Source organism: Tigriopus californicus, chromosome 7 (assembly GCF_007210705.1).
Source record: "Tigriopus californicus strain San Diego chromosome 7, Tcal_SD_v2.1, whole genome shotgun sequence".
NCBI lineage: Eukaryota > Metazoa > Arthropoda > Copepoda > Harpacticoida > Harpacticidae > Tigriopus > Tigriopus californicus.
This window is the reverse complement of record NC_081446.1, coordinates 11,982,084-12,046,632: the sequence shown is the minus strand read 5'-3', so window position 1 is coordinate 12,046,632 and position 64,549 is coordinate 11,982,084. Positions and strand designations below refer to the sequence as shown.

Below are 64,549 nucleotides of genomic sequence, written 5' to 3'. Positions count from 1 at the left end.
TAACTTGAACCAAGCTTGAATCGTGGGACGGTCAAGCGGAACGGAGCTGGTTGAATCACGGAACTTTGAATAATTTATGTTTAATCCTCGCTAATTCGCGGTGAGTAGTACAAATCACGTAGGAGCGCCAACGCAGTGTTGACACAGAATGCTGTGATACACTATCACTAATTCTATTGATGCACGTCGATTCTCGGGCAATCGTACTTTCGGCAAAATGTCAATTCAACGACGCCTTGTGATAGTGAATGTTGATGGCAAATCCATTTTCAAAGCGATAAAATCTTTTCTTTTCCACAGACCAGTTTTGAACACCATCATTAAGGATGGAAACCTCTTAAGCCATATATAAAAGTCGTACAATGTCCAACGTCACGAAATACTTGCCTCAGGGTTGCTGGATCTCTTTTCGGGTTTTGGCAATTGGTGTAGTCCAATAAAGAAAAAGGGTCCTCTATGGGGACCAGTCCCATTACGACGACAGAGTTGTCAAAACCAGATGGGCAGAAAAAACAGGATACCTTGAATGTAGTAGGTGTTTCACGACAAGAAACAATAGTAAGGAAATGTCCAAAATTTTACGTGACCGCAGTGGATAACGTGACACAACTTTAAATTTCAATTTGGATTTGAAAAGCTATCAAAAACCATGAGTCCAATTTCTCTAGTTTGCTCATGGCAAATTGTGGGGGATGTAAAAGACAAACCTAAATACATTGCATAACAAGCTCCTTTACACTTGATATTTTTCTTCTTTTTTTAATGTTTCCGTCCACCAGGGTCAAAAGTTTTGTCATGGGTCAGTTATTAATTTTGGGAAATACCTGTTATTTCGCTATGTACGCGTAGTTTTATTTGGCTTAGGGTGAATATAAGCGGCTTCCACGTATTAAGAATTGCTTCTTAACATGCCTAAATTACTTTTTCTTTTTTTTTTTTAATTGTATCTGCAAATTTCAATCTTGTTTTAGATTGTAATTCGTTGTAGGAAAAGCTTTTCAATCATGATTTAATGCCCTGAGTTACAGCAAACCCTAAAAAACATCATAGAAAAGTAAATCACTCAATCAAATGCGTGATGGTGTGCGAAAACACTGCAGATGCCTTTATATGGATTGATAAATCAAACAAAACAGCCCCATTTTGAGGACTTTCAACAATTAACAAACATCATTACTAATGATTTTGGCACGAAGGTACGATACCCTCTGAAATCAGTGGACGCAATGACTTCTACACCTTGTGATGCCTGAAACTTGAGCCTCCAGCCATTTTTCTTGCTCCAACAAACAACATTCCTGCTTACTCTAACGTACATTTCGACTTGTACTCGCACTTACAGCATAGCATGTGGTAGAAGTTCTTGAACGGCCAAGATATGTTTGCAATGCTGGATCATGTGTAGAGAACGTCATGTTTGTACCCTTTGGAAGATTTAACGAGGAGATTGGAGATGAAAAAAGATTCCTACTTACTCTAACGTACATTTCGACTTGTACTCGCACTTACAGCATAGCATGTGGTAGAAGTTCTTGAACAGCCAAGATATGTTTGCAATGCTGGATCATGTGTAGAGAACGTCATGTTTGTACCCTTTGGAAGATTTAACGAGGAGATTGGAGATGAAAAAAGCAAAATTTGAATCCATAAAACCCTGCATCTTTGTGGGAAAACATTAATTTGGGGGTAAGGTTAGCTTTTTCACAACTGTAAGGTTAGGGACCCAAAGAAGAACCATTGACCCAGGTTTTCCAGTCCAGGTCGTTGGTTGTGAATGAAAGTGAAGGGAGGACACATAGTCTGACAAATTCCTGCCTGATCAAGTGTTTTCATGTTCTATTTGGATTATATCATTGTTTCAACGACCAACACTTGCATAATTGCATTTGTGGTATCTCCCTATTACAATTGTAATTCCAGAGAGCGCGATCATGTTGTCCTCTATAACGAGAGCTGTCTTGAGTACGTGGAAGATTTATATGCCAACGCTACGATCCATACCGAGATTGATGATAGCTCTTGGAGGATGACTAGCGCCAAAAAAAGCAATTTTGCAAAAGTTATGTTGATCAACGACTTGCCAGGGTTTCTTCTGTACACTGGAATCCTTGGGTGATTATGAGTGAAGTCCAAGTGTGACCGTAAATCAAGCTTTATATGTTACGTAAGGTCATCTACTCTTGAACGTAATGCGCTCAAAATCAACCTATAGAAATCGACGCTAGAGATCTCACATCTTGCTCCAAAAGCCATTAAACAACACTGCTGAAAACTAAATGGGCGAAAGTCAAATTACATTGGCGAGGATTGCCAGGATGGTTCCATCCGAACAGGAGTATCAATAAGGTAAATAACCAAATAAATAATCAATGTCACTTGCACTGAAACACAATAATTGTGGTAGTAATTATGATTTGAACTTTAAATGATTCTAATGTCAAATGCTCACCCTTAAAGTGAAATTGATTGCATTTGAATGGGCTTTTGAGTTGCTATTGTGAAGGTTTTCCTCTATTGTCACATATTTACAATTCTTACCTTGTAATTATAGTTCTATAGAAAGTCTGATCCACCTAAATCTGAAATTTATGACTGTCTTTTGGCGCCATTGAGGGGGTTGGATGTTGTGGCTTTGAATCTTGTCATATTTGCAATGTTTCATAATTTACATCTTCTCAATTTAATCGTTTTTTACATATTGACAGTTTGTGCCTTTTTGTAATATTTGCCCAATCATTAATACATTTTTGACATAAAGGGAAACAATTACCCATTTCAGTTGCCATCATCGATCTTGAAGTACAGGCAAAATAAACTTTTTGTCTTATACTATTTGTTATTCATATTTTAGAAGAGTTAATGTAGTGAGTAACGTCATACTCTTTGTTTGATGAGGAATGGTTAGATAATTAAATGCTCTTTTTGGCTCCTTTTGTTGGGTATAACTAAAGGCTTGCATAATTGGGCGCGCGGCTACTGAAATGAGGAAGAACAAGAACGACCAGCGCTTTGGTCTTTCCTCAATAAAAGGGACAGGTTACAGTTTCAGTTACTTCGGCCGAAATGAGTAGTTCATTACTCAATCATTTCTCGTAAAAAGTATAGAATGGCGTTAGTTGTTATTTAGTTATTTAGTTAGTTAGGTTCATTGTTATATTCTCAGATGTCAGCTCTCTCGCTCAGCCCACTATCTGTTGATTAGTGTCCTAATGGCGGACGTCGGGGATTAGTTGGCCACCAGAGGTCGTGGGGGTGGAGAGTACCTAGAGACCAAGGATGACCCAATGATCAGCTTGTAAACACCCCAGGGATAGGTTGGGCATTGTTTGAGCTACAAGAAGCTAGATTGCCAATTGAAAAAAGCTGGTCATTAAGCAACAGTTAAAAAGGTGACTAATTTGGAAAGGGATCCAAGGGTTTTTGCTAAATCTGGACAATAAGTTAACTAATTCATTGAATTTCTCGATGCCCACGTGAAGCTTTCCATCAATGTTAAATTCAAGTAGCCTTGGAGAGTAGCATTTGATACTTGAAAAAAGGAAAGCAAGTGCCAAGTGTAGGTGCCTTTGCAAGGACGGCTCATAACTCAACGGTTCAAATTGCTTCAGATAGGGTGCAGATAAGAGGCGGGACTTAAAAAGGGCTGAGTATGACTGAAATAGCTAAATCGAAGCCATGACAAATGAGCATTATGTCATACGGAAACTGTGCATGAAATGAGGACAGTCAAAAACGGTGTCACAATGACGCCAAATCTTATATGTAATTGATACTTTTGTTTTCACGTTTGGTCTTAAAGCTCAATCCTTGATCCCTGACAAATTTGTCAGGCTTCTGTAATATCAGGGATCAAGAATTGAGCATTTGGATTGGGTTCGGGGTGCTAGGGTCGGAGAGGTGAGCCCCTAGCCTGGCCAGCAAAGCCAGCCATCACATCGTCCATTTCCAATTTTCATTAGGCAGATTCATGTCCGGTATCAATTTTTGGTTCTCCGTCTGTGGGTGTGGTTAGTGTCTAAAAGTTTCCTTTGAAGAAAAGTTGGGTAGGAGATTCGGACCAGGGACCTCTCTCATTCTAGGAAACTGCGCTAACCACTACACCACTTCTCTTCCCATTCCCATTAAGGGCTTGTTTTGCAAATCAGATTTGGCATCATTGTGATAGCAATTTTGTTCATTCTCATTTCACACATAGTTTCCATGAGACGCTATAATGTGTTAGTCATGTGATATTGATTTGATTTTGTATTTCAGTCCAACAGACCCCTTCCCATTGACTCCCTTTACAGAAAATCTGGACCCTATTTGAAGCCCTTTGATCCATTTGTTCTCAGACCTCAAACACTTTTGTGCTACATAGAGACCCTCATAGAGATGCCTGAGGTTGAGCATATGTCATCTGATTCAACCAATCAGATTGGCTGTGAATTTTTGATGAACCTATAAGAGGTTCCAAACAAAACACAACAGAAAGTCAGTCATTTCTAAAAAGAGCTCACCATTAGTATTGTGTATGAAGTTGAAGCTTTAGATGTTTTATCACAGATATAATCAACCACAGATTAAACCTACAGTTCAACAGGGCTACAGCACCATATGCCATTACAAAACCATTGGTATAATAAGTCTCAATAAGATCTAGTTGTCACACTGTTCTCTTGCAGTTTAGTAGTAACAAATTGGACAACATTGCTTCAAAAGAGAGAGCATAGTCATATTTAATTAATAACTTTTGTCTAGAACATATTGACATGTTTTATGAAAGACGAAGCTAAGGCACATTTGTTAATGTTTATCATAACTCTCAAATTATACGTATTAGCCATATAATCTTCTGAAAAATTGGTTTCAGAAAGGATTTACAAAGTAAAACATTTTTTAGTAACAAAGTAAAATGACTCTGTTCATGAATTAACTCGCTTGACTGTAATTAAAGAAAAAATAGTAGTTTCTTTGAAGTAAATATTCAATGGTGCTTGCAATTACAGTACTCTTTCTTATACAGTGCAAAAATTCAGTTTGTGTTTGGAAACTTTTCAGTTCTTCCATAGACCACGGGAATCCCAGTAGTCTATGGTTCTTCTGATTGCTTTATTTTTCGAAGCGGAGCCACTTACCAAATCTCACACATCTCTGCATTCAGGGTCTCTAGTTTCACCTGTATCTGCAGTTCTAAGCAAAACAGTCGGCGTTTTTATGGGTCATCTACAAGAACATTGGAGAGTTTAAATGATGAAATAAAAATAGAAAAAAGGGAGAATGAAGTCATTGTTCGATAAAATTTCAAGAATGTAAAGAGGGCCCTACAAATTCAGTCCTTGTTTATTCAACAATCTTGAAGAAAAGACGAAGTCTATTGCAATATTGCTTATACTTGTATGTATATTCTTGAGAATTCAACTGAATCCCAAATCAGGTGTACTTTTAATATTCACAAAGACTCTTCAAATTTTGGGGCTTGAGTTGAATTTAGACAACAACGTCTCTAGTTCTACCTGTATTTGCAGTTCTAAGCTAGGCAGCTCTGCGTATTTTGGGACATCTCCCCCTAGCTCACCCAAATGAACTTTTGCTTCTGTGATACTGAAAATCGACAGTAAATGGTTGGGCGTTAGAATTAAGATCTTTTTCAGGGTTTGGGCTCAATCGGACAACCTGAATTGCATTTCTAGAGTTCAGTTTGTGTGAATTGAATATATTTATAGTTGCATTAAGACACATGTATTCATCTAGGAATAGCTGGTCAAGATTACATGTATGCAATTAGTATGGGTATGGTTGACGTTAATTAAGGTGAAAATGTTTGTAAGTGTATAGGTGTAAAGGTTTTTTTAAACAATTAGATTGAACGAGGTCAACTTTAAACAGGGCATTGGGGGACGTTCAAATATGAGAACCCCAAACACACAATCCAAAGACGGCTCAAACGTTGATGCCCGCGCCGGGGATCGAACCGAGACCATCAGTGGAGCCTTTTTTACGCCCCTAACCAACTGAGCCACGAGAGCAAGAGGTAAATTGATTGAAGTTAGGAGTGGTTTAATTTAGAATGTGCTCGTGTCCTAACGGAGTAGTCCTCGCAAAGGCTGAAGCCACCGCCTTAGCTTCTCGAAGTGTTTGTGAAGTCCTCACCTCCTTTGAGGCATTCCAGACTTTATGCATGTTGTGAACCATGCAGTCGGCCGCCAGTGGGAGGGGGGGTGAAATGCTACCATTGTCCATGGCTCTGGTGTTTCGACGAGGATTGGGACCAAAGTGATCGAAATCAGCGCCAAAAAGCATCCTGCCCAAGGGATTACTAGAGCCACCTGGACCATCACAGCTGAACTTTGCCTTCCATGCCTCCAAAGCAACCGCTCTCACCGCCATGTGGTTGTACGAAGGCAAGTTGGCGGCAGAGAGGAGACTCCTAACATTAATATGATCCACCCCACTTTTGCCAGAGAGGGTTCTCGCCACATTGTTGATTGAAACCTGTACATGCTTGGAATTCGGCTTTGTCTCGTCTGAATCATTCAAGCGGATTGGGCAGGCCGCTGCCACTGCGTATCCAATCTTTCCATACAAAAGTGTCATATATGTTTCAGGCATTTACGTCCTTCATTCGTGCTAGAATTTCAGATCTGTTTGGGTAATTCCATCGGCACCTAAGTAGGCATTTCAAGCACTTATCGGTGAAAGGAGAAGCAAAAGGTAATAATCAAAGAATCCAGCTTACCTTCACTTGAGGTTGAGACGACTTCCTGTTTGTGTGTCTGTGCCCCTGGTCTAAAATTGAGCACGAATCAAATAGCTTGGTCAAAACATATCTGTATCTCTTTCATTGAATTGGGTTGGCAAACTCCCAAAGCTTGGGACACCATGGTGGGTGAGCTAGGGACACAATCCTTCCCTACCGTTACCTTTCTTCCTCTTTGCTCTGGCCTAAGCGAAGAATGCTCCCAGGGGAGGAGGACCAGCTAGCGCTTGCCTAACCACCGAGGAGAGAGTATGAAATAACAACCTGCCCACTACACTGAGCCAATGACACACTATCGACTGACCCAAGCCTAGTAGCCTAAGTTAGTCTAAACAACAGCGGCAGTTCTACAAGAACATTGGAGAGGTTAAACAATGAAACAAAAAATATTACCTTACGACTAGTTTTGTCACGATAATACGAAACAGTACCATTCAAACATTAATATGACTAACTAACTTCATACGGCAATTACACTAATTATACAAATGACAAAATTGAAATAGAGCTGAAACATAAAATGCGAAATAACCGAAATAAGAATAATGATAAGTCTTTGCATGAACGTATAAGTAAGATATCCAATACTACGATAGTGTACTATCTCCAATACCACAAAGGCAGATGGGAGAGCTGAAAAAAAGTGCCTTTCTCACCTTAAAAAGCATCATGGCCATGTACAAAACACACTCTTTCAGCCCTGCCGAGCTATAAATATCAGGAGACAGCTCTCAACAGCAGACGAGGCAATGATTTGCAATCGCACAAGTAGGGGATTATTTGGCTGTCAGAGGTCGCGAGGGTGAAGACTACCTAGAAACCCAGGACGTGTCATGGTTGGGTGCCTGAGCCCGTACCTGCAGTTCTACCCCATGAACATAGATAACTTCATATATGGATCAATCAAAGGCGCTTGTTTTCGTTTCAGCTGTCGCTGGTGGGCAACATGTTTCATTTGTAGTCAAGCTATTTAGGACAACTATGGTACAAATTTGAAGCGTTGACTGCTCGTCCAAATTCAGAGTAGAAATCACTAATACTACTCCTTGTCAAGCAATTACTCTCGTCTAGCACGCTTCATAAAACGGGTTTGAATAAGTTGTCGGACCACATTTTTACGAACAAAATTTTGAAGGGATTAAAATGGGGCTAAAGTTAAAATTTTCATCCATGTGGTGGAAACACTTAACTGAAAGGCAAGGAACAAGCCTGGGTTGAGACTGACCTCCAGAGGTGTCGGAATTACCTTGATTACGTAAAGGTGCAATCATGTTGCCCACATTCAAGCACATTGTTGGGACATTGAAACAAAATTCCGAATGCCTCATCATTGCGTTGCAATTTCGGATACATTTTGTTACACTTTCGACATGCGTTGCTAAACAAGGGCTTTCAATAGAGTACGTGATTTGCTCTGCTACTATCGGAATCTTTTTTTGACATGTTACTTGTATTATGTCCCAAAAGCATGTTTTTATTATTCTACCGCTCTTTCTAATTGTATATTTATAAGATAAAAAAATTAAGATTAAAGAGGAATAACAAACGTTTCATGAGAGCAATTCAACTTGTCTGAAGCAACTTTTACGAAATATCTTTGTCCATTTTCCACCAGCGTCAGCTGACCTGAAAACATGCTCATGCAGTACAGCTCCTGTTGAGCTTAAGCATTCTAGTTATGGTTTTCTATGCCCATGAAGCTTTCCGCTTTGTTGGGACATCTTCTCCCCTGTTCACCCTGGTGTCAAACCTCAGAATATGATCTCGACGTATGCCATTAAATAGACGAATTCAACTTGGCGTCACTCATCAGTTTCAGAAACTATTGCCATCTACCGTTCAAAGCGCCGATTTCTTGAAGAGTGTCTCACTTGTAAGCCAAATTTGTCAAGATATTCAAGATTATCAAAACTTAATTCAGTATGGTCAAGGGATAGTTATGCGCACTTACGTTGTCTTTTGTTTCAGCAATAAATTTACAGCATTGATGTCTTTAAAAAAGCAATAGTTTTCATTTTGGATTAGTGTACAAAATAAAAAAATGGAAGTTTTCAAGGGGAGTTAGCCCGAGAAAAACAGGAAGAGCAGAAACCGTATTAATGTGCACCGAGGTGGGAGCCAGACAACCTTTTTGGAAAACCATTAGTTTTATTTTGATGGTTTGGACTTGAAGGCCGTGTACTTGACATTAGCCATGGCATTTTGCAATTCCAAATCCTCCAAGAGAACCCAATAGCTTGGGTCTTGAATATATTGGGTTCAGTTTAAACATACTGGACACATCAATGATTAGTGGAAGGGGCTTGATATTTGAGGTTTCTTTTTAATGCACTTTGTTTTCGACTAAGTCGTAATTATATGTACCGTGTGTACAATTATATCTTGAACAAAAAGCCTTAATGGAAAGTATTGCCTTCGCAAAGCTCGGTGCAGTATAATGCGCAAAATGAATGAATGAGCTTGTTCTCCCATGGAGGTTATTTACTGGAAGAGGGTAAACTCATTCATTTTATGTACCGTCATGTTGTGATTTTTGAGAGGGCTCAACATTTTTGGTACTTGTTACATTAAGGTGAAATTCAAAACACGTCTTCTGAGCAACCAGGGACGATTCTCATTTGACGAGAGAGGGAAAAAGTGCATAGAACAGCAAACGCCACTTCATGACAAGTAAGGCATTAATTTGGATAGAAAAAGAAACTAAACCGAACCTTATTCAGAAAGACCTAAAATATCAGTCAATTTGCCCAAAATGATTCCTTATTGAGATTGTTAAAGACCACCAAACCCTGAATAAGCAAGTTGATGCTAAATGTATTTACTGAAAACGGATATCATTAATATCTTTATTGGGAGATATGTACGTACAGTCTCATTGGATATATTATTTCGCATGTATGCATACATTTGGTATCACACATCGGTGACTGGGGGCCCATTCTGGGGTTAAGGATCGCCATTCGAGGCGAATATCCACTAGAGCGAGGGGGAGACCTGGACTTGAACCAATGAACCTGGGTATAACTCGGTCGCGCGTTAATCAACCAACAATGATATTTTGATCACCTTGGGTTGTAAATGATTCATTATTTACATCATTTCTGCGTTAGTCTCTATTGAGAAAGCTCGTATTTGGCCAACACCTATCCATGATTAATTGCTGTCCAATTGTCTTTATTCACATTCAAAGCGATATTTTTCCTTTAAGATTTCAGTGGGTCCTAAATTTTTTGGTACACTAACTTTGAACAATTTGCGGCGCTGAATATGTCCAGAGATAAGTAGGCAATGATTCACTACAAAACTATTATGATCATAAGTTAAAATTTACTTGTAATTTGTAATTGACATAGATATCTCTTACATCAGCTAAAATGTTGTTAGTTACCATGACTTCAATGGATATATGACTTCAAATGAAAATAGTTATGCATACGATTATATGAAAATTCAAGTGTGATTACTAGACCTCAAAGAAAGCGAAAAAAAAGTTGTGCCAATTGTAACTGCAGGAACTCAATTATCAAATAGTCCACTGCCAACAAGATGTCTTAGATTAATAAACATATATTATAGTGACCCAGACGAGTGTCACGCACGTGGTAAGGTGGGGGCATTCTTGAACATAAAACATAAACATGAGACCGGAAGAGGAAAAACAACTGGACAGGAGGAAAATAAAGTCAACATCGTAATCGTTTTGGCGGCAAATCCATATTCAAGGGATGTCGCCCCAACACCAATGCTTAAAGAATGGTGTAAGTTTGCAAAAACAAGTTCCAATAATTGAAAAAGAATTGTTACTATAGGGATTATTTTATTTCATCCCCTTTTAGTCTCCTTGTATTTTTATCTGTTACAAATATAGGGATGCAACTGTATTTACTAAGCTTTTCATTGAGTTTATAAAAAATCACATTTTGTTCTTGCAATGTTTGACATTAGGACACGTTTTCAATCAATACAGATGTCGTCATGGTAATTCATTGACTCTCTTCTGGAGATTACATTTTTTGCAGCGGTCATTAGAGCCAATGAAAACCCAGACTCAAAAAATATTGCAAAACGGTACTGGCTGTGGATTTAATCCTTCATCTGATCATGTTGCACAAAGGTAAGTAAACAAGGAACAACAAGGCAGCTGATGTGGACCCAAATGACAACAAGACAGCAACAAATGTTCTAAAATGTGAAAAAGAGGAAGAAAAAAGTCGAAAAAGAGGAAAAATGGCTAAAAAAGCGAAAAATAGGAAAATTGGGGTCAATATTTTTGGTCCGACAAAAACGGCAAAAAAAGGTGTAGGAGTCTTTTCAGGTTTTTACTTTTTTTCGAGATCGAGGGATCACATATGAGTCCCAACCCAATTTAGGGTCAGTTCTAGTAACCGTGGAGGCTTAATGCATCCATGCAAGTTCGAACAATGAAGTCTGCACTAACTCTTCTTTTGAGCTCCTTCATTGTTTAACTTGCTTCCCTCTAATATTCGTAGGGAATACGTAGACGTAGTTCATCCGGTAGCATCTTTCAAGTCTGAATAGACATTTTCTAATTGGCGTCATCAATTGCCGAATCTATCACCATCTACCGTTCAAAGGGCCGGTTTCTTGCAAAGTGGCTGGTTTATAATTACAAACTTTTCATCACTTCCAAAACATTTGGCGTGTGACCAAGGAATGGTTAAGCTCACATATGCTTTCACTTGTTCAAGCATTGGGCCTCTGCCATTGATGCATTTATCAAAGTAATAGATTTTTTTCTTGGATTTATGAACTGATTCAGACACGAGGGTCCTCCAAGGGAGCTAGCCTGGAAGAAAATAAGGATTTGCAATTTTTTGGCTTCCTTCCTCTTTCAACTCCCTGCCTTACTTGCCTATCTGGATTTAACTCGCTACCCTTTGTAACTCACCACATAACTCCTAGATTGCAGGACAAAAGCACCATCGGAAAAGCGCCATCGCTGCCAGATTGTCGAATTGTTTTCACCATGGGCTATAAATTGGACAAAATATAGCTGGCATTCCAGATCAACCCTAAATGCAAACGGCTAACCAGGTCTGCCAACTGGGATGCTTTGGCAGACCCAATAGCATAAAAAGATAAACATGTAAAAGATGGACGAAATATCATGTCTCATTTCAATAGTACTGGGTATTACATTCCATGTCGCGATTTAAAAAGCCGGTGAAAAACCCAAAATGCGGTATATTACCTGTCTGGTGAGCAACTTGGTCCAATTTTAACTGGACCCAGTACAAAAAAAACAAAGCACGAGGTGCTTGATTAGAAATGATTCATACTTCTGAACAAAATTAACCTTTATTCTGTCAAAATAAACTATCTTTCCGACCCCTGTGTGATATACATTTTACATTTTATTTGATTACCAAAGAGTTTTCTTGTTTCAACATGTTTTCAATGATTGTCCCATTTAAACTAAAACAATCTCAGCTGGGTTTGGTTTAGATCAATTTACTTCTCCGCATACCGGGTGCTCGAATTGAATAACCGAACATTCCTAAAACTGTGATTAAGATATACAGTCATTCCATTGGACAATCGATGAATAGTGTTCCCCCAGCTAAAATAAACTGAAATGCGGAAAGCCATTTCCAACAGTGGTCCTTTTCTTGACCCCCATGATTTTTCTCTGGATGAACGACAAATGGACAAATGAACGGGCGAACGGAGAGGGGAGAGCCGAGGGAGAGGAGCTCAAGCATGTACTAGTAGTACCCCTGTAGAAAAGGCGATCCTAGTGAATGTGGCTAGAAAAGGACTCTCAAAACGATACCGGGAGTATGTACTTGGATGTGTGTATGCCATGTACTGTACAAACTGCTCCAGCGTTATCGTACGGATTGGTCAGTTGGAAGGGAGACTTGACCACGGTCAGATCTTCAATGCCTTCAATCTTGGAAAGGCATTCTGGGAAAGAAATAGAAAAGAGCCCTAATTGACCCCAGACGCCACTACCGGAATCATCATGGCGCATCATTACTGGCGACGTGCGGGTCATGTGCCCGTCATGATTGTACTCCAGATCATCTTTATCATTTTATTTGCCATTTTTGTAATTTACAACCCCAAGAATGCGCAATATGGCAAGCACACCAACGCCAATGGACGAGAAATTATGAAAGACTATCCACGTAAGTTGAATCGGATATTGGAATAGATGTTCCACATGAGCCAGCCAATCTTGTCTAATCTTTTTTCAACATATTCATTTGACTTAGCAACACTGACTTAGAAAAACAGTTTTCTTAATGAGTCTAGCATTTCGAATTAAACGAATCTATCTGTGCACAATATTTCTAAATCTAATTCACTCCATTGAATACATTGCAATCCATTTAGTGTCAGACCTGTGAAGCAATCCGTTGAAAAGGAAATAAGAACCCGATGGAAAACTGAGCTAGTGTTGCAATTTCATAAATTTCAATGCACATTCAGGTTGTTTGTCACCAAAGACAACCCAAACAGATTTTCGTTAGTTGAGACAGTTGATTGTATGATGATATAAATGAATTTTCAATTTCAAATATTCAATTTTGTCGAAAGAGAGTTGTGAAATAACGTACATTATGGCCAAAGAGTCTTAATTTTGAAGTGCTTGTCGTAATAACGGTGTCATTGTGGTCATTCACGGGTGATTCTGGAAAAATATGATTTTCCACATTAAACATTGTTAAATCATTATTAATGTACCATGCATCTGGAGCTCTTGAAAATGATATTTATACTATTGAAATATTTTAAAAATGTTGGCGCTGATTTGGAATAGCTAACGAGAGGGTTTAGGAAACCTGAATTGCATTGGCACGACTAATTTTTCCAAAAGCAACAGGGCTGTCCTAATGTCCTCACATCACCTAAAAAGAGAAAGTTTTGTTCCCTCAATATATGATACTTTGTCTATTCAAACCTCAGAACCCAAAAATCCTCACAGACCGGTCATTAAAAGAGCCAACAAGGTTTAAAAGAACTATTTGGTGTGCAGTGGTTCATCCGGTTTCTAGATCTCCAGAACCAGATCAAAATAGCCAACACTAAATTGCCCTATCGATGCAATAAACGATACACGTTCATCCTCACATCTGGCAAGTTACCGAACAATTGACCGTATTCATTCAAAAGCTCTGCCTTACATTTATGAAAATTTTTTTTTTTCAAAATATTCAGGCTCGAACAATATTTGAGAGGAAGTGAAGGTGAAATTTACCTACAAATTTGCCATAATCAGCCAAAAACCAAGACCAAATAACATGAAATCAAAATTTTTTTAGTATGCATGGGCCCACTTGCTTGCATACAAAAACACGTTCTTGGTGTCAACTAACTATGACTACGAAAGAAAATCCGCTTTGAAGATGGTTATCCAGATGCAGACGTTGAAGGATCCCCACGCTAACCCTGACTGCTTCTGGTTCTACTGGTACTCATTGATGATGTCCACGACTCTTTTTGTAACGAGTCGCCTGACGTCACAAACTTGTTGGCTTTACGATGACCAATTGAGGTCTCTTTCTGCGCTCGAAATGACCGCTCGGTCATTTCGAGGAGGAGGTCCTCAAGCGCTTGAGGACCTTTGAATAGATCCAAAAGTAATAGGAGAGCAGACGTCTAAAATAGTTCGCATTGTACCTGATACTTGGGGGTGTGGGGTGTTTCAAAAGAAATGGACCACTTTAAGCTCATTGATGTAAATCGGATTTGCAATCAAAATACTGAATGTATTGGTATTTTTGTCTGCAACATCTAAACTGATCTAGATATTGATTAAATCAGATTTCATTGCACGAGCGGATGAATTTGAATTTCAAGGTGCTTGTCAAGAGTTTCGAAATTTGTAGTAATGGGAATCAGTTGAACTCTTTATGAATTAAGAACTCGGTGAACAAATCTGACATTTGGCCAGGCTCCACAACAATGTTCTAGAAGTTCATTTGACTTCGTCCAAAACACCTTTGTATCTCCATATAGTTATGGCTTATGTGGAGGGGCTCGGGATTTTTATCTAACTTTAGATTAATTTTGATTTTTTTTTTCAGGCTTTTCTCAGCCAAAAAATACTACTTAGAACTTTTAATTTTGATGAAAAATTGCAAGCTACACCTCTCTAGGACGTGACTGGCATAATCTAGTATCTAGAAGTATCAAAAGTTTGCCAATTCTAATCAAGGCCTCTGTGTCTCAAGAAGAAACACATCAAGGTCCTATCACTTACTTTAGAAGAATTAGAGAGCACATTTTTGTGAACTTCCTTATCGCAATCCCAAAAGTTCAAAATGAAAAATGACTGTTTAGTTATGATATTTGATCCTCCAATGCATTAGAGTTAGTAGATCTACCTAGCCCTTGAACGTGGGGTTGATAAGCATTTTTAGTCAAGAACTTTTCCAAAGGGAACAATGAAGGAACCCCTTAAGAGAAGAGAATACTTCATTGTTTTGATTAGCCTGGATTGCGGAGGGCTCAAAAGTGTATTAAACTTTTACAATCACCACAAATGACCTTAAAACCAGGTTGAGGACAAAGCTTATGGAGACTTTTGAAGAAGTATAGTAAAAGATACCTCCTTTAAATACTGCATAGCACTAAACTTCTTAGTGCGACCCAATACAGGAGCTGTCTCATTCCTGTATTGTTCGTGCTTGTCTTATTTGGCAAAAGCTCAAACTGTTTCTGTAAGCGTTACTGGAATCTCAATACTTTTTTTTGTTGAAATAGTGAAATATCTTGAAACCTCTTGGGCATTACTTAAAATTTTGCTAAATTAGTTTTGTGTTATCATTCTACGTGTCTTTTTATGTTTAAACAGGCTCATATCTTTGGGTTACATAATTTTTTTGCGATTCAAAAATTATTTCGTTCTTTTGATTTTTTTTGCGTATGATTATTTGGGGTTCAAAACGAATTTTTCCCTTTGAGCCCAGCTAATGGGCAAGAGTTACATGCTGTCTGTTGGTTGCCATAGACATGATTTTTGACCAATCTTCTTATAAAAGAGCTAGTCCAAAAGAATGACGAGTTTAAAGCATGTTATATTGAAAAGTAATGACGACCTCTAGCTTGTGTCCCAAAAGTAACCTTTTGATTTATTTTATCAATTGACAAGATAGGACTTATGAAAACTTGAGGTGGTCCGCATCTTTTGAAATACCCTAGAACAGTGTCATTAGAGGTTTGAACGCAAAATGAAAGAGCCTGTCACAATTGAAGTGAAGCATGTATTATGAAACATGGAATAGCTCATTGAAGCCCACGGATTTGAGCAACATTGGATGGGCGCTATATGGAGCTAAAATGAATTTCATTCTTCTATCGAGTCGCATGCATATAAGGTACGTGAACAAATACTCTCGACATTAATAATTAATGAATGTGATGTGGAGTACCCAGTTCATTTGTTTGGCAATAATAATTGTTTCTACGAAGGCTTGGTGCGGGGGCGAGGTTCAAAAACTTGATTTCGATTTTTTCCACGATATCTAGCAATTTTGTTTTTTTCGTCCATTCAATGGCTTGCACAGGCGTCTGTCCTTCTTGTTCATGTTGCAAAACGAGAGGGTATGTTATGAATGGAGCCAACCACTAATGATTCTTATGCACTCCAAATTTGAACTTGGATGAATTGACGAAGGTGCCAGAATGTTGTCATGGTTATTTCCCTCACAATCACCCTTAAGGTCTGGCCCATTGGATAAGATTTAGATAATACAGATTTTGCAAATAGACATCGGATTACAAAGTTATCTTTCTCCAGGGAGGAACAACAAATAGTATTTCTTGATATATATATATATATTTTTGTGGGACTTCCTTACCGTACTGGAAAAAGGATCAACAGTAGTTCAAGACGAAAGAGTTGCATGCCCTATTTACTTTTCAATTCAAATAATGCCTGATCCACTAGAATGCTAGTTAAAACTTTGCCCAAGTTTAACTTGAAAGAGGCTACTGGATCAACAACGTCGACGCATTGCCTACGAATATTAAAGGGAAGCAAACTGAACAGTATATAATCTCTCATTTGTTCCAGTGTTCCAGGATGTCCATGTGATGATCTTCGTGGGATTTGGTTTCCTCATGACGTTCTTGAAAAAGTATGGCTTGAGTGCCGTGTCATTGAACATGATGTGCGCCGTGATCTCACTTCAATGGGCCACTTTGGTCATTGGATTCTTTCATATGCACTATGATGCTGATGTCTTGATTGAAGATGGTGAGGAGATCCAATTGGTGGATGGCATTAATACCACGGTCACCAAGTATAGGCATGAGTACATCGAATACCCTCATGGCTATATCTACTTGGATCTAAAGGAAAGGTATGATGTCGCTTTAAAGACCTCGATTCTCATGATTAATGATAGAAGTGATAATTTATTCGACAACTCATAACTCATATTGTAGATTTACTGCAGATCTAAATCTCCCATCAAAGAAGCTTGAAGTAGCCACCTTTGCAAAAACTAAAACAGGATTCAGGAGATTACTTTTAGCAGCAACTTATTTTTTGAAAATTGATCATAGAAGAATTCAGGTTCCTCGGCTGCAAAACAACAGATATATCTTAAAAAATTGCCTCTGCCAACCAATAAAAAATATGAATACAACGAGCCAAAGATCAACCTTCTGTATGGGTTCAACTCAACTGGTAACTACTATATCAATACTTCAAAACCGTCATGTTTCATCTTTTAGTATGTTGTTCAGTGATTTTGCCGCAGCAGCGGTTTTAATCTCCTTTGGTGCCGTGATTGGAACCACCTCCCCGCTGCAACTCATCGTCATGACCCTCATCGAAATCGTTTTATTCGTCGTCAACGAGGTGATTGGCCGTCAGTACTTGGGCGCCATTGACGCTGGAGATTCCATCTTCGTTCACACCTTTGGGGCATATTTTGGTTTGGCTGTCTCCAGGATGTTGTACTCCAAGCATGCGGTCCAAAACAATAAGCAGGGCTCGGCGTACACCTCCGATCTATTCTCTATGGTGGGTACCATCTTTTTGTGGATGTTCTGGCCGAGCTTCAACGGAGCTGCTGCCCTCTATGGCGAAGCCCAACATCGAGCCATCTTGAATACGTACTTCTCGCTTTGTGCCTCAGTCACGTCGGCCTTTGCCTTCTCGGCCTTGCTTAATGAGCACAACAAGTTCGTTATGGTAAGAGAGGAGTCTATTTGGTTTCTTATGATGCGATTTGAAAGCGTGCATTGTGTTGAATCTAGGAACACATTCAAAACGCCACCTTGGCTGGTGGAGTGGCTATTGGTGCTGTGGCCGATTTGTTTATCCAGCCCTATGGAGCCTTGGTGGTTGGATCTGTTGCTGGATTTGTTTCCGTCCTTGGATTTGAATATCTGACGGTAACTAGCTTGCTTAAAAAACGACAATATATACAATAGGTGACAATATTTTCATCTCATGAATAGCCTTTTCTGGAGCGTAAGTTCAAGATCCATGACACGTGTGGCGTACACAACTTGCACGGAATGCCCGGAATCATTGGAACCCTTTTAAGTATCTTGTTAGCTGGTATTGCCACCACCGATGTCTATGGACGAGGGTAAGATTGGAGTTTGTGCCATATTCGCCAAATGAATTCGACATATTGCACAGTTTTACTCTTCATAGATTGACTGAAGTCTACCCAGCTTTGGCTGTTCAAGAGGATCATGGACATGTTACCGTACCCATTAACCAGACTATGCAAGCTCTCAATCAATTGTGGGCGGGCCTAATCACCATAGCTTTCGCCATAACTGGAGGCATAGTCACAGGTCAGTAAATTAGTCGTAAAGTAGTTCATAGGAACCACCTAAATCCTGAATCGTCACTCTCTCTAAAAATAGAGCACATGCGAGTAACTAGATAATGTTTTTAGGTTTCATCTTGAACCTAATCGGTCGTTGGCAAGCTATGGATGATATGAACCGTCCGGGATCCACGGTCGTCAAATTGGCCTTGAACGTAGGCAACGCCTTCACTCAACAATTGGGAATCCGCGAGGCCTTGCCTCGAGACGCTTACTTTGATGACAACCTGTTCTTCGAGGTTCACAACGACGAAAAGACCATGATCGTGACTCAACATGATGGCCACAAGGCTGAATACAATCACACCCATCAAGCCAAGCGAATGCACTCGATCGATATGAACATGTATTCCAACCCGGGTTCTCGTCGAGTGTCCTTGGCTCCAAGTACTAACTCCAGAGATTAAAGTGGAATGAATTATTGAATGCGATTTGGAAAAACAAAAATATGAACATGAAGCAGGTGAAATAAGACAAGAAGACGACGAGCATTTGATGATGCCATCAGCAAACCCTTTACCTCGATTGAATCTCAATGCAACAAAAACATACGTTTGTGTGGAACGATACAAAAATCTCGATTGCTCTATGTGAATGTGAATGGTGTATAATTTTGATGACATGTTAGTGATAAGTTTGTATTCATACTCGTAATTCGCACTAGGTAAATAAAATCATGAAAAAAATAGGTTGCTTATCTTATCAAACAATGCGACGTGTCCTGAAAATCTGACACAATCAGCGCGAAAAACAGCGCTGTAAGTTTTAATAGTATAGATATGTTTCAAGTTAATCTCAGACTAAAAGTTAATTCGTGCTCAGAAAGGTGTTCATGAATGCAAACCCTGATGTAAAACATTTTCATTCTGAGACTTTTTTATGAGGATAATCCAGGATTTGATTCTTCCCGTAGACGCACTTCAGGGCACGATGACGTCCTCAAAACCCAAAAGAGTTTGTTATTTTCAAACAAACGTTCAACAGAACCAAATTGAAAGAAAGTGATTATTTGTCATAACCATCTCATAAAGTAATTTGTCAGCAAAAAATATTTTGAGGATTGGTTTCGTTTGGCAAGCAATCCATTCTGCTATTCGATTCGATGGAAAGTTATAAGTGCTAACTGTGTTTGGGCCATCAAATATGCATTATATAACTCCTTACTTATTAACGATTTGGGTTGTCAAAAGTTTTTGTAGGTTTACCCTTGTGGGGTTTGAAAGGTTTGCAGGATGAGCTGGAGTTGTCATTCATATTTCCGAAGCGCTAAAGTAAAACGTTGTTTAGTGAGTATTACCTTCATAAAGTTTGGGATTGCAACGAATCATCTGAAGTTAGTATGTCCTCACTATGATTTTTAGCTCATACCGCTCATACCCCTTATCATCAAGTCTGAAGTAGGGTGGCCAAATAAAAACAACAAAGAAGGCGAGGTAGAGGACTGAGTGCTTTAATGCAACAATGCGTACTACTGGGAGGTCATTGACCTAGCTTTTAATGCAAAAGAGGTTAAAGAAATGGAAGGTAAGTCACAATATTGCACAAAAGACTTTCTTAAGACTTCTAAAACTGAACCTAAAATTTTTAAACCCTAAAAGCTTAGGTTTAAACCAAAATATTGTTGTGACGCCATCATTTTTTTCGCTTCAACGTCCCAACAACTTCTTTGCACTCTAGCATTTGTTCCCCTGAGAAAAGCTCCCCAAATACTTTAAGAACTCCATTCCCGATGCCCAATCTAAATAATAGGGCAAGCAACCACTGAAACTTTGACGAAGAACTCAGATAAACTAATAGTGACAGCTTTGTCTACCTATCATCATCTATTGGGACACCCTTACTATGTTGTTCAACTAAATTTCAGCCTAGGCATTGATGGTCCCATGAAATGAATGAATGAACAAGCCAGTTAATGAAACATTCCTTTAACACAAATATGATCAATCTTTTCAGAAGCTTTTTATGGTCTCCCTTACCACCACTGGGAATGGAATTCCTAGCAATTCAAGACAAAAAGCCTTGATTCAGAATGGCCAGCGTTGTTGGAAAAAGCTTTCCCCACATATGTTACATTTGTAGTTCGGTTGAGTGTGACCTAGATTGTGTTTTTTCCAAAAAGAGTTTAACAATTTACTTTTTTATAGGGTGAAACGAACTTGATTGTGAAATTGGCTTTGCATTTTGGGGAAATTTTAACCCTGAATGATTTGATTTAACTTATATCCACAATCTCTTGTTCTCTTGAGTTAAATTCTAGACAGATGCACGAGGAAAACGGTTAGAAAAACCTTAAACTCATACGATTTGACTAGTTTTGGGATCCCCTCCATTTCCAAGATTTGGCGACGGCTGGCAAATGCAAGAACTGGTTCAGTAATGGATCTTGTCTCGAATTCTCTACTGGCGGGCAAACCCTTGCTTACTGATCAATTGATAAGGAGCTCATCCAGTTTCAAGAAGCAGGCATATGATTACAAGAATGGCAAATAACATAATAATTTGCACCTCGGAAATTTCCTTTGTACAGTATCAATCAATGAACCACGGAACACTAGTAAGCATGTGAAAAAGTCTTGTAACGTCAAGAAGAAAAGAACCATTTTTATAAAAAGTGCTGTATTTTCTGTTGGAAAATTCGGAAAGAGATCCAATACTAAGTCAGTTCTTGTAACTGCTAGCCGTCTCAAAACCATATTGTGTTGTACCTTAAAAACGAATAAAGACATAATTTGTCATGCTTCTTACTGTGAAAAAAAACTAAGATTCTAGCTCCTGTTTTGGACGACAACTATAGAACTGCAATAGACGAGCTCGTTTCCAACTTCAGGCTTATCAGGCAACCTTAACTACATACCGGTACAAAAATGATGAGTGACTGTGGACATAAACTAGACATTACACTTTTAATCAATGTGCAACTCAGACGCTTTAACAATCAATGTGGAACAATTGACCGGAGCGGCCTAATATTTGCAAGAGGCTAGCCTACAAAAGTAAAGAACGTCTACTCTGATTTGAAGAATGGTAACCATTTTTGTTGAAGGGTAGGAGGGGTATGGTTGGAGATCGTTTCGATTAACAAATACTTTCCAGAGAGCTTCCACCTCAAAATTGCAAGTATTCGCAGAAAAGCTTAAAGTTGCAGATTTTTTCCCAAAATTTTTCCCAAAATTTGCATCTTTATGCACAACATTTCCTCGTAAAATGACAAGGAGAGTTTTGGGATTGAAACTCCAAGATTTATCAAAGTCCTGGTTGTGAGTCTTCAAGTTAGTCCCAAAGAGCCCTGCCTCCCTTTTCACTTTTCGTATAAATGATTGCCATTCACGCCTCAAACTACCAAACACATCAAACCATCAGTCGACATCAATCTTAATGTAAGATTAATACTAGGATTATCAGTATAATAAAATCTCCGACTCATTTCACTCCAGAGTATTTTTCTACGTAGGATAGTGGTCGTTGATACATACGCGTCTTTCTGACACCCGAACCTGTATCCTGAAGTACTTTTCAATGCATTGCTTGTCGCCTGTCGGTCGTCCAAATGGATGGCAAGATCTTCAGTGGTTTACATGTTATACGTATGGTAGAAGGTGAGCATGTTAGAGCCATGAGATCATCATAGTACGTCCCTTTCCCAAGTGGAAAGAAAAGCTCATTAAAAACATACGATTTACTATGTGTAAACTGGAACATCGACAGATCTCTGGCCAGTTGTTGGCAAGACTTGACCCAAGTCACATCTGACTATTGAGTTCTAATTTCTAAGAGGCGATATAGTGTGTGAATAGATACAGACTTGGGTTCGTCTCGGTTCAAAATGGGACATCATTATTGGCGTCGTGCGGGTCACATCCCCGTGATGATTGTCCTGCAAATCATCTTCATCATCTTATTCGCCATTTTCGTCATTTATAATCCGAACAACGCCCAATATGGCGAGCACACCACGTCAGCGGGAAAAGAAATTATGAAGGATTATCCGTGTAAGTTTTACCGTGAAAAGACGTACGACAAAATTGAAGATGTCCGTTATAAGGGCCCTTATTTGTAACGTCACACGGCCCAAAGAAAACGCGAAGAGGCACGGTAGATTGCTATATAAAACTGCTCTTGCCTTGAACGAACAATTTCTTTTCCGGACATTATGAAACCCGAGGCACTAATTGAAAATAAGATTTGATAGAATTAGCCAAAAACAACACAAACGCATTGTAATTCAATAAAAAGGAATTAGCCCAATCGGCCATTTATTTGGTAGAGGCTGAACGACAAAGCGCCCTCTAAAGTGCAGAACGTAAAACATATTTTGTGCAGCGTAAGGGGGCTTTTAACATGGGTAATTTTTTCTCGCTGCTTTATATCTGTTCTGCCCTCAAAACAAATATTATCCTCATTCGCTTTGGCACGAACGTTTATTCAAGTTTTAAAAAAAAACTTTTTGTACCCTTTTCTATTTCATTTTGGTAAATCGTTTATCATTTCCGTCAAAGAATCTTTCAATTTGTTTTACACCTCTATATTTGATATTAAAGATATTTTAAGAGTTAGACAACAATTGAAGTTAGCACAATGGGGCAATATTTGAGTGTTCATTAAACGGACTAAAAGAGATATTGATTTATCCTCGCACTTTGAGACTTAAGATGAAATTATCTAAGAAAAAAAGGATATTTATTTGCAAGTTTCCGAGTCTGCATACACTAATTCTAGGCTTCTAAAATATGCCTCCATTTCGCTTTATTTGACCCTCTCAGACGGTCACCAAACTTTTTGAATTGGAAAAATAAAATTGCGCTAAGACTTTTTGAGGGAAATACACTCGTTGCTGTATCAATCACAAAAGCTTATTCAGCTTTCGGCTTTTTCCATTTATAGGCAGTTTTGAAATACATTCCATCAAGAAGTTTTGCAATAACCTTGTTGTTCAAGAGGCTCTTAAAAGAGTTGGAGACATAAACAAAAGCGTATGTATCAATTGTGACCTGGAATCGATCCATCTCCTCATCTGAGTGTAGAACTTGTTCCCTCGTTTCAAAAACTAGTTCAAGATCCCACTCGTGGATAAGAACCCGCTTCTCGACGCCATCCCTATTAATAAGAGCACCTGAGCCATCTTTTAAGGTGGGGTAATCGAAGCTCCGGGCATTCATGAGGTCATTAATAACTCTGAATTTGTGGTGATGAGTATGTTGATACTTTTCATCATCATGGTTGAATGAGAGTTCTTGATGGCGATGTAACTTGCTCAAGAAGTTACCTCATATGGGTAGTAAGTAGTCTAATCAGCCTCGTTAGAGATTGATTGGTTGCCTGGAAACTACGTGACTTGTCATACAATAAGAAGGATTAGAGACGAAGAGCCTGAACTCTCTTGGTAATCTCTCTGGACATATGACCGTCGATACTTGCTTTTCAAAGCATCTCCCTGGCTCTCTAAGGGCTCAATGTATTATTTTGAGAAAGCGAGTAGTTGTTTTGGAGCAATTTTGATAAGATTGTAGCTTTTCCGAGGACAACGTAACCCATGGACATATGATTGAGCCATACACAGTCGAGAACTGAGACTTGCTCCTTCCATTTCCGTTGAGTGTTTCCAACATCTTGAGCCCCATCATAACAACATAAACGTTCAGAGGTTAGATTTTTTTTAACGCCCGTACCTCCGAGTTAAGGCTTAGACGTTACCCAGAATGAGCATCTGCTCATCACTTAGGCAAATCCATTATCGCACCGGTTAACATCCAAGCCCTTAAATCCGAGAAAATAGCTTCAAGAAACAGGCCTCTGATGTTGCAAGCTTAAAACACTGACTTGAGCATGACCCAGGTGCTTTTGTCAGTTAAACTGATGGGATGAAATAAATAATCACGGGAGGTTGCGACGAGGGCTCCCAATTTACATTTTCAGTGGCATGTGGCATCACTAACGAAATATAAAACTCATTAGTTGGTAACAAAATGTGACCCTGATTTTTCTTAGATCAAACTAGGATTGCCTTATTGGTCAAACCTAACATTTTATCTTACGTTGGAAACGGCTGGTGCTTTGAATTTCCTAGCTTTCTAGCAATCCTTATTTTGAAAATTTATTTGATCCCATTACTTGTGAGTACCCTTTGATGGAACTGTTTTGGGTGGGTCGAGAAATGTGTCGTTTGACCCACCCAAAGTTTTACCAAGTGTTAGACTATGGAGGTCGCAATTTAACTGGAGGTCTATCCATTTGTCGTCATATACCCCGGTAGGCTTTGTTACCTTGGCTCAGTTTTCACGCTCCATACTTTTTAAGAGGCTACTGCTGATCATTTCCAACCATTAAGCTCCTCTTTTATGGTTTTGAATTATAGATGATTGAGATTGGAATTGAAGGATCATGCAATAGTTAGCTCTTTTTCACTCTGTAGTTCTTAAAACACCTCTGACTCACTTTCAAGGAGTGCTTGGATGTTTCTAGCAACCCCTGACATCAAAAATAATTTGGAACGTTACACAAATTAATCTCAATCGCAATTTCCATTTGCGCAAGTCCATGCTGTTTCACCCGTTTCGCTCAAAAAAAACTTGGGCAGCTAAAAACTTGAAGCGTAAAAAAATCCGGGTCGACAAGAATTCCTCTAGATACAGCCCAAAACTTCCAATGTTCCTCCCCTTAATTTTGAATGTCTATGGTGAATAAATCTGTGTGGCTTGGATAGCATGACTAAAATTTCTTCAATTTCTGGTTGGGAGGTTGAGTTCAGCAGAAAATAACAAAAGCGATTAAACTTCTTATGAATGATTTGAGTTTATGCAAGATTGTAAAATAAGAGCAATGTGTACAGACTTCTTTAGTGTGTAGTTTAAATATCTTGTCATTTTGGGGCATTTTTAAACATTCAGTAGTTTTGACCAAATTTCTGAAAAAAATAACAGTTTCAGTGTGTCATAGAATTGGAAATTTTTCTGTCAAACTTTTGTACCAAAGAACATTATTAATGCATCTTGGTATACACTTATATGTTGCACTTTTATGTTGTACTTCGACAAGTCATTTGTTACGTTCGTTTTTGCCTAGGAAATTCAGTCCTGCCTCCAGTGGAGCGTTTATTTTGTTGCAATCCTGAACTTAACTTGTTAATTAACAAGACCGTTCACGTAGTTCAACTTAGCATTGCATTTATCCAGATCTTGGCTACGTTTTTTAGCAAGATAAAGCAATTGAAAGTGCAAAATGTGAAAAGTTCTATTTTTCTAACTAGTCTTTGAAAAAGTATCAAAGAATGTTAATAGTTCATGGCGTCTGAAATTTGGACTTTGGTAGGAGGATGCATTTTAAGAAGTTGCAGTATTGGCTTCAGTAAAGTTTGCCACACCCAAATTAACCTTTTGTGACACAAGTAAACCAAAATAAAAGGGCAAAGAAGATAATCCATTTAGTACTGCCTCTTTTCAACACAACTGGCCGTTTAACTTCAGTAAGTCATTGATAGTTGATAAATTCATCAGATAAAGTATTGTAAACTTGATTATTTAGTAACACATTTTTGGCTCAATTGAAAATTAATCATAAAATCTCAATTGTGTACAGAGTCTCAAATTTCACACTTACTATTGATTTGAAAACCAATAACAATTAATAACTTCTGTGAAACAAATATTTTCATTTTCTTAATTATTGGCGCCGTGTTCTTTAATTTTCTGCCTTTTTTAGAGAAAATATCATTTCTATATTTCACTAGAAGTAGTTGAATATTTTCAGTGTCTCTAGTGATGAGAATTCTGATTCAGCAATTAATAGTAATGCCACCACACAAATAACTGAATTGATTTTTTTCTAAGGAATCTAGCCCAACTTCTTAACCCATACTCTTTATAATCAAACATGATGCATGAGTTGTTCAAACAATAAGCAACATTTGTTGCATTGTTGTTTCACCCTATTACTCTACGTAATGAGCCAGAAGAGAGTGTTCACATGGCAAAGGGTTGCATATGGGTTTTCTATTTAGAATTTTGAAGTACTACCGAGTATCAACGATTTCGATTTACACCATATCAGAGATGCCAGGATTACCGGGACTGCGTATTGTTTGGGCCCAACCTTTCTGCTCCCATCAGTTGCACGTATTGTCCAAGCAAAATTGAGCAATAAATCGGATCTGTGCAGGAGGAAAGTTGGAGAGTAATTAGGGTTGGTTCAAAAGGTCCCGTGTGTTTCGGCAGGACATCTTTGGTTTATACTCACATAAAATGTTTTAGTAATGAAATTAATCGATGAAAGAAAATCAAAAAGCCGTTTGGGATATGATTGAGAGCTGTTCAAAGAGGATTTCATTCAATATTTATTGTTAAGTGTCAGACAAATTATATCAAAATATTATTTATCAATCATATCAGGAACACCTTTTTATTCACTTTGCAAACAAGAAAAATCGGTCCATTGGGAATATAAATGATTAATCATCCAGAATAGTGGATATTCAAAGGATTGAACCCATTTCAGCACCAATATTTTTTTCTTCATTTCAGTGTTCCAGGATGTCCATGTGATGATCTTCGTGGGATTTGGCTTCCTCATGACGTTCTTGAAAAAGTACGGCTTGAGTGCCGTGTCATTGAACATGATGTGCGCCGTGATCTCACTTCAATGGGCCACTTTGGTCATTGGATTCTTTCATATGCACTATGATGCTGATGTCTTGATTGAAGATGGTGAGGAGATCCAATTGGTGGATGGCATTAATACCACGGTCACCAAGTATAGGCATGAGTACATCGAATACCCTCATGGCTATATCTACTTGGATCTAAAGGAAAGGTATGATGTCGCTTTAAAGACCTCGATTCTCATGATTAATGATAGAAGTGATAATTTATTTGACAACTCATATTGTAGATTTACTGCAGATCTAAATCTCCCATCAAAGAAGCTTGAAGTAACCACCTTTGCAAACACTAAAACAGGATTCAGGAGATTACTTTTCGCAGCAACTTATTTTTTGAAAATTGATCATAGAAGAATTCAGGTTCCACGGCTGCAAAATAACAGATATACCTTAAAAAGTTGCCTCTGCCAACCAATGAAAAACATGAATACAACGAGCCAAAGATCAACCTTCTGTATGGGTTCAACTCAACTGGTAACTACTATATCAATACTCCAAAACCGTCATGTTTCTATCTTTTAGTATGTTGTTCAGTGATTTTGCCGCAGCAGCGGTTTTAATCTCCTTTGGTGCCGTGATTGGAACCACCTCCCCGCTGCAACTCATCGTCATGACCCTCATCGAAATCGTTTTATTCGTCGTCAACGAGGTGATTGGCCGTCAGTACTTGGGCGCCATTGACGCTGGAGATTCCATCTTCGTTCACACCTTTGGGGCATATTTTGGTTTGGCTGTCTCCAGGATGTTGTACTCCAAGCATGCGGTCCAAAACAATAAGCAGGGCTCGGCTTACACCTCCGATCTATTCTCTATGGTGGGTACCATCTTTTTGTGGATGTTCTGGCCGAGCTTCAACGGAGCTGCTGCCCTCTATGGCGAAGCCCAACATCGAGCCATCTTGAATACGTACTTCTCGCTTTGTGCCTCAGTCACGTCGGCCTTTGCCTTCTCGGCCTTGCTTAATGAGCACAACAAGTTCGTTATGGTAAGAGAGGAGTCTATTTGGTTTCTTATGATGCGATTTGAAAGCGTGCATTGTGTTGAATCTAGGAACACATTCAAAACGCTACCTTGGCTGGTGGAGTGGCTATTGGTGCTGTGGCCGATTTGTTTATCCAGCCCTATGGAGCCTTGGTGGTTGGATCTGTTGCTGGATTTGTTTCCGTCCTTGGATTTGAATATCTGACGGTAACTAGCTTGCTTAAAAAACGACAATATATACAATAGGTGACAACATTTTCATCACATGAATAGCCTTTTCTGGAGCGTAAGTTCAAGATCCATGACACGTGTGGCGTACACAACTTGCACGGAATGCCCGGAATCATTGGAACCCTTTTAAGTATCTTGTTAGCTGGTATTGCCACCACCGATGTCTATGGACGAGGGTAAGATTGGAGTTTGTGCCATATTCGCCAAATGAATTCGACATATTGCACAGTTTTACTCTTCATAGATTGACTGAAGTCTACCCAGCTTTGGCTGTTCAAGAGGATCATGGACATGTTACCGTACCCATTAACCAGACTATGCAAGCTCTCAATCAATTGTGGGCGGGCCTAATCACCATAGCTTTCGCCATAACTGGAGGCATAGTCACAGGTCAGTAAATTAGTCGAAAAGTAGTTCATAGGAACCACCTAAATCCTGAATCGTCACTCTCTCTAAAAATAGAGCACATGCGAGTAACTAGATAATGTTTTTAGGTTTCATCTTGAACCTAATCGGTCGTTGGCAAGCTATGGATGATATGAACCGTCCGGGATCCACGGTCGTCAAATTGGCCTTGAACGTAGGCAACGCCTTCACTCAACAATTGGGAATCCGCGAGGCCTTGCCTCGAGACGCTTACTTTGATGACAACCTGTTCTTCGAGGTTCACAACGACGAAAAGACCTTGATCGTGACCCAACATGATGGCCACCGGGCTGAGTACAATCATGGCCATCAGGGTGCACGCATGCATTCGATTGATATGGGTGGTTCTCGATAGATCCTTACTGAGTTACATATTACTTCAAAGTGGCATTCTTTGAAGAGAAAGCCTCGAAGAAACGTGGTGGATGAAGCTGTCTGCAACGAATGAGTGGAATGAAATGGTCTCAAAACTGAAACGAAGTGCAGCTTTCTAAGGGAAATATGTGGAACAATATAAAATATCTCGCTTAGCTCTATGTAGATGTGTTTGGTTTGTCAATGTCGAATTATATTGGTGTTAAGTGATATCAATGTCTATGTTTTTCAAAAGGGTCGCACCGGAAAAAGCGAATGAATTACTCAAAATATGTTAGCTAGTACACATTTATAGTCAAAGGGTGGGTGGGTGCAGTGAGAGAAACGTACTATGTTTTATTCCGGGCAATATGTTTGAGGAAATACTACCTTATGACATTTTCATAAGAAAAGTACGTATTTTACCCTTTAGATGTAATATTTGAGGTATGTGTTTGGCGATAATCACATTTGTCGGTTATTCGTGAGCCGGGTAAGATTCGTGAAAGGTCATGAGTCAAAATACTCAGCTTCCAATCTAAATCTCCATTTTCCACCAGCATAACACCTCTTTTCAAAAAAGTTGTTGGCAAACTCATCTTCCTCTGCCTACCATGAAAATAAAGATCTCGTATTCAAAATTATCCCCTAACTTGTGACAAATCACCATGTTCATTGTTCAGAAGCATTGCCATGGGTGATAAACCATATTAAATGGGAGCATGAAAATATGGAGGCTATTGAAAGCCAATTCTCTTCTTTCTCGGGCTCCTTCATTGTTTTATTTGCTTCCCTCTAATATTCGTAGGGAATACGTGGACCTTCCGGTTGCATGTTTCAAGTCGGACTTGGACAAATTTTTAAATAGCATTCCAGATCAACCCTACATTCAAGGACTAGCTCGGTCTAGCTCACATTCCCTGTAGCGTTTAGATAAGCCCGTGAAAAAACAAACCAAAAAAAATGCAATTGCTTGGAGAACCCCTTCATCTCGTGCATGGACGACGGTACCCTGGACTAGTGGTTTATGCCCGGACGTATTTGATGCAACCAAACATAACCGAACGGGATGACGGAATATTTAGAAACCATTGAACTCAACCACCCAAACAGAAATTAAATAAATCCTAGTCGCTCTATCCAAGCCAGGAAGATTCACTCGCTATAGATATTCAAAATTTATGGGGAGAAATATTGGAAGTTTTGGGCTGTTTCTAAAGGAATTCTTGTCAACCCGATTATTTTTACGCTTGACGATTTCGAGTGTCCAAGTTTAATTTGATCTAAACGGGAGAAACAACCTGGACGAATCAAGAAATTTGACTTGCACGAATGAAAATTACGAGAAAGATTAATCCGTGTGACGTTCTGAAATATTTGTTGTTTTAACAACTACAGAGCCAAACAGAGCCAATTGTTCAGCAATCCTTGAATTCCATTGTCAATCATCTTGAATTATAAACACTTAAATACGTAAAAACTGGACGATAATGGCTGGAAATGATCATCAGTAACCTCTTAAAAAAGATGTAGAGTGAAAACCGATCCAAGGTAAGGCCTACATCATCGTTTTAGCCCTGTTTCTCAATGAGATCAAAGCCTATCGGTGTATATGACGACAATTGGAAAGACATTCAGTTATATTGTGACCTCCATGCCTCAAGCAAAAGCGAACTCATCAAAAATATCTTGTCTAAACTGACTTTCTTCATTCCTCATTTTAAAGCTCGGAAAAATAAATTGTTTTGCCGTCGAGGAACAAACTTAGAAATTGAAATGTGAGTTGTTGTCAGCACACAATTTAACCTGAAAAGTTGCCGCTCTAAAGCAAACTAATTCTGGCAACCATTTGGAATTTACCCTCAACGGGAAACACGTTATTTTTCCGACCTTTGCAGCCATTTCCATAAATTTCAGGCAAAGAAAGCAACGCCATTGAATAAATAGCTATTTGCGACGCTCTGTTCACTAGAGCCTGGAGAGAAAGGCTCGACTTACCGCTGGATGAATTTTGCCATAACTTTTATCTAATTCGCGTAAAACCTTCCTTGAGAATTTGGTATCACAAAAAAGCTGGCTTGACATGAAGCATTTCGGATTAGGATTTAAAAAAAAATCAACTGGTTTACTACCTTAAATACAAATTTGATTTTTCACCCCCTCTTGCTTACAGAAAAGCTTTGGCAAACCTTCACTCTTCTCTGCCAAGTAGATCGGATGAAGAGACCAACTCAGCATATCAACTTTCTTTGTGTCATTTTCTAAGATTCATGAAAAGAAGGTAACTGCCATTTAATAGATATATGTTTGCTATCGTAGAGACCTCTCGAAACTAACTCAGTGGTGTAACATTGGATTCTTCTTTGTGAATGTCGTCTGTCTTTCCAAAAAAAGGGTACTAACCTAGTGGCAGTAAGCTCCGTTTCAGGCTTAAAGAGGACTTGTCAAAGTTATTTGCTGGATAGATCATCAAAACTAGATACTGCCCAAGGTGTCATATCAAACTGTCATTGATCTACAAAAACTAAAAGTATTCAATATTCCCGCTTCACCCTCATGTCTGGATGTTTTGTTTCGAAAAGGATTAAAACTCTGTTTTTAGAATGGTTTCCAAGCCAAAACTTTTCCTAGAAAACCTCGTAATGTGCAGTAGTGCCGTGACATGAACGGGCTGACCACCTGGACTCCAACTCTGAAGGGTTGTCAATATAGAGAGAGCAGGCCCTCATTTTCGTCTCGAAATTCCTGTTAACAACTGTGATGTTATAAAGCGACGCAACTAGCATTTCAGTCACTCAAGACGTTCAAAGTGATTCACGAGAACCTGGAGTGCTCAGGCAAATATAAATATTGACTCCTGGGCAAGCGGTTGTGACAACCTACGAGAACGGAAAACACTAGAATCTAGGTTCGAAGAATCGACTCCAAATATAACAGACCACAAGAATTACTCGGGAATAGTCCAACTTCCTATGAGTTATCGTCAAACGTTTTCTTATGAGGTGTATCTCCTTAACCGGATTGAAAGTTTCGAATAAAAGCTCACAGGTCTCAACAGACACCTCAGTTTCAAAAGAGAATTCAAAGCAATAATCATGAAAAGCTTTCTTATGTTAACACTCGTGGCCAGTCTGGCATTGGCTGAAAAGGCTCCAGGATCCACCATTGAGTTCCCTGGGGAGGTTGGAGGAAGTGGATCTTACTCTGGATCCGAACAAGTCGGCGGCAGTGGCTCCCATGGCGGCAACGGAGTTGGTGGCAGTGGCTCTCATGGCGGCAACGGAGTTGGTGGCAGTGGCTCTCATGGCGGAAATGGAGTTGGTGGAAGTGGATCTACCTCTGGAGTGACTGGTGGCAGTGGATCTTACAACAGTAATGGCGTTGGCGGGAGTGGATCCACCAGCGGTAATGGAGTCGGAGGTAGTGGATCTTCAAGTGGAAAACCTGTGGGAGGCAGCGGGTCTACCAGCGGTCGAAACCGGAGAGAGATTCAATACCCGGGCAGCACCAGTGGGGGGCACTTCTCATCCGGAACCCGACATGGAAAGCCTCAGTACAGGAGCTACCCAGGAACAGGGGGAGGATCTGGTTATTACCCTGGTTCCAATGGAGGCTCCTCTGGATATTACCCAGGTCAAAATGGAGGAAATTATCCTGGATCTAGCAATTTAGGAGGATCAGGCTCGTACTCGGGCAATAATGGCTACCCAAGTCACAACAATGTTGGAGGGTCCGGATCTTACTCTGGAAACAATGGTTATCCCAGCTATAATGGTGTTGGTGGATCTGGTTCTTACTCGGGCAACAATGGTTATCCTAGCTATAACGGCGTTGGTGGCTCAGGCTCTTACTCTGGTTCTAACAATGGTTATGGAGGATCTTCATCTTATCCCGGCTCAGTTGGAGGGTCAGGATCGTACTCTTCATCCAACGGAGGATCTGGGTCTTACTCCGGCCGTTAAGCGGGCTTACCAAAGAAATGATGGCACAATGTTTTATAAACCATTAAAAAATGATGATCACTAGTAGTTAGGATAAATCTGTCATTTTTAATGACTAAATTTATCACTTTTATTGAATAAATATGGTTAGATAGATGTTTCTTGACTAGCAAATTCAAAATTTGATATGCATGTACGTATAAGCAAGTATTGGCTTCTGACAACAAGTTTCAAGAGAAATATGTTCTGGGACATTTCGTCCCGAGATTCAGGTATTTTCTCCTCTTTGTTAGCAAATTGGCCTTTTGCTCCAAAATCGAAGTGGATCACTCCAACATTGGGGGTTTTTCTTTTTGCTGGGCCTCAGCAATCGGCTCGAACCAGTAATATTTCCGTACCCAGTCAAATCTCAACAATTGTTCAATTCCCATATGAACCAACAATGCAATCGTGAGGTAGGCGATGAATAAGAAATAAAGGACTGCAAAAATTCCGACCAGGGTATAGACCCACCAGGTAGCTGGCAATGTGGTGGTCACAAAGTCAACCACGAAGAATATGTTAATGGCGATGATAATGATGGCTAGGAGTGTGACGAATATTTTCATCACAAGTCCATTGGCAAAATCACCCATTACCAATCTGTTAAAGAGCAATTTCTTTCAGAGGCTTGAACCGGATAAGCGTTTGAAAAAGTTGCCACTGACCTTGATGATGTGAAAGTTAGGGTAGGAATGACTGCAAATGGTAATTGGATGCTCATGAGTGCATTTAAGACATCATTCAGCCCAGTCAGGTTGTTGATATCCAAGAAATAGGCCACACTGAAGGTCGGAATGATGGCAATGGTTCGGGTGAGCAAGACTCGTTGCCAACGTTTCCATTTGAGGTTTAAGAAACCTTCCATAGCAAATTGGCCCGAATACGTGCCTGTCATGGTTGAAGACTGGCCAGATGCCAAAATGCCAACGGCCCAAATGTAAGTACAAGCCACGCCAAACGTGCAACCCAGGAAAACGCCACCCTTGTAAAGATCAGCATCAATGAAGTCGTTGGCTCTAAAGGATCAGAGTAAATCAATGATAGAGGCAAACAACACATGTTAGGCTTCAGTTCCTTACTGCTCTGGGCCAACGTCAAACACATCCAAGAAAATGGAGTCTTGAGCGGCGCAGCTGTTGTAGGCCGTGGCGTACGTGGTTTCAAACAGACCATTGGCAAACACGCTCACCACGAACAAGTTCAGAATGAAGCTGATGAACAAGGCCACGCAGCCTTCGATCACGTAGTACTTGTTGGCCTGAGTGACGGCTCGTTTGTCCTCACGATTGACCTTGCGAGTTTTGACCAAAGCTGAATGGAGGTACAAATTGTGCGGCATAATGATGGCCCCCACTGCGGCTACGGCTTGAGATAGGACCTCATTGCTATAATCATGGGACCAAGGAACAAAGAGACCCTCCATTACGCCTACTTGGTCGGGGATATCGACGAAGTAGTTGTAGCCAAAGCTAATAGCCATGACACCAATCAGAAAGGCAAAGAAGAATTCCAATTTCCTAAGGCCGTATTTGTCAAGGAATAAGAAGGTGAAGGTGTCCACGATTGTGATCAGGGTGCCGCCCCAAAGAGGAATGTACTTTTGAGACAAGAGATAAATGGCGATGGCAGTTCCTATGACCTCTTGCATGTCTGATCCGATGATGGCAATCTCTACCATGATCCACAGAATCACTCGAGGAACACCTGGATACTGCTCATAACAGACTTGAGCCAAGTGCTTACCCGTGACCACGCCCAAACGAGCCGAGAGTCTCTGCATCACCATACCCAAGATCGTGGCCCACATGAGAACCCAGAGAAGCCGATACTGTCCCTTGGCCCCAGATTGAAGGTCCGACTCAATATTGCCCGGATCCAAGTAAGCGATGGACATGAGCCATCCGGGACCGGTGAACAACCAAAGAGTCCGGAAACTGAAGATGGAATCGTCCAAGATGGCTTCCTCCGGAATGTCGATCTTCTCATCTTCCAAGTATGTGTCATCATTGATGACAGCAGTTCGGTGAGATTTCTTAATGGAAGCTGGAGTGTCTGGTGTCGGTTCTGGGGCCATGATGAGGGACGGGTAAGGCCTTGGGCTCTAAGGGACCACTTTGGGACACTGACCTTTACACAAGGATTTGTCTCGTCTTTTATTTGGTGATTGAGTTATCTATGACATGATAGTAGTTTAGATATGCCTAAGGCAGCCAAGCAATGTCAGAGATAGGCTTTGAAATTTGATCGGCCATCGTTACAGGGCAATCAATCAATCGTTGAATTTCGTCATAGAGCTCATCCTTGCCTTATCTATCCAAGGAGAAAAGGTCCTCAATGAACTTCAAAAATCCCCAAGTTGACTTTTTTCAGCTAAGGGAACCTCAATACATTGGTAGAAAAAGAGCTTGAAACTTATACCTATTTCGAATATATACTTTTTCGCCACTGCATGCTTTCAGTTTAGCTAAGTCTAAATATTTCAAGTTATGCTCTTGTCCATCGATTTTGCTGTCCTTGCTATCAAAGTGCAAAGGCATTCTTAAGCGTGAATATAGGTAGTATGTTTAGAGAATTATGCAAATCAAGTCGAATTAAGCGAACTAAGTAAATAAGTGTCAGTCAGCATTTCTTACGTTCCTACAATCTGCCTTTGACGTTTAAACAATGTTTTTATTAACTATGGAACCAATTACACAAAGACATGCTCACAACCCATGTATTTAAGAGTAACATTGAATGAGAATAACTTGATAGATTTTGTTGCCGTGGCCTGGATATTTGAGGGAGGTCTTAGTTAAGATAAACGAACCAATTCAATGAAGGACTGAAGCCTTTAGTCGTTGAAATGTGACCCTTGAACGGTATGTGTCTGATGGAATTGAGACCGATCAGCAAAGTCTGTATTGACCTCGTTCAAATGTGACGAACGTGTTTCCACCTTCGGTTGGATTGGATTGATGACGAGTCGTTGATCATTTGGGGTCACACTCACCGAGGCTCTGAAAGTTCGATATTTGACAAAATGAACGAGTAACCTGAGATCAGGCTGTTACGAAAATTCTATCTTTTACCCAGTAAGCTTGGCGAAAAGTCCTTTGACGAATTCCACAATGGAGAATTCCGCTGCAATGCCCGATTCTGGTCCAGATACAGTGTGTCCAATGTAAAACCAGATCCCAATGCACAAGAGGATCGAGAGTACGGAGTATGTCCAATTGATCAGGAACATCAAAATTAATTTGATGACACACTGTAAAAGAGATTTTTTCTGAATTCATTATTTGGAACATAAGCCTCCTGAGTTTTGTATCATTTGAACTGTTCAAATGTAAGTACATTAAGACTATGTTAAGGGAAAAAAATTAGGAGCCTCGTCAGTTTCATGTTTCTCTTTTTAAGATATACCACTTTTCAAACTTTTAAATATGTTTAATGAACATCCTCAAAAAAAATACAACAACCTGCAGAAAACATAGATGCAACAAGTGGACAAATGTGGTCAAAGATGAAGGGAAGGAAAGTAATTACCGCGTAACGGTAAGAAAAAACACCCCTAAAAATTAGATAAAAGGAATTCATTTTGCCACAAGAAACCAATTTTGCCCATAGTTGCATGTATAAATTGCAATCAATCAACAACAAATAAAGTAAGTGTCATTGCCCTCGCCATCTACATGATTAAGCATTTCCTATATTCCCTACTTTCCTCATTCAGAAATTCAAATTTCAATCAGAAAGCAAAGCAACTGATTGCTACGTAAAATTTACCCATCCAGTTTTGCGCCTCTCCAATCAATTCACAAGACAATCGCAGGGAATTGTCTTGACCCAAGAATGCCAAAATTCAGGGCAAGGCATATTTGAAATGTTTCTTCGGGCTCAAAAAAGGCCATAAAACGAAAACAAGTGCACAAATAAAAGTGACTCACCCCCGCCAAACTGATCCAACGATTGCAAAATGGTGAGTAGAAGTTTCGTGGTTTGGCATCAATTTCGTCCACGTTGTATTTCTGTAGCAGTTCTTCGAATTCCTCGTTCCTTCCCTTGGGATCCCCGTGCGAATCCACACTGGATGCCGTGTCATTGGAAGCCACACTTGATCCACCCACACTGGCTTTCCGCTATGAAATGTCCAAGACAAAGGTTGTGATATTAGTGGAACATTAGTGGAAAGGCCACCTCAATTTGCACATACTCCATTGGTGATTTGCTTCTTAGTGGCATCAAAAGTCGGTGAACCAATTCCATTGGCATGGTATTTCTGTAGCCGATGCTGATTCAGGTCAAACTGCATACTTAGGGCGAAATAGGAGTATTCAATCATGCCGTACGTGATAAGAAAGGGCATCGTAGCCAAGGTTGCCAAACGATTCATGTCTCCAATACCGATGAAGAACAACGTGAAGGCTGATATGAGTGCCAGAGCATTGATTGGAACCTTGTTCGGACCTTTCTGTTGATTGCAATGAGAATAAGAAGCTTAATCCAGTGTGCATCATGCTCGTGTAGTAGATTAATTGCCGTTTTTCTAAACGGGTCCAATTCTCGTTATAGAGACGCTTCTTTCTTACCCCTTCAGCTAAGAAGGAAAAGGCCGGGAGAACGTTTTCTGCCGCAATTGATTGCAGTACCCGCGGAGTTCCGTACAGGGTCGCCAAACAGCTTGACACCGAGGATACGTAGAGTGCAGAGAGTAGGAGGAACCCTGAAATTAGCATAAATTAGATCACTCGAGAATCTTTTAATGTGGAGAGAAAGTTGCGAATTGCTCAAGGCCATTCGTTTGTTCGTACCTAGAGCAGAGACTTTTTCCGCAATCATGAAGTCCGTCAAGAGAGCCGTTCGATCGCAAGTCCCAGCCAACACCAGCATGAACATCAAGTACAGGAACGAGCTGGAAAGGAATGACGAGCATGTGGTGATGATCATGTCTCCATTCGAAACACAAAAGTTTTGATCATTGCCGAAGTCTCTTCTTTTCTTCGTTCGTTCGTTCTCGTCGGCTGCAATTAGCAGCGATGAGTCTAAGGCAGTCTAGTCTTTCACTCAGAGGTTTAAGACTCAAGGCCAACAAGTCTTGTTCCATGAGGGTATCGCTCTACTGTCTCCCTCACGTATTTATCACAACAGAGCATGGAAGGTTGTCAATTTTAGAGCGAACAGAACTGATTCACAAGATCTGGAGGAAAGAACTAAGTAGACCCTTGAAACGACGTTTACGACCCTCTTATTTCAATTATCCATTCTCCTGGACGATGCCGTCTGGCCTTATTAGTGTTTCTTTATCGAGGACGGAGGTCATTCTCAATTTGGGATTTCAGATTTAGCTGTTGTTTCATGTCCCATGACTAATGTTAACAATATTAGCAGGGCTGTCGCTGCTGATACTTCACTCTCAGGGGTTGACAGGGCATTGTGCTTAATCTTCGTATATTTTTGTTGGATAATCCATAGGCCAGCATGACAGGTGACAGTCGCGTTCCATCCCTCGATTCTCAAGCCCGGCCTTCAACCCACGACCTCTCTCAATGCAGAAGCCGGAATGTCGATGTAACACTTCTGAGGATGGAGACCTTCAACGTAATTATCACCGACATTCATTCAAGGCCAACATTTGGATGATCAACTTAGCGCTTCGTGAAGGAAGTGGGTGGACCTTGGACCACTCGAGATCCTTACGGTGTCATCATCAATTCAAGCGTAAAAAGGGGGGGTTTCTTGTTGGATTCGGAGGCAGAAATAGAAGCAACTTTGCCGACCTCGGAGTTAAACAGCCAGGCATTGTCGTCAGAAGCATTCTAATTTCTGTTATTCGAGCCATGGGTCAGTGTGTCTCCTACTCATTGAGCCACCCAGCCAGGCCTACTTAACAGATTTCCACTACGGAATATATGAGCGAGCTAAACCTCCATTATTTCCAATATTGCTGGCAGTACATCACATCCTCTGGAGCTCTACAGTATAGATTTGCCTTGAACGACAAACCATGTTCACGTTTGGAACGCCCACTCATGATGTATGGGGGGGCAAGGGAATCTAAGTTGCGTGTCAACCACCATGCCGCTATGCCCATGTATGACTTGAGGTCATTCTTTGTTATTTGAGCCAGGGAACGCATCACCATCTGTCAGCCTGACTTGGCCATCCTCATACGACACCACACGCCACAACTCCTCGCTGTGTGCCTTTGTGTCCATGGATGAGGTTTTCTAACTGTTTCCCCATTTTTTCCCCGTTCTCGCTTTCCCCGTTGTCTTCTTGAGTTTTCACGCTGCCTTGAGTGGTCGGTCTTCTTGGGTCGGTCTTCTTGGGTCGGTCTTCTTGGGTCGGTCGGGATTTTTCGCGGCATAGTTTTGTCACTCTCCCTTGAAATCCTGCCCCAAACACAGGGTCGAGTCACCTTCTCCTTCATCTTCTCCTTTTGTTACTCACAGTGAGCAATATTTGGCCAATTAGTTCGATTCGTTTGGTTATTAGCCGCAATTGGTGAAGTCCTTCTTTTCATTGTTTGTTCTAGGATTTGCCATGGCTGAACAAAACACGGAGGTAAGCGAGGGTTTCTTCGATCGAAAGACTCGATCAAGGCTCAGGAAAATGCCACAAGACGGACGGAGATGATGTTGTCACGCTTCATACTTCATTGCCTTCGATTAACAACGGACATCGTTCATGCGCTCGGATGAAAGTGCATCATTGGCGAATGCATTTCTGTCCTTTTTGATTCTAGGCTCCGGCCGCACCCCCGGCGGGAGAGTCGGTCAAGGCTCAAGTCCCACAGATCGTCCTTCAACGGGTGGGAGATCCCAAGAGTCTCGAGGGTGTTAGTGATGACGAGCTCAAGGCTATTTTGAAAGAATACTATGATCGGTAAGGATCCTATTCTTATCAACAAGTTGACTGACGGGCTCTTTTGGTTTGCTTATTGATTGACAATCAAAAATGAATAAAGATTGCAAGAGGGCAATCTGAAGTAATTGCCAATATCTGTCTGCCATGTTCAATAATTTTCAAATTCAAGCGAATACATCTAACCAATTGACAAAGATTATTGACAACTTTAAGCCACTCAAATGAGTAGTTGAAGTTCGTCCTTTCGTTTACGCATTGTTTGACAGCCTTTCTTTTCCCTCTGAACGAACGACTAACGAGTGACCTGGGCCTCATTTGGCTTCGCTTCTTTCAGTTGGGTCAACACTGAGAACACCTTGTACGACATCCAATATGGAGTCCGTCTCAATGACATGCAGATTCAAGAACTGGAGATGGAATTGTCCGACATGAGGGGAAAGTTCATTCTCCCCAAGTTGAAGAAGGTCCACAACTTCAAGCTCATGGGCGGAGATGAATAACTTGGATGTGCCAGGTCTCACCTCCCTTAGTTTCACCATCAAGGGCCATCCCCCCCATCGTCATCATTATTATCATCACCATGGAATTTAGCTCTTCCTCCTTATCATGTGCACCCATCGTAAAACACTGGAGACACTTCTCAACAGCTCCTAATGAATTGGATCGAAGCAATCAGCGTGCGCGAACAACAACAACAACAACATCATCAACAACAACAGTTTGTGATATTCCCCTAAAAACAGCAACAGCAACAACATCCCCCGCCATCTCAACTGTTCATTGATTTCAAAAAGTGGCATTTACTGTCATGGTCCTTGGAACAATTACTTAAACATTGCCCCACAACTACCACAATGCTTCTACTACTTCTATACTACTACTACTACTACTACTACTACTCCCTGCCCATTGGCCTTCGTACCTGGGCTACACACGTGCGTGCAAGATCATTTCCGTTTCCCTTGTTCGCACACGAGGTTCAGCTCCTACACTCTTGATCCCAAGAATGATTTTTGTCTGTGAGAAGGAATGTTATGAATAGAGACTAGTAAGAATACAAAACTTTTCGAATCAGGATGCCTGCTACTGTTCTATGCAATGTCGACCGCAGCAGGAATACGTCGTTGTTTTTCGACCCAACTGGCTTGAATTTGGGTGCGTTTGAGTGCAAACAAGCCGGTACAGTGAGTGGGTGAGTGGGTGAGTGCTCTTTTGCCCTCATCAAAGACTGACCTCTTGTCTCTCATCTTGTGGTCATGAAGATGCACAGGGAGAGTGAAAAATGTTTCCTGGAATTTTTTCTCGACCCTTGAGAAGATTCAATTCCGCGACAAAGTTTCCTCTCTTATAAACTTAATTTTCGTTGTCAACTAAATGTCGTCAGACACGGATCAAAATGGAACTATAATGTAGTTACCTTACTCTCGTCCATACGTATTTCAATAAGTCAGTCGATTATCCCCCTACCAAGCCATTAGGACTTGCATGGAAATTCAGACTATCTTGAGTAATCAATTTGTTGTACCGAGCTCCTAGTCGTTTCAAAGGCTTTTTTGGCCTGCCCTTTCAAACACTTTTGTCCACGGACAAAACGATCGCAAGGTCAATTCAAAAAGATAAATTGTATGATCCAGCACGAATGATTTCCAAACTTACCAAGAAGCCACCGCTGAAAGTGTTCCAATTGCAATATCCTGAGATGGGTTTCGGAGGTCGCCACTCATATTAATTCCAGCCATTACGCCCGTTAATGCGGGGAAGAAGACGCCAAACACACTGAACCAATTGTGATGTTCCGTGTAGTTGGCTTTGCTATTTCCCAACCAAACCGAGGTGTTCCAGCCAACAAAGCCTTGATCTGGAAATGCATACCTACCCCTATGAATGTATGCTGAATGAGTCTTGTCATGAGAAATAATTCATACTAGGGCTTTGGTGAGTAATCGAGCCAATGGCGAAGTCTCCAGCTCCCAACAACAAAATGACCAATAGAGCAAACTGGAGTCGAATGACCCATTTCACTCCCGCCAAGTTGATTAAAGTCAGGACAATGATGACCAGAGCGGCGATGAAACGCTCAATCAAAGGTGAATGCGTCTCCGATATGACCCCGGCAATGGATTCGCCAAATCCAGTCGCACAAAGGGCGTTGCCTATTGCCTAGAAGGAAGAATAAAACCAAAAAAACATTCAGATGAGTCTGCGAAACGACTATGATGGTCTTCACAGTGATTGACAGAGGCCATGGCTTTGACCTTAAAAATCGAAACTGAGTTTCCACCCATGGGTAACCCTTTTAGCGGTGTTTAATGGCGTACGTAATTACTTTTTTACATGGCCCTCCAAAAAATGGGTGCTGGGCAATATCAATAATGAAGTTTGCCCAATCATGACTTGAAATTTGAAAGCAAGTACGGTTATATAAAAGACAAAAGGTGAAATGCTTCTTCGATAAGACAAGGACCTCTCGGTTCCACAACGAGTAAGCTCATAGTAATTAAGACCAACCTGTCCAAGAACATATATGATGCCAACGGCCGCTCCACGTCTTGATCCCAAAACATGAGCAATCAGGAAATAAACCCCACCAGATTGAACATGGCATCGCTCACAGATTCCAATGGCAGCCATCACTGCCATCAGGATCAAGGCCACCGCGCAAAGGACAATCAAGGCTGCATTGCCAATTCCCGCTTCGGCCACAATCCAACCTGAGCGGAGGAAGATGATGACACCAAATATGTTGATGAGGCAGGAAGTGAAAACACCATCCCAGGTGCCAAATAAAACCCGCTCGGACACCAAGAAGTGTGACAACCACCAAGGAGGAGCCTTGGATCCCTGAGGGTGGATTAACGATATAAAACATTGGAAATGATTGCTACGTAATTTGCTCAATTTGACTTTACCAGATCATTGGCGAACAACTCATTGTCGTGCGGCACTTGACTGGCCAGGAGATTGGAACCAGTCGCACCACTCGATGGTGGCATGCCTCCTGGATTCAAAGGCTGCTTCTCACCCTCCAAACCAAATCGACTCCAATTAGGTTCACCTTTAGAAGAGCCATTGGTCGAAGTGGCCATTGTGAGCCTCCCAATATGGTTGTTTTATCTCGACAACCTGTAGCTCCAACCCTCAGATGACACGCCTCATTGTGAATGGCAGTGGTTGGGGAAGGTTGTCTGGAGTTTTGGGCCCCAAATATTCGATCTGGGATCTTATCAGCTTCACAAATCAGATGTCTTGAACGGATCTTGATTATCCCATATGTTTGATGTGCCACCCGCTCACCACTCCATGGCCTTTTCTCAGTTGAAATAGCTAAGAAAAGAAGGGCCTCCAACCTGGTCCGTTCTCAAGGCCTTCTTCGCCCTCGTCCTTCCTCCCACGCACACGCATGGAGAGTAAGTTGTTGATTCCGTCCTCCACGGACAGGCACGCCTTGATATGAACCACTTCTCTCTTGCCAATGATAAGGCTCCAGCCAGCTACCCAGGAAAATTTCCTTGCCCAAGCTGAAAGAGAACTTCCAAATGGACGCTCGAAGTGTTATCTGAAATAAGATAGTGTAGCTGGCAGTGGAGTGCGGCATTCGGTTTTTCGTCGTGGTTGTTAGTCATGTTTTGGGAACTCTATGTTAGGTAAGCACGGTTCCTGGATCCACGAAATACTGATCCCGTACAGACACACCATTTGTTTCCACCTTGTTTGGAGAGTTAAATGAGTTTAAGATTGATTGTATTTTCAAGTATTCTACTATTGCTTCCTTATCAAACAGAGCTCTCCTTTCGAGAGCTTCATTCATGCCAATCTCATTGAAAATGACTATTGGACATCATGATACATCAAGCCAAATAAGATAGAAGTGCATCATGGTCAGTCCATCTTTTTTGTCCATAAGGAAAGATCCTGTTCAATTCTTTTTGCAGTCAAGATTTTTAGCTAAATTTCATGCAATTTATATCGTCTCTAGCCTGTCAGTTTTAGTTTTGCAAAATATTACTGTGCTCTAGCATTAGTTTCTTTGGCCAAGGAGTAAAGTATATCTGGCGTCAGATTTGTGGTCAATTTGAGTTTTCTCTAAATGCGCTCATTAATGAATGAAGCAGGCATATCGCTAAAATATTACATTGAGACTCATCAAGCATTATCGAAAATATTTAATATGAGGAAGGTGTCAGGCTCTTTCTTCTCATAAATAATCATGAAATGCCATGAAGCCAGTGAAAACTGATCACTGTCAATCATAGAGGAACGAGTGAAAAATTTGCCTTGAATCAGACATTAGCAACGAACGGAAATGGGGACTATTGTGGATTGAATCAAAATCAAATTGATCGATTTTGACATGATCTAAATAGAAAATGTGTTCTAGAACCTAATGGATCAAAACCGCAAAACAAATTTTCAAATGTAGACTGAACTGTGCACTCTAATTTAAACGTCAAAAAGGGACGACTTTATGTTTATACGATTTGAATTAATGTCTGAATACACTTAAATAAAAAGAACGGGATCAATTAGAGAGACTGCCAATACAGACTTTTTTCTGAGATGAACATCGTCATTTTCATTGAATCTACTTGAAACGGTTATCAGAACCTTTAATTTAGTCTCTCTTTTGACAAGGACAAGGATCAAACCATTCACCCAACAGTACCGGTGAAATAATACAAAAAGAAAAACGATTTTGTTCAACCGAGAACTGAAGTTGGTGGATCGTTCTTTGGTTTAGCGCCCCTGCCTACAAGAGGCTCGAACTTTGCACAAGTCTCTACCACTTTAGCTTTCTCCAGTCCACTTCTGCCTCTACCTAGCACCGGTTCCTCTCTTTCATCCGCTTGCGCGCGAGAAATGCCTCCACGCAAATCTCAACGTAGGCTTGCGTTCCTTCTGTGGAACAGCACAAGCGAAGAGAACAGGAACAAGAAAGAGGAGGGAAGAAAGCTGGCAAGAACCGTACCACGAACCCTCCCAAAGCCGGTCTGAAATGATGAAACGAAACCTAGACGGGGTTTGTTGGTCCATGGAACACAGCTGATTTGCTTGGTCCACTTTTAGATTATCGAAAGGCATCAATTTTGAACCGGATGCTTGTGCTTGTGACGAGGATCTTATCGATTCTGGAGCTTATTAGTGTGCACCACAATTAGGTTGAATTAGGACACTGATCGTCTTTGAGTGGTCTGGAATCCATTCAAGTGAGAAGAATAGTTGTTCAGGTCATGGTCTTCAGTGCAAGTGTTCCATCCTTACCTTCTTTTGAGAAGGAGAACAAGGGAGGAAGGAGAAAAAAGTAGTCGTCGGACGACAGCGTTCGAAGAGGAAATGATGAGTTGATTTGTCAGTCAGTTGGAATGGTCTGTTGGAACAAGACCAATTGTCCAAGTGGAACAAGACCAATTCCCTTGAGGTTGGAACCTTTTTGACGAGTTCTGTCACACCTTGGCATGGAACATCTCATACCGTGAGTAGGCTTATTCTTCGCATCTAATTACATCCAATGCGCAAAATGGGAGCAGGTTCCAAAGAGGTTCCAAATGTCCCTGATAAGCTCTGCTTCAACCAAGGTCCATGTCCATATTTTCAAACGTTATCCTCCCATTTTGTTTGGTAGTGTTGACCAGGGAATGAGGAGAAGAATCGAGAAATAGAAGGCTAGATGACTCTCAAGGGAAATTGCAGCTTTGAAGCACGCCATGACTGACGTTATTTGTTCCAGTGTGTTAATCTTGTACATTGTTTCGTTGAGTACGACACAATTTTTTCGAACGAGAAATATGCTCCGGACTCGTTTATCGTTTCCACAAAAAGGGTTCGTATTCCATTGGCCAGGGATTGGCGCATGTACTGGACAAGTAGTTTATGAGGGTACCAAAGCCTGATGAAATGGCGTTTTTATGGGCAAGTTAATCTTGATAAGTCCTTGATAAAGGCACGCCATGGGACCAAACAAACTTGAATTACATTTGGTTCCGAATTTGAGCCAGCAAGTCTAGGTGACCTTCTTTGTAAAATCTCGAGTCGTATTCATGATCTCTATCTAATTGTCTTTAGTACTCTGTCAGCTATTAGTGGTATGTACGCGTACCAAGAAAATGCTCGAGACTTTATACAGGAGTTTGCTCACGTTCCAACGACACTTTCATCGTCAATTGCAAAGTAGCATTTTAAACGTCATCGCAATCGCAGAAATGTGAGGGATGGAGCCATTCCTAATATTGACCTTTCTTGGACTTGGAGTACACATTTGCAATTGGTTGTCTCGAGCTCAAGGAATAGACATGGATCTTCCACAACTGTGCAGCTCGAAAACTCAAAAGTGAGAACGATGACTTATCAGTGCACTATTTTCTTTTTACGAGTTATCGCACTTCTTAGAATGTCATTGTCGTTCTCAAATGACTCACTCAAAAGCCGGGCAAAGAAAGAAGTGTGACTCTCGGCATAATATGACAGAAAATTCAAACAGTGAAGGAAGGCATGAACAGATTCAAACTCCATTGCTTAACCATGCATGGTAAAGAAAGTTAACTTTGAAGCAATGAGAGTATATCATCGATTGGGCAAACAACAGAAAATTTCTAACAGAAAATGCTAACTAATTGACGTGTGTAATGAACTTAACATTGTTTTGTCAGGGCGGGTACATAATTTGTGTTAAGATGGTTTTGGTGCAAGCCCATCAACCGGGCCAGTGGTATGGAAGATGCAGCAATTCGTTCCTCTTTTTCAAAATTGCATTTTAAAATGGTGTAATTGTAACGACCCAGAAACCCAAAAATTACTCGTTACTCGATCCTGTTGACAAATGAGGAAATCATAGATTTTACTACGTTTTGCTATTTTCATATACGTAATGTGTCGTGAATGAGGATGATCTGGGCTGAAAATCATGTTTACTCTTGACAACATTGAAGATTGTCGTGGTTTCAAATCTTGTCATTTTAATGCTGATTTGTTTTTTACATCTGATTTAGAGCGAAGTTATCAAGCGATTGTTTGGCAGGAAATATTCTTTTGACTTGATTGAGTATGTTGCACCAGACTTCCCAACTCTCCACATTTCCATCCAAGACTTGAGTTACACATTTCTAACAGGGAAGCTTTATGAACTTGAGAATTTCTAATGCTGTTTTGTCATAAATTGTTATGCCATGGTTGCAAATCTTCATTAATCATTAGTAGAGACCAGGAAAATAGCACAGTTTAGATTTGAAAACCAAAATAATATTTACTCCTGAACAACATAAAAATTCTGAAACTAATACTCTACAAGTATTTCAAAAAGGCAAGTATTTGGAATTTTGCAAAAATATTGAATTGAATGCTCTCAGAGATTACCATTTTTGAAACATTTTCGAAGAAAACTTCAAATAACAACAAAAATAAACATTAAAACCGAAGTCAACAAATCTCTTTGTTCGGGTTGATAATAATAATAATAATAAAATTCATGCTACAACGTAACCTCATTTATGATACAATAACCTATAAAAATATGTACTGAATAATAAAACAAATGTTTACAATATGTATTTTCTTTGACTTCTTAAATAGATCTTTTGCTTCCCAAGTTTCAAAGTTCAAAAAGCTATGAGGAAGAGGCATATTATTGCCATAAATTGAAAAAGTTTAGCCTTAGTTTAGGTATTTAGAAGTTTAGATTTCAGACAAACAAACTGAAATAGTGGTCATTTACATTTTAGAAAAAGTAATTGTAACAAGTAACGCCATTGCATATTTGGCGAGTAATGGTTGTGTAAGGAATTAATCTTTTTGGCCAAAGTCATTGTAACATTAACACTAATCCGTTCCTTTTATTAAGGAACAATTAATGCCTAGTCATCAACTGACGGGGAAGTTAGAAGATCCAAATTTGGCATGAGCGACAAATACATGGATCAAGTCTGGCATTGATTACACAAAGAGATGCCCTTTTCTAGAATGCGGGGCCTCTTGGCTCCTTGAATGGCTTGAGTCATTTCTTATGCAGACTTTTTCATCTGGAATCTTGTCTTTTCCATCAATGTCACATCTCCAAGTGGCTGTTTTCTCCAAATGAGTCTAACTTGACCCATGCTCGCTAGCAGCTTATCCCCTGCACTCAATTCATTATGTGATTACACCAGAAGATCTGAAGATCCAAGGTGAAGTACTAGATGCACCCAAGACCCAAATGGTCTCCTTTCACCCAGAAAATCTTCCTCCTAGGAGAGCGAGAAATTCACTTTCGTAGTTTAGGACACTCGAAGAATCTGTGAACGAGGAGGCTTAAGTGAAAAAATCTGGGTCCCGAGTATTGAACGGTTGGCTGGGCAATAATCAGCATCTATGGAACGAGAATAAGACATTGGTTTCCCAGGCAGCCGGGTAGTCAGAAGCCCAATGACAATAGGTAGAGTGATCATGATGACTTGGTCGGCTAACATGATCGGAGAAGAAGAAGGGGCTAAATTAGAACGCCTCACATCTCCTAGGTTCCAAACAGGCCACCATCATGATACGAAAGCAATTCGGGGGTGGTTCATCAATCTAGAGACAACGAGCAAACAAACCAGAAGGTGATGTATGAACCAGGAAATGAAAATGATTGGAACATACTTGATATGTTTTCGAGTTCGATTAAGCAGTATAAAGGTTGTTTTCTATTCAATCGTGTAATGAGGATATCGAGACTATTTAAACGCAAGATGTGTACATCAACTTTTTTTTGGCGTTGAAATATCTCATCTTCATGTCCACTTTTTCCCTTGTTTGCGTGAAATCGATCCAAAGGTATTGCTAGAATACATTGATGGATGCAATTCCTGCAACACCCGGTCCAGTCAAAAGATGCTAGCGAAAGTGAGCATCTCTTGTACACCATTAGAAAACACTGAATGTGTGTGGCGTCAATGAGAAAGATTGATCATCAGCAGGGCCCCTTCCAAGTAGACAGACCTTCAGAGACGGCTATTTTGGAACAAGTGATTCTTTCCTCCTGATCCATAGGAACACACTCGGATTCAAAGAATAGAGAGAGCATTTGGGTTCAAGTGATCTCCGATGAGTGCGTGAAGAATTAATTGTTCCTCTTTGGCGCCAAGTTTGTGCCAACAAATCAGTTCCTTGGCTCCCTTCATGACACGAGATTTTTCTTTGGTGCAAAAAAAAATTATCTGTTCCTCACATCCTTGAGCGTCTTGGAGGATTGCTTGCCTGCCGTGTAGTAACAAAATGTGTGCGTATTCAAATGAATGACCCCAAGGTACCGTGCATACTTTGTATACTAGTATACTATACGTACAAGGGAGCAAGTCGTTTAGGAGGACTTACAATGACTCTGAGGAATAAAGAAGTTGTCCTGAAAGAGCTCATAATTCAACTTATCTTTCTTTTCCAGGCGAAGAATGCTATACCGAAACGCACCCTGGATCCTTCTTTTGGTGTGCATCTTCTTGGTGCTAGTCATTTACACCACGGATGATAGGTCACCAAGTCCTGGGAAAGCATCATTGGAGAGTGCTAGGATGGCTAGCCATTTGGATCCGTCTCCAGGCAAATTTGTCCAAAGCACTGTGTTCACCTCAAAAGGTCTCAGTTTGGTCTTGGGGGAAATGGGAAAACTTTTTCATCTACAAACGCACAACTCAGAATGCTTCTAGCGGGCTATAATGCTGGGAGCCACTTTGAGGAATTTCAAGTTTCACGGAAATAGAACGGGGTCGAGGGAATTTCTTAGCTGAGGGTATATACTCACATGAACTGTGAAGTGCAGTGTCCATGGAGGCTCTGATGAGGGTCATGGATTCATAATAGCTACATACTAGGGCCCAGCCCCATTGTTCGACCCTCCCAAGACCAAACTTAATGTTCCTTGAAGCTTCCATCCGTCCAAATCCTTTGGTGATTGGGAAAAACAAGACGAGGCTGAAGACCATTTTGTATTGGAACGAGTTCTACGGTCGTTACGATACGTACGATTTTGGCTATGGTCGTCAGGCGTTCTTGGACAACCAGTGTCGGGTGTCCACTTGTTTTGCTACACAAGATCGCTCGCTCCTGCCTATTGATCAGTTCGATGCCATCATCATACACATCCGAGGTTTGCCAAATGATATTCCAGCCCAGCGAAGCCCTCAACAACGCTATGTGATGCTTTCCATCGAGGCTCCGATCTATCTCTTCGAGTATCGGGATCTTAACCGCCTCCATTTTAACTGGACCATGACATATCGCATCGACTCGGATTTTCCCATTCCGTATGCGTGGATAGATAACGTCAAGCCACTGCCGGCTCCTTTAGGATCCACTCTACTCCAGAGATTTATTGTGAAGCACGGCAAAGAGGCCGCCACATTGGGCCCAAATTTGGCGGATGACAAGATTGGTCTGGCGGTTCAATTCGTTTCCAACTGTCACTCAGCCAGCCACAGGGAGCATTATGTTCGGGAGCTTCAAAAGCATATCCCCATCGACATTTATGGCAAATGTGGACAGTTCAAGTGCGCCAAAGACAAAGGCATGGCTTGTTTCCGGATGGCAGAGAAGAAGTACAAATTCTACTTGGCCTTTGAGAACGCTCTTTGCAAGGACTTCGCCACCGAGAAGTTCTTCACCATGTATAGCCTTAACATGATTCCGGTCGTATTGGGCGGGGCCAACTATTCCAGTTTTGCACCGCCCCATTCGTTCATCAATGCAGCGGACTTTGATTCTCCGAAAGCATTGGCTCATTATCTGAAGATCTTGGACTCGGATGACGCCAAGTTCAACGAGTATTTCTGGTGGCGAGACTTCTATCGGAGACAGTTTCATCACCACCGGAGCCTTTGTGACCTTTGTGAGCGGCTGCACACGGACAGTCGGCCTTCGACCTATTCTGATATGCAAGACTGGTGGGTCAAGCAAGCCGATTGCACAAATGCCTTCAGCCGTTCTTCATTAAAAGATTACTATTGAATTTAAGCTCAAATCACGTACAATATACAAGCTTCATGATTCTCTAATTTTGAAATTTCAAACTTCCTTCTCAGAATTAAATTTAAAAAAGAAGAACACGACCGTCTTTCCATGTCTGTAAACCATATGATTACTCGCTTTTCTCTCGTTACAAGGTCAAAAGCCCGCATGACAGTTCATTCTTTTTCACTAAATCCTAAAAATGGACATCGGCATAAAATGGTTGTCTATGAAAAAATAATTTGAATTAAATCCAGGCCAATCATTTCAACTGCGAGGAAGAATGATATGATTGATCGACATGCATGCACGATTTGGAAGAAGAAGATGTTGATGTAACTGACATTCTAAATCTTCCTCAAACTTGTTTTTATTTTCTCTCTCCATTTTTGCTTGCTCGGACATTCTTTGTTTATATTAAGCTCCATATCTCTCGTCTTCCCAATCAAAGATTTCATCTTAGAAAAAAAACTGATTTCAACTTGGATGTATCATTACCCTGACCCTATTCCCTATTTCATTATCAATTTCAATTTCCAGATTGATTTGAAAATCTTTGGAAATATTTTTACTACCTCTACCGGGCAATTTTATTTGTCATGCCTATCACTCCAAAATCAAGGGCAGAAAAATATGTAAGATCAGTAATATACTATTTCACATGACAAGTATTTTTGAGTGGAAAAAATCATTAAGAAAATGTCCTTTCAACGTCTAAACCCGGTTAACAGTCTTGGCTTCGTTAGTGTTTAAATGGCAGCATAAGGTTGCAAGGTTGTGCTTCAATTTGAGCCATTTTTGTCTGGATTGATGCCCAATCAACTCTATGAGAATGAGTAGGGCAAAGACAATCGACTTCATTAGAACAGGAGACAATCCTTTAGGTATTCAACCAACCCTGAGCAATCTCATCGGCCGTTTCGGATCCGACTTTTGGGGTAGGATTGAGCGAAAGCATTCAGATTCCATTCGGATCGACTTGGCCATGTTGTTGGGATTCAGATTCGGATTGAAATTTCATTCTCAGTTTTGAAACAAAACCCCACAATCTTTTTCCATGTCTGGAAATTTCATTATTACTCGCTTTTCAATTCTCGGACACGGATCATCAGATTGGCCATGTTGTTCGGATTCAGAATCGGAATCGGATTGTAGGACTGAAAAGTCGGATTCATTCCGATCCAATCCGAACTATCAGGTAAGGAAACTTGATTCCACCTCGTTTTTGAAAAATTTCGGATTCAAGGCGTTTGTTTCGGATTCGGATCCGGTTCCTTATCATTTTATTGATTTATTGTTTGGGACTTCTTCACCGCTATTGCGAATGTTATCCCCAGCACTTCCAAGATGAAAATTATGATGGATATTTTTTTCTTTAGACTCATATAATATCTGATCCATCAACAAATCCAAGTTGGCTGATCTAGATAGTCTTTGGAAAGAGTATGGTTGATCAGGAATTTTGATCAAGAACTTGTCCAAGTCTCACTTAAATCCTGTTACAGGATCAACACCTACATATTTCCGATTAATATTAGTTGAGCGAAGCAAACTGAACAATGAAGGAGCCAGAAAAAAGGAGACTCTGATTCGTTGATGGATCAAATTTGATATGAATTTAAAGCTAGATCAGATATAAGAGCTTTTCAATTCGAACTGCTGGGGATTTCATTACAAGTAGCGGTAGGGAAATGTACAAAAGACATTGAGTGAAAGATTCAAAGTTAAGTTTTACTATTTTTTATTATATTCTTTACTGACTTTGCACAATCCCTTAGTTTTTGTTTTCCTGACTCATAAGACAGACAGTGGTAAGTAACTCGGTCGACTGTTTCTCTCCAAGTTACATAACGAATTTGAATTTAAAAAAAAAAACCCTTTTTCACCCATTTCAGGCTGGATTATTGTTTTTGTCAACCGGGAGGGTTTTGACGCACCCTGGCCAAAACGTACTTGACTTGTGACCAGTAGTGGTACGTACTTACAAGCAATCAATGGTAGACGTCAGACAATGCGGAGGGCCTCAAGAGAAGTAATATCACGAATGCCTGGCACTCCATAGCCCCTCTACGCTGCACGAAGTATGTTTTACGTTCTGTACTCCAGAGGGCGCTTTGTCATTCAGCCTCTACCAAATAAAGGGCCGATTGGGCCAATTCCTTTTTATTGAATTATAATGCGGTTGTGTTGTTTTTGGCTAATTCTATCAAAATCTTATTTATAATTAGTGACCCGGGTCACATAATGTCCGGAAAGGAAATTGCGTTCAAGGCAAGGCAAGAGCAGTTTATTTAGCAATCTACCTTGCCTCTTCCCGTTTTCTTTGGGCCGTGTGACGTTACAAATAAGGGCCCTTATTCTCAATGAATGCTGGGCAGACTATGGAAGTCTGTGCTACTGCTCACGGTGGTCATAATTTCTGATTATGTGGTTGCCCAAATGCCAATTCTTTTTTCATTTTTATTTGTTAAAGAAACAAATGGAAGCAACTTTTGTAGCAACAACAATTTTGAAGTTAACTCATATAGTACTCTCAGTAATCTACTGGCATAAGACAATATGAATATCTTTTTACCAGATGTTTAGCTAAAACACATTTAAAGTTGCATCGTGCAATAAAGTAGATCTGAAAACGACCTGACTATTAGTATTGGGGTGAGTCCGGACCAGAGTCCGAGTGCATTCAAGTCTTTTTCTCGATTTAGGAGGAATGGGACGGACTTGAGTCTTTTTGAAAGGATTCGAGTACGGACTCGTCAAAAAAAGATTTTTTTTTTTAAATTTCGCAATACGATTGTTTTTGCTTGGCCTGACGCTATTTAAAGGCTCGGGTTCTCTGCCGGGCTCGAGTCTTTTGCCGGACTTAAGTCCGAACTCGACGAGTCTGGCAAAAAGTGAAAAAAACAACAGTAGGGTTGGGCGAGTCTGGCAAAAGTTGGCAAATCAAGTAAAAACCTAGCGGGGAAATTATGAAAATGACACAAATCAAGGACACTAAAGCTCTTTAGAGTCCCTGCACAAATCAATTAAAAGTTTGACCGATCTATTTTAGTCCTTATGAACTCGTTTCGAATATTTTTTATTTGACAGGGCTTTGCATCATGCCAAAACTAACTTTGAATACTTTTATTAGATCTGCAAGCCAAGCTTTGGTTAAGATATATTGTATATAGCAAGTAAGAATAATGTGAATTGACACTTTTTGTTTCATTTAACAATTTTGCATTTTCCTACTTGCCCTTAAATACTATCAGGCCTGAAAATAGTTTTGCTACTCTGAAACTTAAAAAAAAGCATTTAACGCAAAATAATCGATGATTTCAGCCCCAAAAACATTTACATTCGCTCCTAACTTAAAAAAGACAATGCACAATATGAACACTAGGCATTTTCAAAAAGCAAGGCTCCATTAACAAAGTAGCCTTACTCCCAACCTCATCTAACTCTTTTCCCTAGGAGATGATCCCGTTGTCAATGTGCCTTGCCCGTTGTTAGGGGAATACCGCAATTATCGTTGCCCGTACATGAGTGATTGAAGTGAAGGGTAACCCGTCTCATCTTATATCTTTCTCAACAGCTTCATCACTGGATTACGTTAATATTCAATGTTAAACATTGCTTCCTCAACTCAAATAAAATAAAGATTATGAAGTGCACCTCGCGAATCACAAGCACATATACCTATGAGGATCACTAGGATGAAATGATGAAGCTTACGGACACTTATCAGCAAAATTCAATGCTCGCTCGTAAACCTCTTGGCCACTTTGAGCGTTATCTCTTATCCAGAGGTGTTACAAATCCACTGTCAATTGATCTGCTCTTATCTTGCTATGCCAACCAAACATTGTACAATTTAGTTGCTTTTCTTTTCCCTCTGTTCACGACACAAGGACCATGAAAAGATCAGACTTTACAATACGAAGCTTAGCCTTTTGTTTTTTAGTTCTATTTGCTGAAGGTTCGGATCTCGTCAGGCTCCCTGAGAGGGACGAAGCCTTTTTTATCCAAGCTAAATCCAGTGATATTGTAGTGAAAACAGGAGGGTCATTCTTGTTAAATTGCCAAATCAATAAGCCATGGCACACGTGCAGTTGGAAGCCACCAAATAAGGAATGGTGTTCGTTTCTTGCCACCACTAAATATGACACAGGCTGCAACTCCAACGACAGAATCAATCACGCGGTAAACCCATTGGTCGAAAGTGATAATTCAGCCTTTTTGGTAATTGAAGAAGTGTTTGTATCCTTCTAGCTCGGACATCTCGAATTTGAGTCTCCTGTAAATAAGAATTGCTTTATCACAGTAACTCATGCCCAGCCCATGGATTCTGGCACATGGAATTGTCACGCTGCTCAAGAAGTCACGAGTGCCAGTGAGCAGATAGTCGAAAGTGTGAGTGTTACGGTCGTCCATCCCGTTGAACTGATGCCAATATCGTCGGAAACATTCATTTTCGCGAATGAAAGTGACAAGGCTGAAATTGTTTGCAATGCAACGGTCATTGGAGAAGAAGAGCCCAAGATAACTTGGCTGGTGAATCACAGAGAGGTTAACCCTCACAGGGTGACGAGGGTGAGTTTTTGACGAATTTGGCTTCTCTTATTGAGCAACCTAACGGGTATTGTTGTCTATTTGTCCATGAAGGAACCAAAAGAGGGTCCAGGTGAAGATGGGCGGTGGTTTTTATTGGTTGGCTTGCAATTGAAGAATATACCAAACGACTCTCATCTAGTGTGCCGGAGCAAACAAACTTTCCCAAATGGCACTGTTTGGCTCGAAAAAGTGGTCATGACTCAGTTGCATATTGTGGCAAGTAAGAGTTCAAATTGATACGACTTGTGACGGATCGGGAATAGAATATTGATTTTTTTCAATTTTTCAGAGCCTAGCCCCTTGAAAGCACTTGAAACTGAGGATGAGGGTTCACATACCAATGTTGCTGGGACGACGATTGCTGCTTTAGTTGTTATTGCCACATTCATCAGCATATTTTTGATTTGTTATGCCAAACAAAAGAAGGTCAGTGCCAGGACAGCTGTGCGTTTCCGAAATCTTCACGTATGATTTCGTATTGAAATACTCGTTCTTTCATTGCAACGATCATCAACAACTTGAAAATTGAGTATTTCTGATACATTTTTTTTTCTTCTAGACATGGTGCTACAGACCCGACGAAAAACCTATTCTAAATGATCAACCCTCTCCAAGTGCACCTCAGTACGAAGAAGGATCATTGTTAATTCAAAACATTAACAGTAATCCCCCTCCACCTTTGGTTGAACCTGTACAAGATGTTCTTCTTGGACGAACGGAAACCCAACCTAGTTCCCAAATCAACGAATTGCACCAAGAGAGTACAAATGGAGTAATGTCAGGGTCTTCATCTGATACTGGGCTCGGGTCTAGCCTTGATAATAACTTGGAAAATACTGCACGTAAAATTCCAAAAGATCCTTTGAACTTTGTTGCAATTTCAAATCCGAATATCTTTAACCAAATGGAGGCAACTGAAATGGGTGATATTGATGGGGTCGTGAGGATATCAACGGATTCGCTGAACACCCGGTATGCTGAGCTCATTTCTGCCGCTCCAGCAAGTACGTTCATCAGGAGCCATTCCTTGTCCCAAGACCGAGAACCGGCTACGGAACCAATTTACGCACAAATTGGGGGGGAAAAGCGACCGCTCACACAACCGGCGAGTTTTCCGAACCTCGAAAAGAAACGAGTGGCCCGGCACAATAACTATGTGAAAGTAACCCTCCCGAATTGAATGAATTGTTTACTTGCAGAACTGATCTCATTTGACTACAACTTCATTGTGAATTAAAACAAAAAAGCCTCTTTCGTGACTGGAGCGAAGAAGATACATTTCAAAGCTTTATAGGCAAAGGAACTTTTGGTTATACTTCAATGATACCCCCACCCCTTGTTTTGTTTTGTTTTTACTTTCAGTTTTCCTAAGATTTTGTTTTGGTCTGAAATAATAGGGCCCGGATTGTTGGGAGTCAACTTCTCATCTTCGATAGTTCATATGAGAAGCATTTTTTCCAAGAATTTATGCAGAAAAGTTGCTACATTGGCAATAAGGCCGTTTTTAGCCCCTTTTAATCCCTTTTGGCCATGTTTTTCTGTTACAAAATAATAGGCACTCAATGGCAGTTTATGGTTATCCATAAAGTTTCTTTATTTTTTACGACACTTTTTTAATTGATACGGATGTTGCGGTCTAATATCTAATACATTTTGGGAACAAAGAGAAAAGTAGGTTTGCTGTGCGCGGGTCAGCCACGTCAAGGCAAGCTTTGGCTTATGCTCAAATGTAGGCAAAATAAGATGTGGGAGTAGGCCCAATGGAATGAAAACACATTGTATTGCATGTATCCGGTGAAACTTTTTCACCATTCTGGGCAGGATGGGCATTTCATTTTTGGACACTTTTGTCCACCCCTATCCAAAAATAAAGGGTATCCAAAACTGTCCAAAAATACGAAACTTTAAAACAACAATACTGTAAGCAGAAGTACTTTTAACTGATTTCTTGTTTGAAAACAAAGCCTATTGATGGTGCTATAAGCAAAATAAGCCCTTAAAACCCTTGTCATGTACTTAAAATATACCAAAAATAAGATTTCTTAGATAATTTCTTATCTTCTCTTTCTTTTTCCAAACAGCAAGCAGGTAGAAATGCCTCTACCTCCAAACAGTTAGTTGGCTTTAAGTTTTGACAATCTTTCAAAACTAGCTGCGGCTGAAAAATTATCATCATGCTCAACTGCTAAGTTTAAAAATGGATTTATAGTGTTTCAAAGTGTATCTTCAAATATGCAATACCTAATAAGCATCTCCAAAGCTATTGCGAGTTTCAAGGCTCAGTTTTAGCTAAAATTGGCAACCTACCAAAATTAACGTAGATGAACCTGTTCAACTTGACAATGCTGAAGTTTCTCAAAATAATTTATCAAAACCCTCAAAACACTATACCATGTATATTTTGAAAATTAAAACCATTAGGGAAGTGATTTGTCCACTTTTCACAAGGGTTACTTGCTACATACTGTACACATAGGGTGTACACCTTAAAATTGAATCTTTCAAATTCTGGTTCCGACAAAGTTTATGTAGTTTATTGAAGTTTTAAAGTTTATTGTCTACCAAATGTTGGGCAACTTGTACTTTCTTTTGAACATTGTTAAAATGTTTATTCTCGACTGCTGATTGTCATCGATCTATGGCTAGATCAGAGATCATTATTCTAGAGGATATCACATTTCCCCTTCGCATATTATGAATAAGAGATATGATGGATAAGGACAACAGCATTCAAACGAAAACGTGATTAAAACTACATCTCAAACCAGACATGCTTCTTTTCGTGATTAAACGGTTTCAAGAACACCCTATATCGTAGATGCATGTTCCCGTTTACATCAACGTTATCAGAATGTCCGTGAGGACGTTTGGAAACGATGATGCCAGTCGAGTCCCACTTCTTCGTCTGGGGATTCTGGACGATAACCTTGGAATTATGGTGGAATGTTATGGCATTTGAAGTCATAAGTCGTTTTAGATCTGTTTGATGTCAAATCAACTTTGTTTCTTGATTTCTCTAGTTCCGCCACATTAACCAGATCGTGAGCCAGAGGATGATATGGAGTTAGTGTCCTTTGCCGTCTGTGAAATAACAGTTGTGCTGGACTGAGACCTTTGGATGCTGGAGTGTTTCTCCATTCCCTCAAGGCAATTTGAAATTTCAACGATTTAATGGCAGATTCTGCGTGGCGATTTGATTATGGGTTATAAGGTGATGTTTGTTCATGTGAAATGCCATGAGAGGAGCAGAATTCCTTAAAGGGTCCACGGAATTGGGGGCCACCGTAAAAACGAATAGAATTGGGTAGGCCGTCATCAAAAAGCCCAATCTTTCAGGGATTTATGATGGTTTGGGAATCGAGTTTGGGTAACGGAGTGACACACGTCCACGTAAGGCATCGATCCACCATAACAATAAAATGCGCCCCCATTAACTCGAATAAATAGATTGATACGGATTCAAAAGGTTTCGATGCATTGGATGAATTGAGAGGTTCTCGTTGTTGGCTGGAACGAAGTTTGGTGCACTCCGGACAATTTGTTATCAATGAAGTAATGTTGTTGGTGATGCCTGGCCAATAGTAAATAAAGTTGGCGGGCAAGGGCTCTCGTCTTTGTGATGCCTTGATGTTGCAGGTGAGGGGTGTTGAGGATATCTTTTCGCAGTTCAATTGGAATGACTATTCGGTTGTGAAACATGTGTATCCGGTGGTGTTCGTCGAATGAAAGGTCATCCCAAATCTTGGTGAATAAATGAGCGGGATGGCCCATGGGCAAGTTCTTGGGCGTTTTGTTTTCAAGAAAAGCATCAATAATGGCCATGTAGTTCTGCGGATTTCGTGATATCTGATTTCTGATCGATAATTATCGGTCGGTAATTATCCGGAACTTTATGCCCTCCAGGTAGAGGCGACATTTCAAGATTGCCCACTTGATAGCGAGGGCCTTGAGTTCGCAAACTGCGTATCAGGTTTCTACAGGGATCAGGCTTTTAGATACACATTGAATGAGCAGGTATGTTCCATTATTTTCGACTTGTACAAGAGCAAAACCAAGACCTTTAAGGCGAGATGCGTCGGGCATGAGGAGGGTTGGTAAGTTCGAGTTGAAGTGGGCTAGAACTGGGCCGTTCGGGTCTGAAAGAATAGCCTTTGATCTTTTGAAAGTAGTCTCATGTTCCGGTAACCATATGAATGACTTCTTGGGGCTTAGTAGTGATCAAAGTGGTTCCAAAGAGTGTGTTAGATCGGGCACAAAACTGTCCAAATTGGTTTGCTAATCCCATGAACGATCTGAGATCAGTAATAGAATTTGGTGTTAAATAAAATCCTGGTAGACAAAAATTCCTCCAGCTACAGCTTAAAACTGGCCATATCCCTCCCTATAATTTCGAATGTCTATGGCGAGGGAATTTGCCTGGCTTGGAGAGCGTGACCATGATTTTTTCAATTTCTGGTCGGGAGGTTGAGTTCAATGGTTTCTAAAATTTCTGTTATACTATTAGGGTACATTTGGCGGCGTCAAATATGTCCAGTGTAACATCGTCCATGGTTGTACCCCTTCACTTCCAAGAGGGGTGTTGGACGAGTCACAGCAGAGTTAATGGTCGCAATTTCGACTTGATCAATTTGTAAATGATTTGATCTGCATTGTCTGGAGTTTGGATGTAATTGTGAATTCGATCTCGAGTGGTCTCCGGATTGGGACGAATTTCTGGATTGTGACCATTGTGATGGATGCCTCGAGCGGTGTCTTCCTTTGGACTCGGATCGATTAGTTCCACGGGATTTCCATGTAACGTACCGGGGCAATAAGACCAGTTCTATTGGATTTGAAACATGTTAGGTCTTTGCCGTAGCAATTAGAATGTTTTTCTGGGGATCCAAAGCGAAGACACTTGCCACTCATATCTGACGGTTTGTTGATGTGGAACTGTTTGCCTCGTGAATCTGAAGAAGGCGAATTATTGGTGGTCATGGCAGCTATGTATTGGTGGTGATCCCCAGAGAGAGAACGTTGGAGAGATGAAGCAGACTCCCATGCGATAGCGATTTTGTAGAAGTCGTCCTTAGAAGTTTTACTTTGTCTTAAAAGCTCTTCTCTAAGCTTGAAGTTGGAAGTACCGGTTATTAAACGAAGTGAGAAGATGTCGTCGATAGAGAGGCTTTCGAGTTCTGCCTCGTTTCCTTCCACTTGTAGACGTAGGTACCAATCGGAAAAAGGCTCACCTTCCTTTTGGTTGCATTGAAAGAAATTAAAGCGCCGTGTAATGAGGGGCACATGTGTGACGAAGAAACCTTTTAGAATCTCGAGGCAACCAGAACTTCCTTGAATTGGTGTCGAATCGGTAAGCTGTAGTGAAAGATATTGTTGTAGTTTGAGCTCAACTGAAGCCTTAATACATCCATGTCGTTCTTGGAGTGGAAATGTTGACATGTTATTGGAAGATTATTTCAACTCAAAACCTTGTTGCCAAGATCGAAATTCTGCTAGTGAAGCGGTCGCCAAGAGCTTATCAGGACGTAAGGCGTCGTTAATTTTGAAAGGACGATGGTTTGCCGGAGAATTCGAACGGGTCACACAGATTGCTAATAAGGGTTTGGTAAGTTGATCGACGTCATTTGAAAGATTTGGGAGTGCCCGTTCACAATCGTCGAAATCGATATATATCACTACCATCGTGAATAAAATGTTCCTCTAATTTGTCACGATTCACCTTCATACGAGCGAGCAAAGATTTTACTTCCTCGATGAACTGATCTGATGGGTTTTGCGGTAAAGAAACCAAAAAATCTTTTGTGGACTGGATTGATCGAATCAGAGATCCCTTGATAGCTTCATGTGATATCTTAGCTCTGGATGGGTTTGAAGTCGCCATGGTATCCGTTGAGGGTGTATTGGAAATTGATTGGGTTTGTGACATGTTCCTTACTCAATTCATATTTGATTCCTCGTCTTTTATTGTATTTTTCCTCGAAACTCCTACGGCTGCCGACTGCGCCATGTTAAAATGTTTATTTTTGATTGCTAATTGTCATCGATCTGTAGCTAAATCAGACATCATTATTTTAGAGGATATCACAAACACCTAGCGCCCGCTTTTGGTCACTTCTAGACGCCTGATTCCCAAAATTGCCCACCTTGATTCTAAGGCTTTTCAATGAACTGTTTCAAACTTTAGTTTTGCTGTTTATTTAGGTCTACTTTTTTCATAGCCCTCATTATGACCAAAACCGTTTTAGCAATTGGAAAGCGGGGGCTATGCAAAAGTGTACTTCACGCTCACAATTTTCAGAGAGCTCTCGTATTGGGAGAGACCAAAAAAGTTGGGACTGTAGTGTGTTCAGAGAAGGTGCGAAAGGTATCTGATACTGTACGTTTTCAAAAGCATTCATGAGCTTGGTCCCAACTCAGGATTTAGGGTCAATTCTAGTGACCGTAGAGGCTTAATGCGCGTTTTGAGAGCACCTTCAAGTCCTAAAGAATCCAGGCTAGTTCGAACAGTGAAGTCCACATCTCTTCTTTGTCGGGCTCCTTCATTGTTTAAATTGGTTTCCTCTAACATTCGTAAGGTATACATAGGCCTTGTTGATACGGTTGCATCTTTCAAGTCAGACTTGGACACATTTTCAGATAGCATTCCTGATCAACCATATATTCAAGGACTAGCTCGGTCTGCCAACTCAAATTCGTTGGTAGACCAAATATCATTTAAAGATTGAAAGGTACTAAATAGACGAATTATAACCTTTCATTTTAATAGTACTGGGGATTATATTCCCTGTAGCGGCTAGAAAAGCCCATGAAAAAAAAAACCAAACCAAACCTGTATTTCGGATAAAAAGAGTTCTTTGTTTAACATTCGGCTGAACGCCATTAGAGGGATAACAATTGTAGGAAGTATATGAAGCTCGGAACTGTCGCTCCAGGGTTATTCCTGGCTAAGCATACAATATTTTGAACCCATGGCCCTTTCGACGAAGAAATTCAGCATCACGCACATACATCATGCTTTAACGAAAACTGAAAGAATCTAGGAATTGAAAAGTGTTATTCATTTGTAACAATTCGTTGCGCATGACGTTGTTGTAAATTGCCTTAAAATAAGCCTGAAGTCATTCAAAAACACTGAATCCGGAGGATTCGCCGGCTGTGGTAAAATTTGTTAAGAACCAGTTTGTGAGTAAACTGTGCCTGACATGGATCTGCATCGCAGCTTTAAAAAGTATTGCCCGGTGGAAACGGACGCATCAATATGTTCCATTTCGGTTAGCTCCACGTGATAAATTAAAACCATCCCCATAAAAGCTATAAATAAACCAGGACCGTTGTAATGAATATCAAGGAATAGTACCCTCATTGTGTTCCTTTCGTATTGCCCGTGACCATTGCCGAACAATCGCGTTTTGGGCCTGGTGAGCATTCAATACTGAGCCATCCTGATGTGAAATAATAGAAATCAATCACAGTAAAGAGAATAGTACTGTGCCTTGCCATTTCAATTCATATGATTCTTAAAAGAATAGTGTTCAATCGTAACCACAATTGAAAACCAAAACCAACGCAACAAAATGTGATGATTTTTATTCCTTGAAATTCTCTATTCCTTTTTCACTTATAACACAGAGCGGCATGAGGTCTCTGAAGTATTCATTATAGTCGAAAGCATAGCCGATGACGAATCGATCCGGAATTTCGAAGCCCACAAAGTCCGGCTTGTATCCATCGGAGAGTGGTGTTCGTTTCCTTAAGAGGCAAACGACAATGACCTTCTTTGGTTGATGGCTTTCTAGAGTGGACAGAAGCTTTCGCATTGTTCGACCAGTGTCGATGATGTCTTCAACAACCACAACGGTCTTGCCCCGAATTTTCTCGAGATCATCAATGCCCATAATCTTGACCTCTCCTTGTGAGGAAGTGTTTTCGTAGCTTTTGAGCCTGATGAATTCAGGAATGATGTGGAAATGGCCTTTGCTACTCTCGTTCGCATTGACAGCGCTGAGACTTTCCTGGAGATCGGCATAAAACCGATATGCTCCCTTGAGCACGCAGAGCAAAGAAACAGACTCCACCTCCTCTTCGACCAAGGCTTTGAAAATATCGTCGGCTAATTTTTTAATCCTGTCCTTGATCATACCGTGAGGAATAAGCACCCTATGAATGGAGCTCGCCAGGGGCTGAGGAATACAAAAGCCACAAGGATCAAACCCGGCGAAATCATCGGGAATATGGATGCAATTCTTCATTTTGATGTTCGCAATGATTGCAACTTGAATAGAGCAACGACACTACTATGATCCTCATCAGTTGAGCTTCCTCCACACAATGAAGAATATACTCCCTTGAGTTAAGATTTTTCAAGTGACCAGGCGTGATCTTGAAACTTCATTTCAACCGAGTGCACACCACTGACCTCCTATTTCACAACATACACACATTTGTACGTGATCGTCACCCCGCAGCGAGCGTACTCATGAGGCAAATGATATTGGAACTCCTCTGACAACGCTAAATGTTTGGGAATATGCACGTGGTGCTTCCACTCCAATTTTTATTACTCAAATCAGCCACATATGCACTCAAGATGAAACATTTGAAGTGTATACGATGGTATACCTGTTATTGTTCCGTAGTTGATGTTGTTGGCATCTAAACAGCATCAAAGAATGCCGGCAAAGGAAGTATTTCAATCATAATTTTGAAAATTTTCCCCACGCATCACACACGAGCCTCCATAGCTCAGGGGTTAGAGCACTGGTCTTGTAAACCAGGGGTCGGGAGTTCGATTCTCCCTGGGGGCTGAGGAGTAACCCGACACAACGTCTGGATATCGTTTTTCCTTGACTTCTGTACCAGTGGCATTTCATACTGCCTACATTTATGCAAACAGGAAATGAGATTTTAAACAACAGCATCGTTTAAACAATCAAGATTTATCCACTTAGGGCAGGACTTCTTTTTTTTTTTT

General features: G+C 40.5%; 9 protein-coding genes across 9 annotated transcripts; 6 read left to right on the top strand and 3 right to left on the bottom strand.

Annotated features, from left to right (window-relative positions):
* The first annotated feature begins 12,466 nt into the window (after positions 1-12,466).
* LOC131883562 (ammonium transporter Rh type B-B-like) lies at positions 12,467-19,036 on the top strand. Its single transcript, XM_059231064.1, has 7 exons — positions 12,467-12,891; positions 16,785-17,073; positions 17,450-17,912; positions 17,978-18,115; positions 18,182-18,315; positions 18,384-18,529; positions 18,634-19,036. The coding sequence occupies exons 1-7, from the start codon at positions 12,726-12,728 to the stop codon at positions 18,969-18,971; spliced, it is 1,674 nt and encodes a 557-aa protein (XP_059087047.1). The 5' UTR covers positions 12,467-12,725; the 3' UTR covers positions 18,972-19,036.
* A 3,178-nt stretch (positions 19,037-22,214) lies between these two features.
* Positions 22,215-29,439, top strand: LOC131883561 (ammonium transporter Rh type B-A-like). Its single transcript, XM_059231063.1, has 7 exons — positions 22,215-22,553; positions 27,078-27,366; positions 27,737-28,199; positions 28,265-28,402; positions 28,469-28,602; positions 28,671-28,816; positions 28,921-29,439. The coding sequence occupies exons 1-7, from the start codon at positions 22,388-22,390 to the stop codon at positions 29,205-29,207; spliced, it is 1,623 nt and encodes a 540-aa protein (XP_059087046.1). The 5' UTR covers positions 22,215-22,387; the 3' UTR covers positions 29,208-29,439.
* A 2,733-nt stretch (positions 29,440-32,172) lies between these two features.
* On the top strand, positions 32,173-33,303 carry LOC131883041 (keratin, type I cytoskeletal 9-like). Its single transcript, XM_059230372.1, has one exon. The coding sequence runs from the start codon at positions 32,302-32,304 to the stop codon at positions 33,166-33,168; it is 867 nt and encodes a 288-aa protein (XP_059086355.1). The 5' UTR covers positions 32,173-32,301; the 3' UTR covers positions 33,169-33,303.
* LOC131883040 (protein Malvolio-like) lies at positions 33,138-35,496 on the bottom strand. The gene is made up of 3 exons (XM_059230371.1): positions 34,269-35,496; positions 33,855-34,205; positions 33,138-33,789 (listed from the first exon to the last, which is right to left on the bottom strand). The coding sequence occupies exons 1-3, from the start codon at positions 35,261-35,263 to the stop codon at positions 33,474-33,476; spliced, it is 1,662 nt and encodes a 553-aa protein (XP_059086354.1). The 5' UTR covers positions 35,264-35,496; the 3' UTR covers positions 33,138-33,473.
* A 393-nt stretch (positions 35,497-35,889) lies between these two features.
* On the bottom strand, positions 35,890-43,616 carry LOC131883039 (solute carrier family 12 member 8-like). Its single transcript, XM_059230370.1, has 10 exons — positions 42,948-43,616; positions 42,547-42,879; positions 41,964-42,198; positions 41,695-41,896; positions 37,983-38,083; positions 37,761-37,894; positions 37,385-37,642; positions 37,119-37,310; positions 36,261-36,439; positions 35,890-36,188 (listed from the first exon to the last, which is right to left on the bottom strand). Exons 1-10 carry the CDS (start codon positions 43,122-43,124, stop codon positions 36,023-36,025), a joined length of 1,977 nt encoding a protein of 658 aa, XP_059086353.1. The 5' UTR covers positions 43,125-43,616; the 3' UTR covers positions 35,890-36,022.
* LOC131883043 (troponin I-like) lies at positions 39,492-41,113 on the top strand. Its single transcript, XM_059230373.1, has 4 exons — positions 39,492-39,622; positions 39,707-39,735; positions 39,917-40,056; positions 40,373-41,113. The coding sequence occupies exons 2-4, from the start codon at positions 39,715-39,717 to the stop codon at positions 40,536-40,538; spliced, it is 327 nt and encodes a 108-aa protein (XP_059086356.1). The 5' UTR covers positions 39,492-39,622; positions 39,707-39,714; the 3' UTR covers positions 40,539-41,113.
* A 1,266-nt stretch (positions 43,617-44,882) lies between the features above and the next one.
* On the top strand, positions 44,883-51,256 carry LOC131884049 (alpha-(1,3)-fucosyltransferase C-like). Its single transcript, XM_059231689.1, has 3 exons — positions 44,883-45,508; positions 49,427-49,617; positions 49,907-51,256. The coding sequence occupies exons 1-3, from the start codon at positions 45,492-45,494 to the stop codon at positions 50,983-50,985; spliced, it is 1,287 nt and encodes a 428-aa protein (XP_059087672.1). The 5' UTR covers positions 44,883-45,491; the 3' UTR covers positions 50,986-51,256.
* A 3,550-nt stretch (positions 51,257-54,806) lies between these two features.
* Positions 54,807-56,840, top strand: LOC131883863 (uncharacterized). Its single transcript, XM_059231462.1, has 5 exons — positions 54,807-55,170; positions 55,240-55,560; positions 55,633-55,801; positions 55,871-56,007; positions 56,141-56,840. Exons 1-5 carry the CDS (start codon positions 54,883-54,885, stop codon positions 56,759-56,761), a joined length of 1,536 nt encoding a protein of 511 aa, XP_059087445.1. The 5' UTR covers positions 54,807-54,882; the 3' UTR covers positions 56,762-56,840.
* Positions 56,841-63,164: 6,324 nt separating this feature from the next.
* LOC131883477 (hypoxanthine-guanine phosphoribosyltransferase-like) lies at positions 63,165-63,827 on the bottom strand. Its single transcript, XM_059230958.1, has one exon. The coding sequence runs from the start codon at positions 63,825-63,827 to the stop codon at positions 63,165-63,167; it is 663 nt and encodes a 220-aa protein (XP_059086941.1).
* Positions 63,828-64,549: the final 722 nt, after the last annotated feature.

Coding starts and splice junctions, on each gene's coding strand:
- LOC131883039 (XM_059230370.1), bottom strand. CDS start 43,124: ATGGCCACTTCGACCAATGGCTCTTCTAAAGGTGAACCTAATTGGAGT. Junction 41,897..41,963: donor GATTACTCACCAAAGCCCTA/GTATGAATTATT, acceptor ATGCATTTCCAG/ATCAAGGCTTTGTTGGCTGG. Junction 37,643..37,760: donor TTTCCTTCTTAGCTGAAGGG/GTAAGAAAGAAG, acceptor TGCAATCAACAG/AAAGGTCCGAACAAGGTTCC.
- LOC131883041 (XM_059230372.1), top strand. CDS start 32,302: ATGAAAAGCTTTCTTATGTTAACACTCGTGGCCAGTCTGGCATTGGCT.
- LOC131883477 (XM_059230958.1), bottom strand. CDS start 63,827: ATGAAGAATTGCATCCATATTCCCGATGATTTCGCCGGGTTTGATCCT.
- LOC131884049 (XM_059231689.1), top strand. Junction 49,618..49,906: donor CACTGTGTTCACCTCAAAAG/GTCTCAGTTTGG, acceptor TGTTCCTTGAAG/CTTCCATCCGTCCAAATCCT.
- LOC131883863 (XM_059231462.1), top strand. CDS start 54,883: ATGAAAAGATCAGACTTTACAATACGAAGCTTAGCCTTTTGTTTTTTA. Junction 55,171..55,239: donor ACGACAGAATCAATCACGCG/GTAAACCCATTG, acceptor GTATCCTTCTAG/CTCGGACATCTCGAATTTGA. Junction 56,008..56,140: donor GTTATGCCAAACAAAAGAAG/GTCAGTGCCAGG, acceptor TTTTTCTTCTAG/ACATGGTGCTACAGACCCGA.
- LOC131883562 (XM_059231064.1), top strand. CDS start 12,726: ATGGCGCATCATTACTGGCGACGTGCGGGTCATGTGCCCGTCATGATT. Junction 17,913..17,977: donor AGCACAACAAGTTCGTTATG/GTAAGAGAGGAG, acceptor TGTTGAATCTAG/GAACACATTCAAAACGCCAC. Junction 18,316..18,383: donor ACCGATGTCTATGGACGAGG/GTAAGATTGGAG, acceptor TACTCTTCATAG/ATTGACTGAAGTCTACCCAG.
- LOC131883561 (XM_059231063.1), top strand. CDS start 22,388: ATGGGACATCATTATTGGCGTCGTGCGGGTCACATCCCCGTGATGATT. Junction 28,200..28,264: donor AGCACAACAAGTTCGTTATG/GTAAGAGAGGAG, acceptor TGTTGAATCTAG/GAACACATTCAAAACGCTAC. Junction 28,403..28,468: donor TTGGATTTGAATATCTGACG/GTAACTAGCTTG, acceptor TCACATGAATAG/CCTTTTCTGGAGCGTAAGTT.
- LOC131883043 (XM_059230373.1), top strand. CDS start 39,715: ATGGCTGAACAAAACACGGAG. Junction 39,736..39,916: donor TGGCTGAACAAAACACGGAG/GTAAGCGAGGGT, acceptor TTTTGATTCTAG/GCTCCGGCCGCACCCCCGGC. Junction 40,057..40,372: donor TTGAAAGAATACTATGATCG/GTAAGGATCCTA, acceptor CGCTTCTTTCAG/TTGGGTCAACACTGAGAACA.
- LOC131883040 (XM_059230371.1), bottom strand. CDS start 35,263: ATGGCCCCAGAACCGACACCAGACACTCCAGCTTCCATTAAGAAATCT. Junction 34,206..34,268: donor TTTGACGTTGGCCCAGAGCA/GTAAGGAACTGA, acceptor CTGATCCTTTAG/AGCCAACGACTTCATTGATG. Junction 33,790..33,854: donor CTAACTTTCACATCATCAAG/GTCAGTGGCAAC, acceptor GCTCTTTAACAG/ATTGGTAATGGGTGATTTTG.